The sequence below is a fragment of the Ischnura elegans genome, chromosome 4 (genome assembly GCF_921293095.1).
Source record: "Ischnura elegans chromosome 4, ioIscEleg1.1, whole genome shotgun sequence".
Lineage (NCBI taxonomy): Eukaryota > Metazoa > Arthropoda > Insecta > Odonata > Coenagrionidae > Ischnura > Ischnura elegans.
In genome coordinates this window covers 134,028,942-134,101,030 of record NC_060249.1, presented here as the reverse complement: position 1 = coordinate 134,101,030, position 72,089 = coordinate 134,028,942, and positions in this window count along the sequence as shown.

The following is a 72,089-nucleotide window of genomic DNA, read 5'->3' as shown; positions in this document are numbered from 1 at the left end:
AAAACATACATTTGATTTGACTATGTACAAAATTAGAAAAGATGGTTCGATAACTGTACTCAAGGTAGGCATGGGAACTAATTTGCATTGGCCTTAGAGCAGGATGCTCGATTAATTAATATTCCGAGAGAGGATGCGAGTGGAATGCCTTTGTTCCAATCGATGGAATCAAAATGTTTCATTAAAAGAGGTTTCCTGCCCCGCTATTGGATTCCCGAGTCCTTCCCCCTCCATTCCCCACGCTCCCCGTGTCTCCGCCAGACCAATTTGCCATAGAATACGTAAAAAAAAGGGGAGTAGAGGTGGCGAAGGAAAAAATACAGCGAGGGAATGAGATAAAAGACGCATCGTACTTCCTCTTTACTCTAAAAAGTTCGAGGAAGTAAGTTGAGCAGCAGGAATGAATACGGGTGACGCGGGGTGAATACATTCGAAGTCATCTAAGTTCCGCTACCCCGAAGCGTTGAGGGAGCTTCCGGTGGACGTAAGGGTAAAAAAAAAGAACTTTAATAACGCCTTTAGCTACCGTTGATTTACCAGTCTCCCGTAAGTCACGGAGAAGTAACATACACCAACGCTACCGAAACGGATAAGTAACCAAGAATGTATATTGGAGCTTCAGGAACGCTTGAAGGTTATTTCAGGTTTATACGAATATATATGCATCTGAAAATTATGCCGATTTAAAAGAATATTATTCACGCAAAACACGATGCATATGAACTCACTTTATTCATAAATTGACATTATGTAACCAGATCTTTTACCGAGTTTAAACTTCCCTCGTCGACTTATAGAATGAAGCTTCTACGGGACGGACTGGGGCCTCCTATCCATGGTAACCCAAGAGAATATGGGCTTCCAAGAAACAAATAACGAAAGGTGAACACCATTCTAGCGTTAACACTGTACTTGGTGGTAAATACGGTTCATTTCAAGCCTACCGCAAGAACGGCGGTGAAATTCACACAAATTGCCGTGATTATGAAGAAACTACGTGCGACACTACAATTTTAAGCTACGTGGTAAAATTTTCAAATTTGAGATAAAGAAAATGTTGGAAATGGTCTAATGTATGTTCCATTATAAATTCAAGATATTTTAAGATTCAAAATTTAGATTCAAGATATATTAAGTCCTAAGCGAGTCATATGTCACAAACAAATACCAAAACCATCGGAAGATTATCATCCCCTTAAAATCTATGAAACCGTACCGCCATTATTTCCGAGGTGATGAGCGCCCAGGGAGAACAGGACAGAGTCTAAAGACGTGTACTCCTGAGCAGATGCACAAGGATAGAGTGACTCCTGACGCGAGTAGAGCGACGACTCCGGGCGGGGCAATTTCTTACCAATCTATGCAAATTGTCTTCGGCAGATGCCCCGACCCGCCCCACGGTATCTCCTTTCCTCTCCTGCTCCACACATTACCCGTAAAGCCTTAGCTATCCGCGACTATCTTTCCCACTATTCTCCTCACTCGAGTGCACGAATGCCATCACCCTAATACCACCTTTCCATGGGGGCAGAAGGTAGCCTGGTTCAAGCGATGAATACCACCCCACCCCTCCCCCGATTTCTCTTTCAATTTCCCCAATCGTTACGTTTTGGCTGTTCCCAATTTAAAAAAAATTCTCCTTTTTTTCCTTAAGCCTTCGGAATTTTCGTTCGGCCCATTCATTTATACCCCCACCTCCTTCCTCCTCATACCCCCAAACCCACCACCCCCAATGCTATATCCTCTCCTTACTCAACGTCATTCAATTCTTCTCTTTATCTTGTCTCCTTGTTCCCATCCCAATAGATATCTACACACTCATTCCATCCTCACACACCCCATAGCTCTCCCTTGCAATTCACTTTTCCATTTTTAACTTCAGTTCAGGTAAGTCCCGGCCCCTTGACCTCTGACCACACACTTGTCCACCCTTCCCAATACCCATGGCGACCAAAGGAAATTGTTCCTCCTCTTGGAGCATATTAGAAGAGTGAACTCACGCAAAAATACTGCGTATAAGGTTACAAGAATCACCCAAGATGATATTAAAATCCTCAATAAATGATAAGGAAGCACAGAATGCTACTTACGAAAAAATATCTAAAACGTAGGATCTATAATGGATACTAGATTGATTTAATAAATTTATTTTATACAGAATATCTATTTGACTAAAACAAGGCATACAAATTCATTATTTAATTATTTTCGTGAGTAAGGGAAAAAATTTGAGATACAACTGATCGTGAGCCTATCATTGAGAAACTACGGATCTTAATTTATCGATAGAAAAACAAAAACATGCCATTTTAAATACTTTATAATTCACAATCAGCGAGGAAGATTACCAGCTTGAGGGGAAAAATAGAATAAAGAACCCTAGGACACGGGGCACAAACAATTGGAATAGGTGGAGATTGAGGACATGGTTCCCCCAGCGACACCCCTTAAGGCCGTATCACACTAGCGACTGCGGCCGGCGCTGCGGCTGCGACCGCGACTGCGACTGGCCCGTCGACCAATCGGAGCGAGGCAGTCGACGCTGCGACTGCGACTCCGAAGAATAGCCGACCGGCTATTCTTCTGAGTCGCAGTCGCAGTCGCAGCCAATCAGAGAGCTCCATTTCAATCTCGCGCGCTTGCGGCAGACGTGTTTGTTTGTTTTGGTTACCGTAGCGAGGGAAGTTCAAGAAGGTTATAAGATAACGCTGAGATAATTTCGAATTTTTAAAGTGAAGATGGAAGCCCAGTATGTTGGATATTGCACCCGAGTACACAGGTGAATGAAAATGAAGTACGTTTTAACATATTTTAGGAACATTTTCAACAATTGCTGCTCTCTATTCTTTGGGCTTTCGTAAACAAACAAGCCACAAGCAGGAACGTTCATACGTGCTCATGCGCGATCGTGGCGTCGGCCGCAATGTGTGATGGGGTGTAGTCGCAGCCGCAGCCGCAGTCGCGGTCGCAGCGGCGGTCGCAGTCGCTAGTGTGATACGGCCTTTACACAACGCGCCAACCAACAGAGGCGGCTGCCCAGCTGACCCCTTCCCCACGTCGGAAGATAATCTTACCACTAACACACGCGCACTGGTCCACCCAAACCCCTTGAACCCCCTTTCAATTCTTTCGGGAGTATCGATTTTGGTTTTGACGCTGTCCGATTTCGCCCCTTGGCCTCCGCTCCTCCTCCATCAGCAGCAATCCCATTAGCCCCTTCCGGTCCAATCTCCAGAGCACAGGCCACATTCGACTACACCGCCTCTGCCGTCCTCCCCCGCCGCCCAATTCAACTCCCCCACCCACCACTCCCCACTACAGCGGCCCCTCCTCATAGCTCCATTAAGCGAGGCACAAAGGGCAATGAGAAGCCAGGTGCAAGGAAAACTCCGGCGAGGCACCCAGTGGCCTCCATCAACCATAGAAGCTGGTCGCTCAAGACAGGTAAATGTGATTCACTGGCGGCGGAGAGTGTGACGCAGTGCTTCTAACACGGCAGGGAGTAAAAGAAAATGTTCTGAGTAACTGGCTAATGTAAAATGTTTACTGCAGCCGTAGTTTTCGAGACTTAGCGAACTTTAATAAAAGCTACATAGTGTGCATTCTAGATGACGCCGTTCAGTGGTAAAATAGAGTGACGGAGCATGAAGAACTCACCTGTCAATCAGATATGTTGGTAAATATTTAAAATACTGTAAATACTTCTGCCCTTCTGATAATTAGACAAACGGCGTACTCCAAGCAGAAACACCGCGATAAATGAGTTTTAACATTTGCTGCAAAGTAGTTAGTAGGAAGAAAAAATATTTTCAAGCCTTGATATAGCCTTTCAAGCCTTGATATATGATATAGATTTCAAGCAAAGATAAGATAAATAAAACAAAACGCGTAATTTACAAAAGAGAATCCTTAAATTCCTTTACTATGCCTAATAGAAATAAGTTGAATAAAATAATGACATTTCCAGTACGGAATTGGTAAGCAGGCTAAATTCTCAATCGAGACCACGGAAGTCTCAAACTTAACAATACCGCACTTAGTACATGACGAATAACTAAGGCGTATTCAATGTGTCCGAGGATATTGAGAACATAGTTTCATTATTTGCACCAACGAAAAAATGCTATAAACAATTCCCAACGACGCAGACGATGAACGAAGCAGAGTCGAGAGAGAACTCATAGTAAAATATATGCCAGTATTCAAGCGTATGTGAACGACAAATCAACCACGAACCGTGGAAATATAAATTATAGCTTGGAGATTTGTATTCGATTACACGCGCCGAGCGCTACAATATCTCTTGACCATATCCTCCATTTACACTTATCCGAGTCATTTCCACTCCGTGCACCCGATGGATTCACTCGCGGACGAAGCTTACAATTAGCGAAATTCCAAGTCAGAGCCAGTGAGGCGAAACGAGGATCCACTGCCTTGCGGGGATGGGCGCACGAGCGAATAAAAAATATGCACGTTACGATTCCGTTTTACGCACCAAAAACTCAGTTTTCCTTCAAATTAATTTTTCATCGTATAAAAAAATTTATTCCACAAGTATTCAAGCATTCCTGCACGTCACTTTATACATCTGCTCTCGATACAGGAATAGAATCAAGGCTCATATTCTAAATGTTATTCTACTCGATGGAACAGAATATTCAGAGGGAATATTATTTCTGAAAGCCACAGGATTTTTTATTCCTCAGTGTAAAATAAGAGTGATACAACAAGATAGGCCCGGGAACAACTACGCGGGCCCCATAAATGCACGGCGTATTTAAAAAACCGGCACAAATTGGAAAAAAACAAAAGAAGGAAAACGCCGATATCGTTGATTCATTCGTAAGAAACATATATCTGGCAAGAAATCAAGTCTATGGCACGAACTATATAAATTGCGAAGGTAAAGACCTTACCAAACCGATAGAAGGCTGCTAAATCAAGCCCAAGGTGAATGAGCAATGCGTAATTTGGCCACGAACTTTATTCTGTAGCGCAATATAACACAGTATTTTTGATTACAGGTAAAGATAGGAAAACGAGGAAGATATGAAACAGTTAAAAGGTAGAGACAACTACGCAGAATTAGAAATCTACCGAAATACCATCGGTATGGAATCCAAAGATAAACAGAGAGACTTTAAAATCTCAATAATTTTCCTGAGAAATTCGATATCAAAAGTCGGCATCGAAAAATGGAATCCATGGTTATCGATCAACGGCAGTCGTCTACTGGCGATGGAATATAATAGAAATGTTTGCAATGAATTTTCCACCATTGATACTCTCTACAGTGTACATTCAGTCGGTAAGAAGAATTGAACTATCATGGACTTAATAAGCTATGAGACCCCTGAATTGGTCATCGCATAGTTAAACCGTCGGAAATTAATCAATAAATGAAATCGTAGGACTACTATATATTTGACAATAGATACAATGCTGAACGTCGCGCCGAATGTAAGAATACGATCGCCGTTCAGCTAGAGGATGTCGCTATCGAATACTTACATCGATCGAAACGTATCTCACTCCTGACGACGGAAGGACCTTCGAGACAGGGGCAGGGGGAAGGCGAAAGAAGCCATGAAGTGTCCGTAGGCAGAAGGCCTCCGCAACGGTCAAAATAAGTCGATATCAAACCGTATTAGCCGGATTCCTACTCGACCGCTTTCAATGAGGTTTCTTGTAGGAAATTGCCGAAAAAAATAACATCGGCGTAAGGGAGGGATGAAAATAGGGGGGGAAGAGACGAAGTAAGAGGACAGGGGATAAAAATTATCCTTTTTTCGGGAGATGATGATAACACGTGCATAGATATGGGGTGGGGATGGGAACCGTTTGAAATGAGAGCGCGAATTGGAGGGGAGAGAGAAGAGGTGAAATTTGCAGGACGATATGTGTGGCGTGGGGCGGGGGGGAGTGGAAGGGGGAACACTGACGAGGGGAGAGGGAGGACACACAAGAGAGGATTCGGAAGTTATTTTGCGGAGCAGAAGGAATATATTTTCATTTGGCTGGCTCGAAAATCGAGTTTAAAATAAAATAAAAAAAACGATGGAAAAAGGCAATTCATTTATTCTTTGCTCAGTGTTGAATTATGTTACTTAGTGAACGAGCTTCTCTTTCATTATAAAAATTAATTATAAGTACTACTCATTCTCCGACCCAGCCGCGGCCCCGCTCTTACCTTCCTCCTCCACTACGCCCAATATATATATTTCCTCTTCCAGCCACTAGCTTTTCTCCACCACTTCCTTCCCCCAACCTTACGACACACATAGAGATACCACAGCACGCAATAAAGTACTCACCTCGTCAAGAAACCTGCTCGCGAAAAGTAAAGCCAAAGACACAAACTTTCAAGATACGGTCATATCGGTGTCCAATGCGTACCTTCAAGCTTCGAATGAAATAAGGTAGTGATTTTTTCATACTGTTTTACTGCCCTTCACCGATATTGACGCAACACCGTTATTTTCAAGAGATAAGATATTTATCATAGCTTCGAAAAGGCAACTTTATGATAACCTCGAAAGGTTATCTTAACTTTTGAAAACATTTCACTCCAAACAATTGAAGTATTCCAAAAAGTAAGCCTGTCCACAATTAAAATTATACGTATCCACAGCTCGTCATTCCTCCCGATGGTAGCTAGTGATTACAACACATGCGTCAAAATATATAAAAACAATATTCATTCACTTATTAAAGTTTAATTTTCGCAGAAACTTGGACCAATTATATACATTTTTCAGCTAGAGCTTCGATACCTCTTCAATTTTACAGCTGACATAGAAGTCAGAGCAACGAAGAACTAAACTGAGACGGTAACCATGTTGCGATAAATGGATTCTTGTAATGGAGGAAATCTCAGCGGTTTTCAGCCATTTTTCTAGGCCCTTACCAAGGGTACGCCGATGTAAGGCAAGGAAAAACCGATAACAGGGAATTGAGAAAGAAAAAAATATTACATGTTCCTTTTTAAATCAAAAGTTGTGATTTCACCAAAGGTAACTATGGATAGGAAAAACGAAGAGGTCAAAACATACATAGGGAAGAATTCTTCGCCTATTATTGGCGTAAGGTAATTAGACAATCAATATTTCGAATGTTGGACCTGCAATCTTAATTGAGGGTGGTGAGAAGCCGATAGGTACAAGTGATTTCTTATTGCAAAGTCATTTCTTATCATAATCAGAGTTAGGTACAAATATTAGGTAAAGAAAACAAGCGTGATCTACTAGATTTTTAATATGTAGTGATTTTGAGTTTTCACTCTATGTCAGCACAGAACAGAGACTCACTAACATCTGACTACCAAGATTTGTCCATTTATTTTATCAATTTCTGTACCTAATTCTGCTCGGAAAGAAAATGACTTGGCTTCTCACCCCATCAATTGAGACTGACAGCAACAATAAAAAAGGAATCATACTGGAACTAAGAAAATTGAGCTTCCAGAATACATTTCGACTACGTAGGAGACCATGAAACATACACAAAAAGATCCCTACAGAGATAAATCCTCAGATTCTTCACATGGAAACAAATTATTGTTAACGCTCCAATGGTCTACTAACTATGCAACACTTCCTTCCTTGACGGCCCGTCGCCACTTTCATCTGACCCTAACAACAACTTTAGTTCTATCATCGCAACCGCAAACCCCGCCTTATTTCGACACAACACTTGGACGATCAACTGGATTCTCGACCGCCCCATTCCGTCAGCTAGAGAAAATTGTGGCATACGAGCTGATGGCACGGCTGGCACGCACCACCGAAGCTGAACCAGCCCAGAGCGGTACAGACCATCTGCCGGTTAGTTTAGCGGACGCGCAAGGCCTGGGGCCCGAATCAAACGCACGGCCGGACTCCGGCAGCGGCACACATTTCTTTCCGCCTCTCTTTTTTTCATTTAATTTTACCACCGAACCTTTGTTGAGCGACAGATCGGTCCTTTTATTTCTGTTTTTATTTAACGATCCCGAAATGGCTGGGGTTAATCCGGCACCCGAGTCCGCTGTGAATTTCAATTGCTTTCAATTAAGTCACACAAGCAGAAAAGGATTTGTCACGTTTGCGATGAACTTATACAGAACTGCAAGCGGGCCGGAGCACGCTCCGTGCATCCGAATAAATTTTTATGAACCTCATAAGTTTTCAAAAGACTCCATCCGATAGAATTAACTTTATAAATACATGCGGCAGAGCAATGCTGAAATTTTGAACGCAACACAATGATGATGAGCTGACTTTCCGCAAAGTCTGTGCGAAATAATTGACCTTGATTTCGACGAATTACCATCCTAAAGATGGATATTTTTATTGCATCAAAGTTATACATATAAATTTCGTTCCGTTATTGTCATCCAGCGCATTAAAAATTTAAAAAACACGCGGCGAATTGGAGGAAATAATGATATTTTTTGCCTCTTCCTTTAGCCGCTCATCTTCGGTTGTAGATTTCTCTTATAAGTATTGGGAAACTATGGGGAAACCTAATTTTATAATGAATTCAGGAGGCTTGCAGTTACGGAAAATATAAAAAAGGAGTTGGAAAAGCAATGTGCGCGTAACTATTTAAAACGCAACCTCAAGCAGACGAGAAAAAATGGTAGTCAAGGAGAAGATGGGTAGTACTTCGCGGGAATGCAAGTATTACCCACAACGGCTAGCCTGGCTACTTCTAAAGAATACCAAGATTGCCCAAACCTCTGCCAACTGTCTCGGAGCAACATACTTACTTCACCAAGTGTTTCCCGTTGGACCTGTCGACGACAAAGACGCAACATCTCACGGATATCATCCATCAGGGAACACGAACGGATGGGACAAGCATTACAAATAGCAGAATGACTACTATTTATAACATATCCGAGGAGATTCAGAGATGAAAAAAAAATCGCGAAATTAAATTCATCACGAACGCTATGGAGGGATCTGAATTACTTACATGTTATACATTCGCGCGAATCTATGGCCACTGTTAAACCATCAGGAGGGTGAGGAATGGAGAGAGAGAGAGATGAAGGTGGCATTACGGAGGACTCGTTAATGAGCCAAAGGGGTGGCAATGTGTGCGCTGGGCGGGATTAGGGGTATGCAGTGGTGGTGGTGGTGGCGATATAGTAAGCGTAGGGGAGGGGTGGTGAAATAGAGCCGAGGGAGGGGGTATTAAGTTGGTACACGCAAACGCACATGCCGCAGCACACGCCGCCGTTGGAGAGAAGGATGCAGGGAGCACACGGTGGCATTCGGTGGTTTCTCAATGGTGGTGGTCTCAATGTCAGGCGAGTGATTTAGTAGACACAAAAATGACCACGAAATTTGAGAAAAAAGTCGAGATCAGCCATCAGCTACCATACCTGATGATAGCATAAGATGCAGAAACCCGAGTTGTACTATTGAAAATAAAGTGTGGAATAGAACAAAGTATTTTTATTTTATTTTCAGATCAAACTTTCTCCTCGAACTGACAGTTGAATAGCAAATTTTTCTAATCTCATGCATAGTTCCCTTGTGTCCTTACCATACATTCAGAGTTAAATATTTTTTTTAACTTTAGTCAATATTCTGCAAAAGTGTGGAGGAGGGACTAGAAGGGTAGGGCGTGAGACGTGAGAGCAAAAAGGGAAGGAGTTGGAAGAGGCTATCTCCGACGACAGAGGCGAATGGAAATGAAGCACAAATGAATGCGATGAGTGAAAAAATGTGAGGGAGAGGAATGGAATGGCGAGAAATGAAAGAATATCAATTTTCGGGGAGCGGGAAAGACGCGAAATCGGCAGAACACACGTTGGAACCATCACCTTCTAACACACGTGCGACTCGACGGCCGATCCAAGGTGACTTCGCAGAAGAGGCCCAATTCCATCCCATACAAGGACTATTTCTGTCGCCAGTTCGGTCTACTTTTAATCGGCTAGCAAAACTTTACGGAGCGCGGTGATGAGAGCAATGCGACCCAATTTTTCTACATTTTCCAGAAAAATTTTTGTAATTGCGGGATATAGCCTTAAAGTGTTATTAATTTTATAAATAACATCATCATGAGAGTAAATTTCGGTTGACACGATATGCCTTATTTCCCCGTGAAACTCGGATCAATTTGTGAGTCAGCGACGCCAGTGGCGATTTCTGCATAACCATTTGAATGTGCTTAGGGCGACAACACATTATCAGGCCGACTTGAGGATCCTCCATAGTAATATTCGCGGGCCGATCTCTTAGCGCCTGCTCCCTCGTGGAAAAACGTATCAAACGTAATGTTTTTACACAGGGCGGATATGCCTTTTCACGGGAGGAATTGTGCACGAGTCGCCTTCCGCTGCTGTCACGGAGTGAGGGACGCGGGTGGTGAGAGAGTGTGGGGATGGGGGAGGAGGGGAAACACCTCAGCCAATGAGGATATTGCTCGTTTCGCGAATCTACTGCGGCCACGCCTCGTCTCATTGGCGCACTCTAGATGGGATGGAATCAAAAGAAACCCAAGCGATCATACAACAGCATCCTTCATTCGAGTCCTCCGAGCGTTGACGACAGAATACTGATGAATCCTCAATAGGCATTCTATCTGCTTCTATTACGTCAAGGACTTATCGTTTCCCATTTCCGTGCTCGGTTTTAAAGCATTTATCTTTCGTTTTACTTCAGACATTATGTGCTACTTTGGTCACACATGCACTACTTTAGTTATACTAATATGCAATAGAAACCACGCGGAAAAATAAGCTATCGAATGTTTAACACTTGGTGAAATAATAAGTTACTAAGCATTTCAAACACAATTAGAGATCAGCTAGAAAAGAACTCCACTCGAAAAATTAATTTTTAGAATAATAATCTTAACACCACCTGAACTTAATACAAACACGTACAAAATCACATCATTTTCAGCCATTCTCATTAAGAATAATTTAGATTGACATTTATCGCTAAGTTCAACAAAAAAACGTTCTCCTCGGTCTCATATTTGATTTGGTAGATTTCTTAATGCCATGATTATTTCCCATAACATACGTTCACATTGTTTTCCGACCATACTTAAACTTCGAGACGTATCAGAACTCTGCAAGGAAATATGACAGAAAAGACTGAGCCCTGGCCCTGAACTCTTAAGAAGCTGGCGGCATCATCAAGAGAACTTATTATTTGTTCCATTACTCTGGAAGAATCGGGAAAATAAGTAGTTTCCTGCACTCTGATTTTAAGAATAAGCCGTGATTTATTACAACTCGAGACGAATGGGCATCGAGAACTTCTGTGGCCACGTCCCACCGATGCAAAATTACTCATGGAAGCCCTTCTTCGAAGGAATCAGCGCCCCACCGACTCTGTGACATTTCTCCGCCCGCCCATCTGCCAATCCGCGCGCCGCGGAAGGGACGGTGACTTCGTGCTCGTGGGGCGTGCAAACCCGTGCTTTATTGCAAAGATTACTTCGCACAAGGGGAGGTGGGAGGATGTTGCTAGCGGTGGAGACAGAGGGAAAGAAGACCTGCGGTGGAAGGGGCCGAAGCAAGGAACTTGTGGAGGGCACGCGGTCGTAAGGCAATTGTTTCGCTGTTCCTTGAGTCGCGAATTAAGGGAGGTTGGGGCAAGGAAAAAAGATTACGGGAAGGCGGAGGATTACAATGAGGAATTGAAGCTATTAAGAATAAGATTCTAAACAGGCGTCACGTAAATAATTTGGTTACAAAAATTAGTAGACATTTTTTTCGCAAGCCGTATAAGGCTCCTTCCTCGTCGCAAAGCCATGAAATGTATATATAAAACGATGAAAATACTTATGATTACTTCTAAGTCAACACAAAGTGACGCGTTGCTTTCGTATATAATTGAATTCTATAATGCTTCTAGTCTTTAAGTGGTAAGCCAGGTAGCACTAAAAATTAGAAAGTCCTAGAACAGAACCGTTTGACGAATTCATGCCAGTTAACCATGAACTAGCAGGTACGTACACTGCAGGAATCTAATTATGAAAAGTCATCATGATTTCACCACCACTAGTTTTTGAGTGGTGGAACAGTGATCCCATATCAGATTATAAACACCCTCCATAACGGAGTACTCAAGGCAGGTAATTCAGCCAGATCTTTGAATTACGGATATCCGGATTTAATAGATTTTCTACCCCTAACCTGCCTCAAATCTAAAAAAAATACATAAGTACTACTCTATTTCAACAATTACGAAATACTCCTCCGTACTGAAGTCGACATCAACAGCTATACCTACACCTCTTTCCAAATGCAACCAGTCTTTTACTACTCCCCGCGGTAGTGCATGAGGTTATGTGGGCAAGCCACAAAAAAAAAAGACATGACAAGAGACAAGGAGAAGAAGCACCTGACAAAGCGACCGGCACGTGGTTGTGTCGGGAGGAAAGGAACACCTCCGAGGCAAAGAGAGCGAGGCAATAAACAATTCACGGGGCAGAAAAATGCGTCTCCGCGACGCTCCGACCGCGACGGATTCCAGGTACGGCGGCTCCGGAATGGCTTTATCAAATGCGCGCGCCGGGGCGAAGGGATCAAGTTACCCTTTTCGCACTCTGGCCGCATTCCTCATCGCATCGCGGGGTCAATTGGAGGGGGAAGGAAGAGAGGAGGGTATAACGCCGCCCGCCACGAAACCTATGAAATGCCATCTCAAAGGCGAGGCTCACTGAAACAATTACGCGAGCGAAAAAAAAAATTGATGTGATGCCACCGCCGGCAGACAACTCGGTTTGCCGTCATCGCATCAGGTGAATGCATATTCAGATGAGCGGCTAATGCATTCCGCGCCACATTTAATGACTATATATAAGTTGCCTCATGACCTGAAAGCGTTTTATGACGTAATTAGCAATTTTATAACGTGTTTACTTTCGCGACTCTGTGCGCGCTCGCCTGCGGAGCAGATATTTGACCCAGAATTGGGGATTACGCGTCAACTCATTGTGACGAGGAAGAAAATAGAGTCACACACCTATTAAGGGGATGAATTAAGCCAATTAACAAAATCACTTCTATGACAAGGCCGATCATCAGCCCGGAGTTGATTTGAAAAATTTACGACAACAAAATTTCATAGACTTAGTTACAAAGGGTGATTTTCTGACAAAATTGGCATGGAGTCCTGTTTGTTGATGAAAAGCTAGGTCCGCTGCATTAGGCACAGGAACAAAGAAAAATGAGACTGTAAGCATGATGACTAAGTCTATGAAATTTTGTTGTCGTAAATTTTTCAAATCAACTCCGGGCTCATGATCGGCCTTGTCAAACGTATATAACGTGTATAATATATAAATAACATTTATTAATTCATTCATTTGTTTTCCTTTTTACTTTTCGGGGGAATCCTTGCACGGCTGGAAGGACAGGCGCGGCTGAAATTATGTCTCCCGTCCCCTCCTTGATGTATCCATAACGAAAAAGGGGGTGACGAAGACCGAGACCTGGGCTGGAGTGGGGTTGGTCAAACGAAATGCGAGTCCCGACGAATATCGACACGGGATTTACATTTCGAAGGGGGAAGTCCCGTACAAAGTGGTCGCCTGGTGACAACGGCGGCGGTGAAAGCAGCGTGAAAGATAGGCATTGATTTACAGGAACAGTAGATTTGCTAGGAGGAGGGGATGGGGTGGGGGGTCTGCGACGAAAAAAAAATGCATAGCCAAACTCGAAAATGACGTCGGCAAGGGAATGTCCCGTTCCCGAAAACGAGTGTTTTCCCTGGACATCCATCCTTGCACGTCATTTTGACGCGAACAAATGGAGTTTGAAATACGATTCTGAGGGAGGAAAGCAAAGAAAAAGTTGGTGCAGCGTTACGAACCAAACAGCGAGAACACACTAAAGTAGGGGCAAAAATTGCCAAAAAAAACTCTGTCTATAAAACATGTTATCGTTTTATTGAGAAAGTAACGCCTTATTTTCACTGACTTATAGCCTTTCCTTCATAATTTTAGATATCTCCCTGTGTATTTTCCCCTAAGTCCTTCACAAACTCTTAAAGAAATAATTAATGTAATAGTCTCTCCGTTGTTTTCGAGAATAAAAATGGGGCAAGGTTCCATTTTCGGCTCTGTTCGTATGCTCTGCAATGATAAAGAGCCTCACCTCTTCTTCTTTGCTATCGAATTGTTATTTAATTCACCATGTCTTTAGTTATTCTACATGTAAATTCAATTTATACTTCCTCAATAGCCACATAAGAAAATTCTCTCAAGAGAAAATACTTAAGTAGGGTATTCAGGGCACTTAGAAGCCCCGAATTTAATGCAATATCGATCGTGATAATACAACTTAAACAAGGGCCGTTGTGAGATTCTTCCTTTTTAGGAAATTTCCGAATTATCCGCTGACCAATGTTAACTGGTTTCGCGAGGCAAAGCTTCTTGGCTATAAAACGGAACGGAGGAAAAACCAACTTTAAGAAACACGATTTATAATTGTATTCACCCGTCGAAGGATCATTTTATCCCAGACAGTTGAAGTGTAAGACCAGTGTTTTTTCTAGTAATAGGTGATTTTAAATAAACGTTTGATGGATATAAATAAAAAATACCGGCGATGAGAACCGAAATATTTCGCATATACTCTCCTCTTCTAATATTATTTTAGTACAAAAAGACAGTACAAAAATAAATATAGCAAGTAAATTTAAACAAAGGGAGGAGTAAATGAGTTTGGAGGGAAAAGCGGGAGAAAAAAAGATACTAAATCACCTACCGTCATCAAAGTTACATAGGTGTCGCGCCGAAAAAAGTATTTTAACCCCGAGGAAAATATTCATTAAAACATTTTCGCCAGTTTCCTCGTTTTTCAGGCGGAGTGTCGACTCCCTTTTTAACAGAAAAAAGGCCGGATTTTTTTATATTATTTTCCTTCGAAAGTCCCTGCCCTTAATGCCAACCCAATCCAGAGCCAAAGGTGGCGCCTGTACACCTCCCCCACAACCTATCTCTTACTTCCCCACCTTCCTCCGACTCCGTCGCTCCCGGATATATTACATCCTTTCATCACCTGACCTGAAACGCTGCCAAGGTATGGGAGCAAACGAGAGAAAAATGCGAAGCAAGAAATAGATAAATATCCCCGATAATATTGCAAAAGTTCATTCGCGTCCCTCCGCCAGTCGCTACGTACATTAATTCTAAATCACCTACCACTGCACACACGTTCAAGGCATGTATCCGTGCCCAAATAGGGAAGGCAATAAAATCGATTCCGAAAACTTTTTCGTACGTTTCAAAACATAAATCATGAGATACAAGGTTGGAGACAGGGTCCCACAAATGCTCTCTTTCCTATTTCATTCTTCCAGGGACAAAACGACTACGAGGAGATTAGTGGGACAGCAGGAAATTAACTTAAAACGCGCGATTTTATCATATTAGCAATATATACTTCAACATATGAGGGATAATTTTACTGGTACACCTTCAATAAATACCACTAAACGACAAAATATTAGGAAAAGATGACAAAACCTTCAATTTATATTTGCTTGGAATTTTAATAAAAAATAGCAACACTCCACTAAGGTGAAAATAAAATACAATACAGTCTTTCCAGAAGGAAAAATAACAATATAAGTAATTATTGGACTAATTCTATCTCACATTATTAAGGTTTCTTTTCGAGACGTTTTCCACGATAAAATAAAAAAGAATTGTTTCGGAGCGTTATTTAGAAAATTAAAGATAGTATGTTTCAAAACAGGATAAAGAGTATAGCCAAACTTATGAGAAATGAATGGAAATAATATGCAAGATATATCACCAAGATAATCGACCAAATGTTTTCGTCATTTTCAACATGCAACAGTAGCATTTATTTGCCAATTATAAAATAATATTTCACTGACCGCCTTACCTACCAAATATTCATTAAAGGAATTTCATCCTAACGCCCGTTAATGAAATTCGAGGGCCAAAAAAAAATAAAAATAAAAATCTCTCGCAATATAAAACAAAACAGACTGAAATGAGTACTGAAGTTCTCTCAAACTTTCTCTTTAAAATAAAACCATCAGTAGGTATAATATTCTTCTCGCTGATAAAGGTACACGATAAAGAAGACCTTGCAAGAGGCACAGAAAACCGCAACGTATTGAAGACACTCCATACGATCTCAGCGCTAGCAGTACGGCGGAGACAATACCAATATACGTGGTGTGATTGTCGAGTGATAACTTTTGCTGCCCGGCTTATTCGCGAAACGCGATCGCTAAGTGGAAAGGCAATTTGTGTGACCACATGTCGACTCGCCGTTAACTGAAAGCTTCCTTTTCCGTCTGCTTGCAAAAATGTAATATAATATAATAAATTTATTCCAACCATAATTTTAGACAATTACAAAGTATTACAGGTATTTGATTGGAATATAGGTGCCCCATTGGTAAAAAGAACCGAATTGGGGTCACCAAGTCCGAGCCACCTTCTCAAAAATAGAGTTCAGTTGCACAGGAGAATCCCATTTGCTGTTTTCATCGATATGAATACCCATACATTTTATATGGCTTACTGTTTCAATCGACAAACCAAAGTGGGAAACCAAACCAAAGTGGGAAAGTAATTGATTGATTGGGTGATTGACACAAATTAGTAGCAAAAACTGTGATATTTGTGGGTATATGGAATATTGGACGTAAAAGTAAAAAAATATTCATCGGGAGGAAAAATCTGAAAAGTTGAAAAATTCGATTAGTTTTCGAGATATATCGACTTGGATTAACATGGCAGCCTTATGGGACTACGACTTTTTCGCTTTAATTTCGTACTTTTAAACGTCCTAGGATTATGATATTCAATGGACATGGACTAGATTTTTTGGTTGATTTTTTGGTTGATTTTTTGGTGTGGTTGTCATAGCGACGAATTGATATTTAGTATTTTTTATTACTGTTTGAATGCTCTCAATGCTTTTCTTATGGGAAAACTTTAGGAATTTTTTTGACCAACTTGCAATAATCGCACGATAAATTCCTTTGCCAAAAAGGTAGAAAATTCTTTGGTTAATTTTTTGGCTATCTTGGAATTTTCGTACGTCGAAACGATTCCGAGGAATAAACGATTTCGATTTTACATTGTCGTGATGGGCGAATTTTCAAACACGGATTTCAGCCTTGAGACATGTGCCATATGAAAATTTGGAATCTTCTGGTAAAACCGTAGAGGGTACTTTGTACCCTCACGTTTACGGTTACTTTCGCCGTAACCCTCTTGGTTAATTCATAATTAAATTCCGAAAAATATCCTGCACGCGAAAAATCATTGTCGCCATTTTTTTGTGAAGCATACAATCATGAATATCATAGCAACCGTTCCAGCTAGATGAATGAAATTTTTAGGGTAATACTTTTATCAAAATTGTCAACTTTTGCAATGATGACCATTTCGCTCGATCGATTCATGTGCGAGTTATAAGGATACCAATCTCCTTGGTTACGCTTAAATCGCTAATAACTTTTTTCAAAATCAAGTTACGAATATGAAAGTCATATATAATACTACTGTTAATGTCATTTCTCCGACAAAAGTTAAATCAAGCGGATCGAGCGATTAGAGTCGAAGTTATGATCGATAAAAGGTTGCATTCGATTGAGCCATTTTTCAGACCTATTTACATAGTTACGGGGATAAAAATTATAACATTATGTAAGGGAAGAAATGAATTATGCGTACACATAAATTATTTAGATGAGTATTGTTTCCTAACGAAGATATATCAATATGAATTTATATCTTTTTGCAATAGGCCCCCGTAAGAAATACACGCATCGCGTCTATCTACGTCATCAATATAAGAACATAGGCTAAATTTTGAAAGCGGGGATAGTAGAGAAGGCAGGGATAACGGAGTGACCATAGAATGGAAGGGATATCAATAGGATTGCGAATTTATCAATACAGGTGTCAGTATAGTCGAAATTACGATTCGATTAGTATAGCAAATACGCAAATTGCCATAACTTGATTAGTGTATACGTTGGACCAATGAAATTTAGTGGATGGGTACATCTTGGTATTCCTCACAATGCGCAATGGAAATATGTTTTGTACATAGTCTCACCCTCGATATATATTGAATCTACTTTTTTTTAATATATCGAATTGCTATAACATATAGGATTTTACATCTAAGGACATAGTTGACCAGGAATTTTAAAGAAGATACCCATAGACTGGATGTTAAACCAATAGCGTTGCGGATTTTACAGTACAGATGTCAGTATGATCGAAAAATCGATACGATTCTTATAGCAAATACATAAATTGTAAAAACTCGATTAGTAAATACGTTGGACCAATGAAATTTGATGAATGGTTACATCTTGGTATTCTTCACAATGCCCAATGGAAATATGTTTTGTATTTGGTCTCACGTTCGATATATATCGAATATGATTTTTCTTCATATATATCGATTTGCTATAACACGTAGGATTTACAACCACGGGCATTGCTGACCAGGATTTATATAGAAGATACTCATAGACTGGAATATGAACCAAAAGCATTGCGGATTTTACAGTACAGATGGCACTATTATCGAAAGATTGATTCGATTAAAATAGCAAATACGCAAATTGGACTAACTTAAATAGTATATCCGTTGGACCAATGAAATTTGGTGAATGGGTACATCTTGGTATTCCTCACAATTCCCAAAGGAAATATGTTTTGTATGTAGTCTCACGTTCGATATATATCGAATATGATTTTTCTTCATACATATCGAATTGCTGTAACATATTGGATTTCACATCCAAGGGCATAGTTGACCAGGAATTATGTAGTAGATGACCATAGACCGGGAATAAAATCAATATCGTTGCGGATTTTACTGTACAGATGTTAGTATAATCGAAAGGTCCATTCGATAATTATATAGCAAATACGCAAATTGGCAAAACTTTATTACTATATAAGTTGGACCAATGAAATTTTGTGAATGGGTTCATCGTGCCATTCCTAACAATGCCCAATAGAAATATGTTTTGTATGCAGCCTCACATTCGATATATATCGAATCTTCGTTTTCACTAATTAATATCGAATTCCTATTACATTTAGAATTCTACATCGACGAGCATTGTTGACCAGGAATTATATAGTAGATGACCAATGACTGGAATTAAAATCTATAGCATTGCCGATTTTACAGTACTGATGTCAGTATGATCGAAAAATTGAATCGATTATTGTAGCAAACACGAAAATTGGCATAACTTGATTAGTATACCTGTTAGGCGGATAAAATTTTGTGAATGAGTGCATCTTTGTATTCCTCACAATGAACAATGGAAATATGTTTTGTATGTAGTCTCACATTCGATATATATCGAACTGCGTTTTCACAAATTATATCGAATTGCTATTACATTTAGAATTGTACATCTACGGGCTTTGTCGGCCAGGAATTATAGTGTAGATGACCAATGACTGGAATTAAATCTATAGCATTGCGGGTATAGATTTGTTGGCAATTATTGGGGACAATAATTGAATGGAAAGAAATCAATAGTATATGTCTGTAGTAGATGTCTGTTTAGTTGAAATACCGTTACCATTATCAAGGCCATTTTGCAAATTGTAATATCTTGAAAACTATTTCTTTAAAACTAATGAAATTTGGGGAATGGTTACATTTTAGTATTTTTCATATTGCATGATGGATATATATTTTGTGAGTGGTATATCTTTATATATTTATCTAACGAATCTGCGTTTCATTTTCAATATTCGCCTATCACAACGCTTATGGACTTTAAGAGTTGAATCATAACCACCAAATCGCCACTATCTTGAAATCTCAGTTCAATTATTTCTCAATGCTATACTTAACCTATCCATAGAATGAATTATCCGTCAAATGAAATCCTATTGAACATTCAAAATGTTTTATGATTGAACAATCAAGATCCTTTCCCATTCAAAAAAACGGCGGGAAAATTTGTGAATATTTGAAAGACTTATGGACACAATACTCGACAACACCTGACACAACAATGTTCCCACCCCCCTAATAACCCGCTTGAAGAATTCAAGCACCCATCCACTCGTTACCACAAGACAAATAATTAACATCAATGCAGTTTGTACATCTATAATATATCTAACTGCCAGATTCATCAGTTGTATAGAAGAATGAAGGCGCTGTGTCAACAGCAAAACACAGATTTGCTTCACTGAAGCTGGAGATATTCAAACAAAAAAAAATCCAGTTATAATAACCATGTCATCATACATACATTTATCTTATAGAACGCATAATTATGTACATAAAATATACAATACACCTTTTACTGTCAACTTTTTAAGCCACCTTTCTTAGTAGAAACTCAACTTCCTCACACCTCATAAGCCATTTTTTAATAGCGGATGCAAATCCCCATCTTTTTTCCGAGTTCACTACATTACTCGGCAACATACTAAACAATTTAGGCCCTAAGTAATTGTATGACTGTCGATAAATTTCAGTCTTCGGCCTAGGTATGTGGAAGTTTCTCCAAGATCTGATCTCATAAGTTTGTGGTCTGGTCTTTTCACCACTACGGTTAAAGAAAACTCTAAGGACTTTGTAAATGAATAAATGCCTTAGTGGGAGGATATCTAATTTTTTGAAAAGAGGAAATAAGTGGCTTTGCCTATACGATCGCGTTATAACCCTGATAACCCTTTTTTGCGCCACTATCAATGGTTTAATATTGATAAAATAGGCTCCACCCCAGCAGGCTATTCTGTATTGCAATCTTGAATTAACGAGAGCATAATATACCATTTTTAATACCGATTCAGGGCATTTGTATCTGAGGAAGTAGAATTTTCTTACAATGGAAATCATTTCTGATTTTAATTTATTTATGTGGGACTTCCATTTACAATTTTGGTCAAAGTAAGTATATGCCTAAATATTTTATGTGACTAACCTGTTCGATCAAAATACATTTATCACAGAAAGTGACATTATCTTTTATACAATTTGCACATTGATAGTATAGTTTACTTTTGTTCGAGAGAGATTTAATCAGGCTAAACATAACATATTTCGTTTTTTCACTCAACAACATATAATTAGCCAAAAACCACATATTGAGTGTTAAAAGATCACTTTGTATGAGTTCATATAGATCATCAACAGTATTAGCAGCATAACTTAGTGCAGTGTCATCTGCGAATGACGTTAATTGACCTTTAAACCTGCCAGCACATAAATTGTTTACATATATTAAAAACAGTATGGGTCCCAACAAAGAACCCTGTGGCACACCACAGGTGAGTCGAATCTTTTCACTGTAGCAATTTTGGAGACGCACACTTTGATCTCGATCACAAAGATAACTTTGAAACCAATCATATGCGGTTCCACGTATACCCGCTTCCCACAATCGTTTCATTAGTATGTTGTGATTAATGGAGTCGAAGGCTTTGGTAATGTCTACAAATAAGCCAGCAACTCTACAGTTCTTATTCAGTCCGTCGTTCAGCTCTGAACAGAATTTTAATAATGCATCCTCTGTACTCTTACCACTCATAAATCCAAATTGGTTTTTATTGAAAAAACTATGCTGATTTAGAAATTTAAGAAGTCTGACTTTAACAACTTCTTCTATTATTTTAGCAAATACAGATAATAGGGATGTTGGTCTGTAATTATTTACGTTCATTTTATCACCTTTTTTAAAAATTGGTATCACTATTGCAGTTTTTTACTGTTTAGGAAATATTCCAGTATACATACTTAGGTTAGCAATATGGTCAAGGACCTCCGAAATATTTGTATTTACTGCTTTAATAACATACGCAGAAATATTATCAACACCTGTAGATTTTTTAGACTTTAGTTTCTTAATAATGCTGCTTATTTCTTTCGCATCAGTAGGAACAAAAAACAGTGAGTCAGTTAAATTGTAGGTTGGGAATATTTCTTTGTATTTATTCGTATTACATTCAAAATAATTGTTCTGGGTCAATGCTTGAATTACTTTACCATAATGTGAACTAAATTCGTTTACAATTTCCTGGCACTCAGTGATAACGGTACCATCCCTGGCTCTAATTTTTACACAATTCTCATTTCCTTGCTTTCCTCCCGTGAGTGAATCTAAAATCCGCCATTGAGCAGCTGTATTATTGACGTTACTATCAAAAAGGTCCCTGTAATACTTCTCTTTGCACTTTTTAATATCATATTCTAACCCTTGTTTGTACGATACGTAGTACCTATTTAGTTTTTCATTTTCAGGGTGATTCTTCATTTTTTTATACAGGAAATTACGCCTAGAAATTCTGCCGCACAAAGCGTAAGTCATCCACGGCTTTTTTATCTCTCCCGATCTGTTACTGCCTAAGACGTATTCAGCTTTTTCAACGCAGCATTTTAAATAATTTATAAATATTTCGTAGGCTTCATTGACATTTTGCTGTGAATAAACATCATTCCAGTCGCATCTTCGCAAACTATTATTTAGATGGTTGAAGTTTATCCGGCAATGGCTTCGATGACCTCGTTCGTAAATGTTAATGGGTACATTAATATTTAAAGTACATGATACAGCATGATGGTCTGTTAAACCCCAATCGCCCGCTCTTCCCTCATACTTATAGTTATCTCTACTTCTGCAAAAAATATGATCTATACATGTACTACCCATTTTACTAATTCTAGTTGGGACTCGAATAAGCTGGTCCAGTCCATGACTAGCCATAAGGGCTAGATATTCAAAGGAAATATCGCTGGGTTGTAATATACATAAATTAATATCACCAATTACAATTAAATTCCTCTCTCGAGAGATGGTTAGTACATTCTCCAATTCACTCAAAAAATGTTCAACAGGGTTAAAATGAAGTCTATATACACCAATAATGCTTATCCGAGAAGAATCATTTATCACTACTGATATTTAAACCATATCAGCAGTTTTTAATTCACCCAGATCAATAGAAGAACACTCATAAGTGTCTGCTACATATACAATAACTCCTCCAGCCCTGTAGTTGTTATTACACACATCAAAACTTCGATAGCCAGTTATTTGATACATAGATACTTCAGTGTCATTGACCCAAATTTCTGTCAAAACTATTACAGCGGGTTTTATATCGATATTAACTAGATGAAATACAAATTTATCAAAATTAGCTCTGAAACTTCTTATATTTTGGTGCAAGACCAAGAACTTGCCACCATTAAATCCACTATTATTAACAGGACTTTGCATTTTTGAGCTTACTTATTAGCTTATTAATTATTTTTTATTAATTATGTATTACTTATTCCTTATTAATTATAGCTTTCTGATGTCGTCCATGCATAAAACCAGTTTCGCAGGATGTTTTTCTGCCTTTCTCAGATATATTTTACCTACACGTATCCACAAGAAGCCGTAATTTTTTGTCTTCTTTGCCTCCCTCGCTGCACTGAAGAGTCTTCTCCGGCCGGGGCAAAGTGACTCATTGATGTATATCGGTGAGTCTGTCGGTGGAGTTCCTTCCAGAGTTAGATGTCTGGTGGAGAAGTTCCTCTTGACTCTCCGCTTAAGAAGTATGTCCTCTTTAGTGCGTCGAGAAACAAACTTCACGTGAATTCCTCCTGGTTTGTCATTAGACATAGACTTATACCTATAGCAAAAATCAATGGCTTCGTCTTTTATCTCCACTCCTAGCTCAGCTCCAATTTTACACGCGACTTGGGTTAGGTTTTCATGATCACTACAGGGGACACAATGTATTTCCACGCTATTTTCTAGAGCACGTTGTTCTATGCCCGCAGAGCTGAGCCCGTCCGTGACCCTAATCTTGTGACAATAGGTTACTGGTCTCCGAGGCACTTTTATCCCCGCGTACAGCCAAATTTAATAGCCACTCGTTGCTCCAGCCGTATGGTGGTGCGGTGACTGAATTTTACCATGCAGATTGCGGTGAGTACCGAGGAAATATATCAATACGCGACGCAATGAATCCTGGTATTTCCTCAGCTCTTAAAATGCTGACTTAAAATTTGAATACATTACGGCTGTCACCTTGGCCTTTACGAAGAAATAAAGAAATTTCGATTCCGCGAGGAAGAATACATCATTTGGCTAAAATTCCTTACAAAGCGCTTGTACAATTCTAGTGACGAAGAACAAGAAAATACGATGAACACCAAGGCAATGAAGCAAAGCGCTTCAATAGGAAAATATATGTTACAAAGGCTGAACATTTCGATCGAGCTGTCACGAAAGTAATCTAACTTATGCGACTTTATAGAGTAGAATTAAATGGTGGCTTTCACTGTAGCGGTAATAAAAAATTCTCAAAAGGTTAAATTCCGAAAGAGATTTAAATACAGGCAGACGCTGGATGAGGTACTGGTGAGGGTATGCCGACCTCAACGATGGAAGAATGTTAGATAACAATGGAAAAGAAGAAGGCAAGCTTTTACAATGGTAATATAGACAAACCTTGATAAGACTGAATAAGAATTGATAAGATATAATACAATGTATAATACTCCCAAAAAGAGAGATAGAGTAATTCTAAACTATGTCTTTAAACCCAAATATCACGAAATAATTGAAATTTAAACGAGTAAACGCATTCATGAACAGAGATGAACACGAAAATAAGAGTTTAAGAGCAAACAAAACCCTTACAACTCAAATAAAAACCTACCACTCTAATACACTTAAAAGCAGGATATAATCCTAAAAATCCAAAATTGCGCCAAGTTATCTGCATACCACTTGATTTATATCCGCAAGAAATCGTGGCATTCAAAGATTAAAAATTTGAAATCAAATGACAAATAACTTCGGCTGGCATTTTTATTGAGAAAGACATTTTTTTTCAGAACCAACGGCTGAAACATAAAGTTGATTACTGAGCCAAAAACTGAAATGCGGAGTTCCGCGTGGGCGAGGATATATTTTCAACTTTTACCACGAACATATCTCAAGAGGTATGGGGAAGAGATGGGCGGAGAGATGAACGGAAGGTTGGACTAAAACAAAAGTGGAAATGACAGAGAGAGAGAGGAATAAACAAAAAAAGAAGGTTAAAGAGCATGAGAGAATGGAAAATACGAGATGAACGTATATATAAATATATATATATATAGGAAAGTACACGAGAAAAAGAGAGAGAGAGGGAAGTTCCATTGGAGGAGATAGAGTAGGAGGAGGATTGGAGCAGAAGTGATTGGTAAGAAACTTAAAAAATTCAACCGAATGCGTTTATGCGGCTGGAAAATAATTCGTCATCACTTCCGGAGCGTCCCATTGGCGGAGGGAGATGTTGGGTAGGGGGAGGGTACCAACGTAAGCCTGGCCGATATCGTAAGTGACGTAGAATCCGCGTCAAGTCTCCCGATCCGCTCGGAAAGGGAGACTGAAACACCCCCCTGCTCCTGCGTCGTATCAGCGCTAAAAGCCTCGCCCCAATGTCACCTCACTTGCGGCAGCGGGAACCAAAACGACGTCACACGCGGTTTTCCCAGTATTCATACTTAGCCGTCGGGTTTTCGCGCCCTTGAAAATTTTTCACTTTTCATTTAATTGCGAAAAATAGTTATCGTCATACGAAAATCTAAGACCGTGAAATGCGCACTCCAGGAGTAATAATCTTTCGATTGAGGCAATAAAAAAATAATAGGAAACCACCCTATTGGCAAAGGAAAATTTAGTAAAAGATACGGAGCTGTAAGCTTACCTTTCCTGGAGCACTAATAGGCGTGGCTATTAGCGAACAAGTTCCACCTTAGAAAAAGACAATTTCGAGATTGCTCCATAAATTTCGTTCGCAAAGCTTTCTTCTAACATCACCAGCAGAATGTAAATAACTCAAAACTGACCTGACGACGAAGGAGGGAGTCTAACCTCCACACTGTGCAGCATAAAAAAAACCCTCTCGAGAAGCGCTAGAGGAGGAAAATTGAGCATAGAATGTCCCCGCACACATGACGAAACGTTAGTGCTCTTGAGGAGGGTGAGAATAGTATCCGATGCAGAAACAAACGAACTGCAGCAGGGCGAGAGCGTCCACCGATGAATCGGCCGATAAAAAGGCCGAGGTGTGCGTGTGTGTGTGTGGGGAGGGAGGGAGAGAGAGAGAGAGAGAGAGAGGGGCGAGGCCACGGGTTGCACGCCTATCGTACGTCACGGCCCCACTCTCCCTCTCTTTCTCCCCCTCCCACCCTCCCAAGGCACGGCCTCGCCACGGGGGAACGCTCAAACACGCATCGAATCGGCACATCACCCGAGCCAAGCTTCCTCGGACAAATATTTCAAAAGAGGATCCTCTTAAATGTGTTGTCACCCACCGCGCATTTAAATCTGTTTACAAAAGTCGCCACCCGCGTAGCTGACGGACAAATTGATCCGAATTTCACGGGGAAATAAGGTGTAATTAGGGGTTTCAACCGAAATTTACATTCATGATGATGTGCTTTATCAAATTAACAACTCGTCAATGCAGTGGCGTAAGTAGGAATATGCTTTAGGAGGAGGGAAGGGATGACCTTGGTGGCCACCCTTTTTTTATTTCTCTAAGACTTTGCGGGGGGGGGGGGAATCCCTCATCCCCCCCATAGTTACGCCACTGCGTCAATGATATTCCTAGGTTCAATTGAAAATATTTGGCAGCAAAATATTGAAAAAAGAGGATGGAATCGTACTCGTCACCGCACAAGCAGACATTTTTGGGAACTGACGAAAATGCGACCGAAGCATAGAAAAAAAACCCTCTGTGGAATGGAGTCGGGCTTCCTCTCTACAGTCCCCTTGCCCGAAACCATCACCTGAGCGATGCTTTTTCACCCCGGGGTAAACATTTACACGGGTGATTCTCAGCCACTATGCACGGGACAAAACTTGAAATGGCGAAACCTGAGATCGCGAGATGGGATTGACTGACTCACTTCAACGATTAGCGTAAGTTTTCTTATAGTTACTTTCCATTCGAAATTTTATTTCCATAAAAGTTAATGCTCTCGGCGGAAAATTATCAGGGTTTGAATGGATTCTATTTATTTTAAGTTTAATTATAATTATGTATAATTAAGTAATTTATCATATATATAAACTATTCATCTGCAACATTTTTCCATCACCCATAATTTTCCAGTTTTCAAGAACACTGAAGGTGTTGTAATGCTCTGCTATTGGCACCTCTAGCGCTCTTGCATGAATGCACTCTGACATCCCTACACCCACGAACACAGAAGCCAAATCATAGCATTTTCCTTCTCCAATGAGTCCAGGATTGAATGAAAAACCAATTACAGCTCGAAATAAACTCATCGCATAAACTCAAACCTGGTATCGACGGTATCGCCAATTAGCTGTCTCTACTGCCGCAGAAAGCTCGAGTAAGAGGAGCTGATGATCGCATGAGTTTTGAGCTTTTCATTTTCATCTTGGCCGCAAGCGAAGACGCTAGTGCTGCCTGCGAGTCGTTTCCACTCTAGTGTGAACGAAACAGGGGGAGGGTGATGGCGGCCTTTCGCGACGCATGTGCCTGAGTTCACATTTGGCCTGCATGCTGATTGTCTCAATTGAGCCCACCATGTGACGTCACCAACCTTTTGGATTATTATACAGCGCTAAGACATATATCCTCAAAATACCCTTCAAAGCGTCCGTGCGATTAAATGATTGGAAAGTTTTTTCAATATTTCACAGGCTCAAATCAGCACTCCTGTGTACACTCAAAAGAGGATTTTCTTGAACATGAACCTATTTTATGCACAAACGAAAGGTTAAAATCGCACGATAAACAATTTAATGCAGACAGGGGAAAGAAATCCATCAGAGTCTAAAAGCATATGGTCCCATAATCCGGATACACTTCAATTCCGTATATCCTTACCGCTCTAAAACCTCATATTTACGCACAAATGCGGGCATATACAGCCTGTGTCAGGAAAGAAACTCAAAAAAAGTGTTGCAATGAAGAACAATGAACCATGCGATTATAGCGCTAACGGAGGGAGGATAGAACTCGTGATGACTCAAACAAAATACTGGCTAAAGCCTCTGATACCTATGCTTTCAAAACGTTGAGGGTGTCATCAAACAGATTTTTCACGTTATAACGATGCCTGGTAAACGATCCGGTACAACTTAACAACGTAATCAGAAGAGATCGTGTAAAAAAACGCAGCGGGAGAATAAAAAAAACGAATCAACTTGGAGTGGTATAGCAGCGATGGCGCTACGAGGGTGCCATTTCTGCAGCGGTCGAATCACCTATGAGAGAGAGCCATCGATAGAAAAGAAACATTAATTGGCGCTGGTCACGCCTCGGAGGAGTGGGATGCAAGTTAATCCAATTTCAAACGACTGCGGTAGGGAGGATGGGAGGAGGGCTCGTATCTGTCGTTAACGCCCGCATATACGGTCGAGAGCAGGTTTGGGTCCCAAAGGGAAAGAAGAGCTACCTCTAATGAAAAAAAACCTCGTACTACCCGATCGGGCGACATTATCCAGGCTATCTGTAAATGAGATTTACCCTCCCCCCACACACAAGCTGCGATTCTATCGAGATGATTCATTACCGAAGCTCACGCAAGTAATGTGATACAGGGAGATGAAATCGATTTTCCCGCAGCATTCGGGATAAAGCGATAGCGGGGATAGGTATGCGGGAAAGAGCGACCGCTATCGGAATGGCTAGATGAATCTCCGTGTTTCAGAGATCGGGTCTCGCTCTCGCGGGCGATAAAAATCTCCGTGAGTGCCGCGGCACTCCGAGAGTTACACACACACGCCGCTTGGTATAATATGATGCCAATCGCGGACACTCCACTTTGCAATCAATGGTCTCGTGCGCGTCATAACATAAAATCTGACAGTGAATCACCTCTTTATGAGTGTTCGCTCACTATGAACTTCATTCGTCAGGAAGGATACATTGGGTGAGATTGCAAATGATACACTGGAAGACAAAATTACAGCTATCAATCGAAAATTAATACAAGGATGAACAGTCACGAGCAATGAATGTTTCTTCCCTCGAGAAGAAAATATACGCTGCGATACTGCAAACGTCTCACGATGAGAGCACACTCACCATAAAATAATTTTTCTTTTAAAATATAATTCAGGAGGAATTTTTATGTACCTTCAGCCACATACGTTTTGGCCTGAAATACGTTACAACCAGTAATGCCCAATATTTGGAGGCGCCACGCTAATTATTCAAACTGGGAACCCGCATCACAGACCACTTGTCTCTGCAGTCATTTGAAAAATAAACTGCGTCCCAATTCATACGGACAAAATGTCTCCAAAAATATTCCTTGGACGAGTAGTAATTAAGTTTCAGAGAGAGATCAACTGGATCCTATATCGGAAAAAACGTATATTTCATCAGCCTATTTCCACATGCAATTTAATTGACCAAGAGGGAGAATTTCTTCCCAAGACCGAGGAAGGAAAATACACACCGGAATGACCTGACATTACTTGCACCCCCTGACGCTGTCTGGGCGACGTAAAATTCTGAACGACCGCTTTCTAAATTATCACAACCAGCGACAACTGTGTTATCTCAGGTACCGGAAAACGTTTCGAGCCGCAAGAGACCGCTAGTGGCAGTTTTAAACTTCAAGAGGAAAGTAGAGCACTCGGTATGAAAAAAATTTAAAAAACGAAGGATTAAAAATTAAATTAGGGAAATCTTATGAAAAAAACTTTAAATTGAGAAGATATAAGATATGCAATCGCCTCAGACAATTCGAAGAAACTAGTTAACTCAATGGGTGCTTTTTAAGATCTCCAAACGCTTGTTTCCTCGCTCTGCTCAGACCATTAGCCAGAGCTAACATGAGGTGGCAATGAAGGGCACGAGAACCCGGTTTTTCAAGAGGGGAATCCACGAACGCACCTTCCGGTAATTATTCAACTGCATTTCGTCTTCAGCACTGATTATGACCGAGCCGACAATATTGCGACCTAGACGACGATTAAAGGTGAAAAATTACCCCCTTAACAGACATTATACTGGGGAATAGCGTACACACAGTGAAGGTAGAACTACATCTTTTAGCATTTTTTAGCATAAACATTAGAATCAACTGAGTTTCTCTCAAAGTGAGTTTAATCTAGGCCGGGTGACTATAGATTTCTCAAGGAATACAATCGCACAAATAAGTTGATGCTTAGTCAAATATAGAGAGATACATAGAATTTCAATGGAAATTGGATAATAGATTTAGAAAAAGTACATATCACTCGATATGATTTGCATCGGCAAAATAAAAATTAAAATAGATGGAACTAAAAGAGAGTATGAAGAGTAGTAAGGGGAGTTCAAATTAATCGCTTAACGAGTAACTACTAATTACCTCTCCTTTATGGAAAACTTGACTTCTTTTAAACGAAGAGCGTCCTTTCGACTACTATACCCATCCATCGGTCTCTTATAAAAATAAAATATCCGTGGTGTAGGCTAGAAATATTCAGCGAGCTGAATGTAAATTTAATCAACATCTTTACATTTACATATTAGTCAAACTGCTTGCAATTTAAGAAAACCTCTGCTGAGAGTAACACGATTAAATGATTTGTGAATTTATTGCAACTTTACCGACCTAACCTAATGGATATCCAACAATGGCAGTCGACTGTAAAAAACAAGCAATCTGTCACTCGGACTTAAAAGTACTCAATACGACCATGCGTGCCTTGCACGGAATTCTATCGATATTGATACATCTATAAAAGAAATCGGTAAAATGGCACGGGGGGTGGGGGAGGGGAGACAAAAAAAGGGAGGTGAGGTTAGAGAAACAACACATGACGAACGCACCTCGATCTCCAATCCGACGCCCGGCCCCTCCTCCACTGACACGCCCATCGCACTCCCCTCCCCCCCCCCCCCAAGCGTTCCATCCGCGATTGACCTCGAGCTGCTGCCCCCCACGCAAGCGGCCGTCGACGCCCCCCCCCCCACCCTCCACATCTTTCTCTGCCGCTCCATTTTTCCGTGGTAGAGACGAGAGTAGAAGAGTAAGCATCGAGTTCCATCCGAGTGACGTCCTACAAATATAGTAATATATCTTCCGAGGGATACTTGACTTGAACAACCTTGCATACATTCACTACACACCAAACTCATTTCGCTGACTCGTGAAAGATGGAGAATATTCATCAGAAAGGAATGGTTTAAACAATTTGAAGAATTAAAATGGAAAATATGCAGTGCATTTTAAATAAATACAATAATTTCGCATCCCTTGACTCACAACAAAGGTATAGCTCGTTTCATGAATTTTACTGCATCTATCGAGTACTCACATCATAGACATATCAAACAAAAAAAGGCAACTCTATGGGTTCTCCCTAGGTGGCAAAAGCATTTGTAGACCATTCATTCCAATCATAGGCGCAAACAGGGGGATTTTGGGGTTGCAACCCCTCTTCCCTGAAACCTGGCTGAAACCTTCAATGCCCACTAATGCCTTTGACATCCCAGGATATAGCCTTTATCGCAATGATCGTGTTAATAAAGGCGGCGGAGGCGTAGGAGTGTTCGTGAGAAATGATCTGAAATGCAAGGTAATTTGCAAAAGTGATCCTATTTATGCTAAAAGACCAGAATATATTTTCTTAGAAGTTAAAATTAATACAACTAAAATTCTTATTGGTTCAGTCTATAGACCACCAAAAACTGGGCATTTATCAGATTTGGATAATGTATTATCAAATTACACAACCGTATTCGAACATATAATACTGATAGGTGACTTCAATTCTAATTTTAATGCAAACTCCCGTGATAAAAATTATCTCCAAGCAATGTTCTATGGCTACAATCTTAAAATACTACCATTAAATGCAACTAATACGACGAAAACTTCTTCAACTTGGATTGATTTGGCAGTAACTGCAAATAAAGAAAAAATTCTCACTCACGGTCAGTTTCCTGTCCCTGGTATCTCTTCCGATGATCTAATATTTCTATTAAAATTACTCTATTAAAATGCCGAAAGCAAAGCAGACTATAATTCCTCACCGCAACTTAAAAGAGATAAATAACGATGATTTGCTTAGTGCAGCATGTACACTACCATGGTCCTCTATTGAATTCGTTGAAAATGTTGAGGACAAAGTTGAAATTTTAAATAATCTTCTAACGTATCTTTTGGATAAATTTGCCCCGGAGAAATTGGTACGTATCTCTAAACCAAATGCACCTTGGTTGAATGCGGAAATTAAACAATCAATGTCAGCCCGAGGCTTAGCCTTTAGAATTTTTAAGAGAACAAATGATATCAATGCATTCAACATGTACTAATGTCTCAGAAATAAAACGAAGCAGCTAGTAACGAATGCAAAAATTAAATTTTTTCAAACTGCTACTAAATCTAAAAATTCACCAACCATTCTCTGGAAGCAACTTAACTCAATCGGCATAGGTAAAAGCAAGAACATTCCCAGCCCAACGAATGTATCCCTTGATAGATTAAATCAAACATTTTCACAGCCACCAAATGAAATTCCAAATGAGGACAAGGAGCGAGTCATACAAACATACTCCATCAAATCAGCCGCGACACATAACCATACTAAGAAGCTTACTTGGAAACCTGTGACTCAAATGCAAGTACACTCTGCGTTTAAGTGCATCAAGTCTAAAGCTCAAGGCTCAGATGGTATTCCCCTTGAATTCATTAAATCATTACTCCCATTAATTCTACAATACCTCACCAACATTTTCAACTCGTCACTATCACAAGATCATTTTCCCATTCAATGGAAATCTGCCCTAATTAAACCCATACCAAAAAAAGGAAACACTCAAGATCAATTAACTTTTCGCCCAATTTCTTTTCTTTCAATCATTTCTAAGGCTCTAGAAAAACTTGTTCACGAACAAATCACTACCTTTCTTAAGCAAAATAAAATACTCAATGATTATCAATCTGGCTTTCGGCACGGACATAGTACCACCACTGCTTTAGTTAAAATAACGGATGATATGCGACGCTCCATGGACAAGAAAGAGATCACAGCACTCGTACTGCTAGACTTTAGTAAAGCCTTTGACTCGTTAGACAAAGACATTCTTGCAACTAAAATCCATTGCATGGGTTTTTCTCCTTCTGTTGTTAAATGGATTACTTCTTATATCTCTGATCGGAAACAGAAAGTAATCGCTAATAATTTGGAATCCTCTTGGATCCACCTTACTAGAGGAGCCCCACAAGGCTCCATCCTCGGTCCACTTCTACTCTCACTTTACATCAATGATTGCTCATCAGGACTAAATTGCAAGTATCACCTCTATGCAGACGATCTACAAATCTATTTGCATTCCACAGTCAATAATTTAAGCAATAGCTTGATGTCTATCAATGATGACTTAGCATACCTCCAAGAATGGTGCAATAATAACTTCCTATGCATAAATCCTAATAAATCTCAAGCAATACTAATTGGTTACCCAAGAATTTTAGCGAGTGCGCAGAGGGATAAACTGCCAAATTTACGTATCGCCGATTCCCCAATTTCTTTTTGCGATGAAGTCAGAAACTTAGGATTAATTATTGATCAAAATCTCTCTTGGGCATCACATGTAAATAAAATCACTAAATCTGTTAATCAATCACTTTATCCCCTATTAAAATTTAAATATGTCATCCCTACATCTCTTAAAGCGCAATTAGTATCTAATTTAATATTACCTTTATTTGACTATTATGACATTGCCTACCAGGACCTTTCTCAAGAACTTAGTCTTAAGCTTCAACGTTCCATGAACAGATGCATTAGATTCATATTTAACTTACAATTATCGGACCATATAACCGATTATATTAATAAACTGTCATGGCTGAAACTTGACTCTCGACGCCGGCTGCATACTCTTTCTCTCCTATATCAAATTCTAAACACAAAAACACCTCCTTACCTATCATGCGAATTCAGGAGTCTTGACACTGTCCATATGACTAACACAAGAGGGAATCACAATCTTTTTATACCTCATCACCGAACTGTCATTTACAACAAATCATTTACCGTTACTGCATGTAGGGAATGGAATAATCTTAACCTTTCAATTAGGAACTCATCATCATTGGCATCTTTTAAGAGGAGGCTACACAAAGCACTTTTCACCTCACAACAAGTAGGTATACATGACACTGAGCAGCACCTGCGACAAAGTGATATGCATCACTGAATGCTTGTATATATATACATGTTATATTTTATATCTTAATTGCTTGTGTAATATTTGTGTATCCTATGTATCTCATGAACTATGTTGTATTTTGCATGTAACATGACATTAGCTTTCACTCAGTAGGTTTTCGCAGGTTTTTCACGCCCCCCTTCTTGTGTGGGCGTTTTCCTGCCGTGGATTTTTTCGCTGAAGGATATTACACCCCTATCCTCATTTTTTTCCCACCAACTTAAATCTTTTTTACACAAAAATTTCACATATAGTTGTTTATATTTTTTGACATTTCACAAACAGTGTATATTGTATATTCTTGGTACTGTAAACGTTTGTCTAATATTTTATAATATGCTTGCATTGACGTTATCGAGGGGTTAGGTGGAAGAGGGGACTTCCCAGTCTCAACCTCGCCCGAATAAAGGCATTTTATTATTATTATTATTATTATTATTCCCCACCTCCAAATTCACAAAATAGCAAAAAAAAACATAGAAAAAGTTTTAGAACACCTTAGAACCATATTTTAAGATGTACTATCGTTTTCCAAAGTATGTAGACACCCACGAGCCCCACTTAACTGATGTTGTAGGGTCGGTAAAAACTTGGAAGGTTGGCACATGAGGTAGCCTGCACCTCTCGTCAGTACGCCGACAAGAGCCGACGAGGACGGACGCGGGGGCGATCGGGATAGCGAGGCAGGAGTCAAACTACAGGTGCAATAGCCCAAGCGAAAAGTAGCGAATGTAGCAGGAAAAGGTAATGTGGAGCGCGCCGAGCGGGTCGGAATGTTGGTGTTCCCGGAAAGGGGAATGACGGAGAGGAGAGCGGAGAGGTCGGGTTGGGTAGCGAGAGAGAAGCAGCACATTGATGGGCGAACGATTACTTAATTGGGAACGAGTATGGAAAACTGAATGACTAACAATGCCGGGTTGAGGGTTCAATGAGGAATTTTTTAAAAGAAAAGTTACAGAAAAATGCGGACCTTCCAGTAGGTTAAATAGGTAGGTATTATATGTAGGATATGAAGTAAAGATACTGTGCACTTTTTCTTAAAATATCTATTTTAAAATGAGTCAACGTCTTTCAATGCACTTCAGCATGAATCCTGATGATTCTGTAGCACAGCGAAACCTACAAACTAATTTTTAATGATTTATGTGGAAAAGTTAAAAGTATATTTACTGCACGTCCTACAATGGACTTCCACAAAGTTCCAGCCTCAACCATTCATTCCATGAATATTTTTTGCCAGTTGGCGGCAGTGACAAAAAAACTACAAAAAAGTGACTAAAAAGATGTTCATAAATATATGTAGAAAATAAAAGTGAAAAAGAGAGCACACTCACCATAAAATAAGGCACCACGATTCGTGAGCCATGTGCTGGAATTATTTTTTCTAATGAAGGCAGTGCGTTTATAGAAACATGAAAGAAGTAATCACTCACTCGCACCGATTTAATATTTCAAGAATAGACTCGATTAACAACGGGTAAAAATGAAAAAACGCTGGCATGAAGCTGGAATTTAACTTTTATCAATCGATCCAAAAGTAGCGCATCATTGTTCTAGAACACCTAGAAGCTCATTCACAGCTATCGATCTTAATTTATGTCCATCATGAGTATTGAATGAAAAAATTCAGAAAATGACTGCAAATTTTCACCCTAAAACTGGAGTTTTTAGCAAAAAATACCAGAGTTACTTCCCTTGGTGAGCGGATAAAACAAAAAAACTGTCATTTTTTTAAATATAAGTATTACGATGAAATACATCAAATGCATACTATTAAAGTATTCTTCATGGAAAATTTTACATTTATCGATAATTTTCTTTTTATCTATGAGCTGCCATGCTTCAATTTATGTAGTTAATCGTGATAACACATAAACTTACAAGACTGAAAGGTTTTTAGATGACCCTTAGGGTGCATGAGACCCGCATACTTACCTTTATTTTTTTCGCATATATGCCTTATATCACCCTAAATAAGTATTTTGTATATTTAAGTCCCAATTTGCGTCAAGGCTTGCAATTATTACTAGAACATAGGGCAATAGAGGTTTGGGCCAGTTTTTTTTTAGATATTCACCCACTATGCGACGGGACGCATGTCTTGACTACAGCGGCGATGTCAGGGCTCAGTCCGGACTTAGCATTACGAGGTTAACTCTAAAAAAATATGGCTCGGGAGGTAGTACCTTTCTTTGCACTATCTGAAAAATTATCAAAGCCCTTAATTTTTCATCACACATATTAAGTGTACCGCAAAATATTTGAAAGCAGTTAAATATCCAATACCTATCAAGGAAATTAATAGAATTTAGAACTATGTCCATGGTTGAATTCTCGTCGATATCCGAGAAACCAGGAAGACCATTAATATTCATTTACACATAAAACCCCATAAGAGCCCCTATTATCTAACTGAAATCTTTTTTTGTAGCTTATACCGCCTTCTTGCTACCATTTTGCCACTTGGCAGCACAGCGGATCCATTAAACGCTAATTATAAAACACGCACTGTAATTAACGCATAAAAACCAAGAATTCGCATAAGATGGAAAATATTCTGCTTAAATTCTCAGCCCTACGCACGATCTACCACGCGTTTATTTCCTTGGGTCACATGCGAATATTAATTTCGTTATCCGTTTTTTTTATTGACGTCGTAAATTTGATAGCGGACATAGGACAAAACACTATAATACGGGAATGAATGTAGTCGGCTAGGCGAGTCTTTCCAATGCCGGCGAAATGTCCCCACGTACCGTCATCGTACCGAGCATCGCATTCTGTTGGAAAATCAGTTCTCCACGCACTTAATAGGGCTTTTTTCGGGAAAAATAGCAAAGAATCTGCATTGAAGAAGAAATAAAATAAGCAGCAGAAGAAGTTTTTGGAGTATATTCAAGATGCAATAAAACGGATACCATTCAGTAGTTGCAACAGATTTTTGAATAAAAATTTTAATTCGACGTTTAATGGATTTTTACAACAGAATGTTAGTACACTGCCATTTCCATAACACTTCCCAAATTCTGAGAAGGTTCTTCATTTCTTGAACGGAAAAGCATTTATGATGATGTCTTGAGCGATAAAGCAGAGAGAATTTTTCATACGTTCAATTAAAAAACATATTTACAACACAATAAAAACCACACACAATACGAAAAAGGGTTGATGAACTTGAAAACACACGACATACATAGGGGAGAATATGTCAAGTGTGTTTCTATTGTCAACAGCTCTTTGTAAAAAATGAGCTATTGTCAATAAAGCGTAGAATAATATGAACCATTGTTTTCGATAAATGTTTAAAATCAATTATACGAACTCAAATTATTTTTCCGAAACTAAATCTTCTTCCATTAATGTGAGCATTATGACTACGTATTATGTGTTGCGCTGCAAAAAATTATTTCAAATTTCCTTACAAACATGTTCAATGCAGTGAAATAAACAACAGAAGAATACATTCAATCACATGTGACACCTGTTAAGCATCCCTTCTACGGTATATTACATCATGGGTATTTTTAATTTATGAAAAGTAGGATGTGTGGCGATTGTCGACAGGCAAATAGATATCGGATGAATAGTTTCTTTCTCCCGATTCCCTCTCTTCTCCGTTAACAATCCTACCGCGCCCTCAGTAAAACTCTTCTTTTCTCTCCACTTATGAGGTATGCCCCTCTCAAAACTGTAGAAAGCATCAATGATTGACGAAAGATCACTTTCAAAACGCATTACTCTCGGGGCAAATAAACAAAAAAACGCCCTCTCGCGAAAGCGGCTTCGATTAAGGGAACGTCTTGTCTCTCCCCTCAAGAAGGTCTCCGAGGCATGATCACTTGAAAGATAAAACAACCGGGTGTACCAGAAGGGGTTTCTGGCGAGTGACGGAGAGTGAGAATTGAAAGAAAAAAAAACACAGTCGAGCAGAAAGAATTTAGATCGGAAGCGTTTAGAAAATATCCACCCACGATTATCTTGCATTGTGTTAGAGAAGAAATCTATTGATAATAACCGACCTTCCTATTACACTGGTGCAATCTGATTTATTTGTATAAAAATAGGTACAAAAATAGGCAAGTCATGCTATTATTAACTCTTTAATAAAATTAATTGAAAAAAACATTTTGTTATGGTTTAAAAAAGAGGACGTAGGTTTCAAATGTCAAAATACGCCACCTAATGATTACGGCACTTACCACATTTAAAAACATGAAAATGAGGAAATTTAGATAAAAAGTACGTCATAAAATTACTCGCTCCGTAGGAAATTTGTCAGACTGCATGCGCACACTGATGAGTACGAGTCCTGTCGGCATTATTTAATTTTCAGTTAAATTGATGCAAAAGACAACGGTAATATCTCAATTTCCAAAAAGGGCCATGGTTAAATTTTTATAGAATTCAATGTGGTCAATCTTAAAATTAGATATACTTCAGCTAAACTTGTGATGATGATGAAATGACACCATGAGGAATTTACCTGACAGGCAGTCATTCCATTCCTTCCTCGAATATTTCACGCATAATGGAAACACGTTGAGGGATACTTAATAAAACGCTTTACCGAAATGTGCTCCATTACCATTGAAGCTACAATAGATACTTAAGTTCTTCGAGACCTCACCGTTATTTGAGGATGATAGCCTCCAGTTTCATGAGGAGGTATTCGATGGTGAATATACATGCATTTAAGACCATCTGGGCAAAATATAATTTAACTCCCTCTATTTTCTGAAGGTGATTTACTTGATCATGACCCATTCATACGTTGGCAAAATCAATAAGAGCTATAGATTTCGACGAAAAATGAGGTATTCTGTAGCAAAAAAAAAAAACAATAATATTCACGCGCTGTCCTCATCACAAAAACATGTGGATTTCTTTTCAAACAACTAACATAAATCAACCACCTTTTTTACTCAATTCAGCCAAGTAGTGCTCGAGCGCTACAGATAAAATTACTCTCAGTACAAGAGATTTCGACTTATCTTGAGATACCACCCAAGATGATTATTGGATCACCTAGAGTTACAGAGCAAGAGAAAAAGATAACGCAGAGAAAATTATTTAAGGATTAGTGGCAACAGAACCGTTGCTCCAATAGGGAAGAACGTAAGTTGAATAAAACTTGATTTTGTGGATAATTGCGCTCCCAATTTATTGGAGCAGAGGAGAATCGATTAGTGGAGAGACTAGTGGAGATCAGTCATCGAGAAGAGAGCTGAAAGAGGTGGAAAGGTTATAAATGGCAACTCATTTTCAACGAGTTCGCGGAACAAGTCCAAAATTTGGATAAAACAGGTAGTCCGGCAGTTCCACGAGTTTTCTCCACTTGAAAGGGTCCACCAACATTTAATACCACGGTCACCTGTTATTTTCCACCGCATGGAGCTTGCTAGGACATTCAACGCCAGTCATTTGTGTGAACCACCCTCGATCCTCAAGTAAATACGGTACGGAGGTCATAGAATTTATTAGAACTTAGAAGGAAGCATACTTTTAAGTAACAACATATATTTGAAGTGTCAACTCACTACCTCTTAAAACTATCAAAATCGCTTTTTTAGTCATAGGGGTCTCCTGAAAGCTATGGAACCTGCCATAAGGAAATTTAATGAATGAGCAAACAATGAAATAGGATAAAAGGTAAGATGTTATAAGTTTATTCTCTACTGCCTAAAAGGCTTCATCTTCTACCTAATAGGAACTTCATCACAATACAATAAATAACGGCATAAGATGACAATAGATGTGAACTTCCGGAGTAATAAACCAGAAAAATCGGGAAATAATTTCACTTGCAATAAAACCACGCAACTAAGGCGACATAAAATAAACGTTTCTAGAAATTAAAAATATTAATTTAGCTCGAAATTTCGTAAATTAACGGGCAGTTGAAAATTTTACCCATCAAAATCTACGTAAAACGCACTCTGTAATTTTTATTTAAATTCGCATTTCTTTAAGCTGCTATCGTATTCCATTTGTTGCGACCCTTTCATTAGATTCGGACGTTACTCAATCACCCGGCCCAAATGGGAATTTCCCAACTCCAAAAACGTCCGCAGAGTCAACTTCAGATCCGTCATCCATGAAGAACCCCAAAAAGAGAAGAAACTCACCGGAATAGCATCAAGTGGGCCAAACGACGGGGCTGACAGTGTCCAACTACCTCTTCAACTATCTCTTCCCCGTCGTTTCGACTGCAATCTTCCATCTGTTGGTCTAGGAGGAAAATCACAGTAATGACAGCACGAGAAAACCACTCGTCCCGAGATACTCCGTCCGCTCAGGCTAGTGGGGGGTCCTTGTCGCTGAATCACACAGCAACACTAGAAACACTTAGTAGTGGTGCTCTCCTGCCACGTGGCACAGTAGCCTCTAACACTTCCGCGCCCAACACGGGGACCCAACGAAAAAAAAGAACCACGCCGCGAGAACAAAAATAACAACAATACGTCGGCGCGTGACGTTCGCGGACGCCGAATGCTTGCTCTTGCTGGAAGCCGCCGGCACAGACTGAGGCGCTAGTGGGAGTGCGAAGCCGTCCCCGGTGAGTTCCTCCCCTTCCATACGCAGTCAAAGCCACCTCCTCCGAGAACCTCTTGGTCCGCCCTCCACTCCCGCGCTTATCCGCCCCCCACCGCCCTTCCCCTCCGAGTCCTCCGCCTACCACCCTCTACCTCCCTGCCACCAGCATAACCCCGCAGCGCAAAACCTTCCCCTCTCCGCCGTTTGCCCAACTTTACGTGCTTCCATATCCCCTCAACCTCCATATTCCTTTACCTCGGGTGTAGCAGATATGCATGGTTCCTTACGGGAAATTCGTCGAAGGACACTCAATATTTTCCCTACTGACAGCCGGGAAAAGCCGTTCCCACCTATGAGCGAAAATTATTTGTTGAATATTAAACCGGAAAATGCATTTTTTGGATGAAATAGATGATTAATCACGGTGCGGCAAATTAAAAATACGACTCACGTCAAGCAACTTTGCGACGACTGCAACTAATTTTCGGCTGTAGGCTGAAAATAACTGATGAATTCGTGTGGAACACAAAGTATATAACTTCTGATATTCACAGTAAATTTTTTAAACCAAATTCAATTATGAAAGTAAATAAAAAAAGGATAAATGGACGAGAGAAGATAGGGAGGATACTGAATGCTACGATAATTATCACGTTTAGCTATTGCTTGCATTGCAAGATTTTATTAAGCTAATCAACATCATCACTGGTCAACAATCCTTGGATTGGTTTGACGCAGCTCTCCACTCAGTTTTCCTATCAGCTGATCATTTCACACCTACGTATTTCTTCTCTTTCACATCTCTCTTTACTTGTTCCATATATTTTGTTCGGGGTCTTCCTTATCCATTCTTGCCTTCCACTTGTCCTTCGACGATTGTCTTCATCAGGCCATCATGTCTCAAGATGTGGCCTATAAGGTTGTTCCGTCTTCTTATTAAGGTTTTCATGAGGCTTCTCTTCTCTCCTACTCTTCTTAGGACTTCCTCGTTACTAAAGAGCGTTCCACATTTAGTTCACAGTACGGGCCTTATGGATAACAGTGTTGCCAAGCTTCCGCTCCGCCGGCAAATATTCTGATAGCGTATCTACATCTACATAATACCCTGCGAGCCCCCTCTAGGGTGATTGGCAGGGGGTGATCAATCACCAGCATGCAGCATGCAATTGGACTCCCACATGCACACCAACATTACAAAAAAGGCACGCATACTAACAAATTATCCTACTATATGCAGTTTGAAATAATAATAAATTTGAGAAACATGCATTAAGTTTTACATAGGTTAGTTGGCTACACCACAAGTCATGCAATCTATTTATGAGTTCTATCTCTGCCGTTATAATCTCTTATTGTTCGTGGAAAAAATGACATTCTGAATCTATCTGTTCTACAATCTATCTCTCTTATTTTATTTATATGATCTGATCTTCCGTAGTATGTTGGCGTCCGCAAGATATGGTCAACTTCCTCAGAAAAGACACTGCTTTTGAATTTATCTAAAAGGTTTAGTCTATATTTCAATCTACGGTCCGACAGAGATACCCATCCGAGTTTATATAAGAGGTCAGTTACACTAACAAGACTATCGTAACGACCTTTCACATACCTGGCAGCTCTTCTTTGCACGCCTTCTAACTCTGTTATTAAGCCTTTTTCATGAGGGTCCCAAACACTGGCAGCGTATTCCAAATGTGGTCTAACGAGGGAAAAGTAGCTAATTTCTCTCACATTGTCGTCGCACTTTCCCAATATTCTTTTAACAAAACCCATTTTACGATTAGCTAGACCGGTTATCTCTCGAATATGTTTATTCCACGATAGATCATTATTGAGTTGAACTCTAAGATATTTCTTGGATTTAACAGTCTCTAATTGGGTACCCCGAATTATATAGCTACGTTGTAGGGAGTTATTCTTCTTCCAGAAATTCATTACGACGCACTTTTTCAAATTAAATTCTAACTTCCATGCATCGCACCAAGCTTACATAGCAGCAAGGTCATTCGTTAGTTCATCTATATCTCTGCTGGAACGGATTTCTCTGTAAACTACATTGTAGTCTGCAAATAATCGTAACTTACTTTGTACTACTTCGCCAATGTCGCTTATGTTTGATGCTCATTCTTGTTAGCAAAATGACCAATTCTTTGGCATATTTTCGCGATGCAGAGTGAATTAGGCCTCAGAGGAAATGTAACCTACTGTCAACCATACTTCTGGTACTAATACAATTTTCAGTTGAACCAAAGAATTATGACACTTATTGCGATTTAGGCGACCTACGAAGCCCATGCTTATATCGAAGAGTAGCATCGAAATGGAATAGAGAAGTTGCTAAAACTGTTCTATATGTATTCTAAATTATTATTGTACCCGCAAATAAATATCCCCGGAGTGCAGAAGAAGAAAATAGAGTGAAAAGCTGACGTCAATGTGAGGTTTTGATTGAGAACCAGTCATTGGTCAAAATGATCCATAGCCGTCGATCCTGGTATAGCATCTATTACAAGACTTACCATTAGGAATTATGATATTTTCTTTCCACACTAGTATCGTATGAGTAAGTTCACACAAATTTACTTATGAGTAAGTTCACTAAATTTCTCAGGAATAGGATAGAAAAGGATGAGTTAAATTTGATATTAAACATGGCATACCGTTCAAAAAGAGCCATTCCATTCCCCTCAATTAAATTATCTCATCCCCATGACGTAGCCCTGTTTTCATTAATCCCTCCCTCTTCTGTGGCTTCAAGTGCACATGGCCAAGTCAATACAATGTTGCTGCTGATTTACATCTCATATAAAAATCTTTTCTAAAGGCCATACATAAAGGCCATTTAAGGCATTATCCTTCCTCCAGTTGTCGCATCGCGTTTGACCTTTATCACTAGCCCTTGACGTCTTACACCGTAGCCTATAATCGGGCACGAATAATTATAATTTCAGCAAAAGGATCCGTATAAATGACGAGCACCTAAAATTCTTGCAACAGGAAAGACGATTCAAACGCGTCCGATGAATGGCGAGTCGATACTCAGAAAATCAATGAATGAAAAAATATTGTTATACGTTACTAAACGGTGTGAAGCGATACTTTCTTCGACTGCGGACGCGATGATACAAGTATTACGATAAAATGGCTATCTAATGATAAGGATTTAGCGTAGGAGGTGGTTGCATGATATGGAAGAAGACCTGACTGAAATAGGAGTGATGAGATGGTGAGATTACCATGCTGTCGAGAGGAACCCCTGAAGAGAAGTGACCGAAGTGGCACAGACTCTTTCAGGGCTGTTATGCCAGTGGGTAAGGTAAGTTTAGGTATATTAAAGGAAATCGTTTGTCACCGAGCAATAAAAGATTTGAACGTACTCTGGATGGTACTCAATAGTAACATTTCCAAAACGTACCTTCATTGCCTTTATTTGTAAGCGGATGGTCTCCTAACGCCCCCCGCTAAATGCCTATAAAACCGGCTCAATATAGGGTATTTGGTATATATACATTTAAACTGACTTTATTACCCAAAGGGTTGTGGGTAAAGGGTTTATCTATATCCATGGTTATATTTAAATCCCGAATTCGCGAAGTTATCCCACGATATTCACCCCATTATCAGTAATTTGAAACTCTATGTCCACACAGTCGATGACCGATGGCCACCATGCCGGTAAGCACGATCCCCCTCCCCCACTCTCCTAAACTTGTCAACCGGGACTCAACGTCACAATGGGAGCGTAAACGCGAGGTGGGAGGCGCCACGCGAAGATTATTAGCAGAGACATCCGTTCCATTTTGCCGCACGGCCTCATTAGAGCAAGGTTAGGCGCTTCCATTTCGATCCATCCGACCACTCGCCGTCGGGAATATGATACGCGAGCGCCAAAACAAACATGAGCCAACGAACGATACACACGACATGAAGGAGGGCGGCAACTGCCACGCCCATTTCCACCTGGATGAGGACATGGTGCGGGGAAACAGGAGGGTGGCTCGATAGGGGGGTGCACATTAATTAATTCAGCCGTTTTTAGGGCGGGGAGGGGGGGAAGAGGATCGTAAGAATCTTATGTGGGGGATAATGGTCGCGGCGAATGACATACCTTTTTTTATAAATGGTAAAATTGCGAGAAACAGTTAAGCATATTATTAAACTCGATCTTCACAACTTGACACCAGAATACGTTCTCAATACTGTTAAATACTAGTCGTAACTAATTTAAACAAAAATAATTATAGAAAAAACCCATCATTGATTAACGCATTAATACTTAAAATGCACATTTTGAGCAAACTTCACAACTTCCATACCATCTTAGTATTTGCCGCGGGAATTACACATGGAAAGTGACACAAGAATGCGAGAGAGACAAAATAATTGCGCGGGATTTACTAAGTTTATTGCAACTATTTAACCATGAACTCGACTTTCCACAAAGATGATTCGCGAACCATTGCAGAGGGACTACTATTAGAGAATTTCACTCCACTAGACGCAATAATGGCAACATTTTCCAGCAAAAGCAAAAAAAGATACAAAAATGGAATGAGAATAAGCAATCACAAAAAAATTGAAACCTTCAGTTTGAAATGATGGAAGACAAAATAAACAACATACCATGCCTTATGACCTCAAACATAATGATTCCTAGAGACCAGACATAAATCAGTATTACTTAAGATGTGAAAGATAAAAATATGAACCGATCGATATTACCTGTGATGCACATTGATATCGAATTAGGAACAAACGAATAAGCGCTTTTGTTTCCCTTGAGTGAAACTCGCCTCTTTGAGAAAAACATCGAAGTTTAAGAGACACATTTCGCGAGACTTGTAGGACACAAAAATAGGCTAATTTCCTATTATTATTATTATTTAAAAAATCACACATGTCACTATGCGAGCTACCAATTCATACTGAAAATAAGTTTCCACAAAAACACAAAGCAAACGTACCTTCGTCTTGCACTAAAAAATGCATCATCTCAACTAAAACGGATTCTCGAGACTCCTTTTTTTGTCTCCGAGCATTACTTACTTCCCGATAGGATTTTCGGCGCTCCTGTGAATGAATTCCGGGAGCGGCAGACACAATGACACGACAAAAAATCAATCAGACACATAAAAGAAAATTCCAAGAGCCTCATAGCATTCGTTCACCACCATGCACAAAATAGCATTCCTCCATATTTCTTATCAATAGGCTCTTTCTACAATTATTATTATTTTTTAATCGTATTAATGTATTAAGTCGATTATGTTAATTATTTTTTATTGTGATAGTTACAAAAATAAAGACAACCCGCACTTTTCTTATCTTCGGAATCCATCGCCTATTTCTCGAGTCACTCGCGACGAAATATTGACGGAGTTATCCTTCTTACGAGGATAAGTTGATGACTTTACCGACACTGCATCTCATCTACCTTATTTCCACTTCGTAGTTAGTTAGTAGTTTGTCGTTGTTCACAATTTCTTAAGCGTTTCTTCTCTTCAATGAGCGGTTCTCTATGAAGATATTAATTAACAGAAACTACTAACGAAACCCAAATAATGAGAGGTAGGCGGAAAAAAAATTCGTTTATCATTTTAAAATTACGGGAGAATGGATCAGTAGAGAATGTATTTTTTTCGTTACTTTGCATAATTATTTTTGCATTTGCATAATTATTTTCATGAATCACAATTTCGTGTCGTAGTGAAAAAACGGACCATAGCGACTACTTTCCATGCCACTGAGCATGACACGAATTAGACGCATTTCGCCGTCAAAGCACAGTTAAAGGCTCAAGACTCATGAATAACCTTTCTTAATAGGCGCGAGGTCGTAATCTGCCATCATATCCGCGTAGTGGCGGGCGCGAGGCGTATCGTGTATTGTCAACGACGAGTGATGGGGGGCGCTAAGTGAAGTTTCTCATCATTCCATTCTCACCGTCGGGCAATAGAAGGGAGCCTCAATGAATTATGGTCCATAAAGCGACACGTCCGGAGAGCTGTAAGTAGCCACGGATGAAGGCGATGTACCTGGATGAGGCTAAGTTATGTACGGCGACAAAAGCACGTGCCTCCTCGATGGCGCTTTGAAGATCGTTCAAAACAGAACCCATGTGTGAATATTACAATAAATTTCAAACATATTTTAAAAGCAATTTTTTTATTCGAACTAAAAAGAAGAAAATAAACCAACCTTGCCTTGGCCCAAGGTCCCACTTTGAAAGATGGTGGATAAAAGGCTATTTATACAAATAAGACATGGGGATTCACTTTGCACTAGTCGTTGGAGCGATGTAAATTCAACATAATATATTTCAGATTTTGATTGAACACTTAAAGAGAAAGAATATTATTTAAGACGTTGAATCAATGTGCACTACGTTCTCGGTTTCGAACAGTTTTATATCCGTACAATTCAAACATGGGACCTTGAGTCAAGGGAGATTTATTTTCCTATTTGCAGGTCAAACAAAAAAAAAAGGTTTTGAGATTGATTTTTCATATACCTACTGTAATATTATCCCTATAATGTCATTTTATTAAATAGAGGTCCATGACGGCATCACAGTGCAAAATATATAATCTTAACTCCATTGAAGATGGGTAAAGACAATTTGCAAAAAAAAAACCTTTGAAAATATACGTAAACTTCACCAACCCTGCCGGGATTGTTACCTGGATTCGTCTCTTCCGTAAGCATACGCGATATCTGCTGCGCAAGAGGGCAACTTCTTCCATAACGTAGAATTAAATCGTTAAAACTTATTCTGCAGCTGAGACAAATGCTAACAGTGGAAAAAGGTGGCTCATACTGCCTGTGCAGACCCAGAAATAGTTTAAGAATGCATTGTCATTTGGTGGTGATCTGTACTGAAAACATAACACATCATCAATTGTAACAAGTAACAAGTGGATTCAATCTGGGTTGCAAAATTTCGTTCGAAAGGACAAAAAAAGGCTAGATAGTCATTTTATAAATACGAAGTATAAAGGCATAGATTGTGCCAACTTTTCTTCAGGAAGTAATCCCTCACTCACGACCTGTCGTCTTTTTTGGAGACGGATTGCTCTCTTGAGACCTACGCCATCATTTCCAAATTTTTGCAGCACGAAGAGGGCTTCAACTGCTGAGGTAGTGACTAAAATTCAGAGTAAGGGCAGAAGACAAAATGAAGCTCACCGTCCAGTATTTCATGAATTGAATTAAGGACGTAGTCTTTTAAAAAGTCTTTTTTCCTAAAATATACCTCATCATCAACATCATTAGTCAACAATCTTAGGATTGTTTTGACGCAGCTCTCCATTTCTCTCTCCTATCCGCTAGCCTTTTCATAGCTACATATTTCTTTTCTTTTACATCCTTTATAACTTGTCCTATGTAACTCATTCGGGGCCGTCCCTTGCCCTTTTTCCCGAACCGCCATGCTGTGAGTTCGCGCACAAGCGGGTATCCAAGGAGTAAGGCGTGAGATATTCTGGGGATGAAATAACATTAAACAATTCCTCGTGCCATGCTCTACTCGCCGCAGACATTCCTCGTCGGTCGAGTGAAATAGTTCCCCAAGGCCGAACTCCTTAGTGAGCGCGCGCGTAAATTGTCTAGCTTCGTTTTTGTATTTTACCGTGCGATTGTGGTGTCTGTCATGAGAGAAATCTTTTGCAAACCTGTCTGACATACACGCAGAAATTCGTTCTGCGGCGCAGACCTCTTGCAAAACCAAGTCAACGAGGATGCCCTAAAATATGTCTTTCACATAAAGTAAATGCGATTGAAAACGAGGAAAGTGCTGCAGACGACGAGCAGACCCCTACGCGATATTTCATTCAAAAATGACACACGAGAATTGCGAGGCCGAAGTAATTAGAGAGTTCTTCTTTACTGCATACTTATACGGCAATGAAACGGTGGGGGTTGTCTGGGTGACCTCACAATGGGAGGTCGATAGAGGCATGAGTCAGGTGTCGCGAGTGAAATGGATGGCGTGAGGGATATATACTCCATTAAGCAGTGGGGTGAACATCCCGCGCACGAAATCCTCTACGCCTTTGAGGGAATGGAAACTGTAGACAACGACCTGCAGAAAATATTTATCAAGAATCTTCTTAAAAGACGCCGAGGTATCCGACCATTGAGGAAGTAAGGAGAACAGCGAAGAGCAATGGAGCCGACGACGTGAAAGCGAGCGCGCCCGTGCTCTTCGGACGTGACGCAAAAGAAAAGTAGAAATGTGGAAGGACCTCCCAAGAAAAACGACGGAAGAACCCCGACGAAGACGTAAACAACGCAACGTTGAGCAGCCGAAAGGAGCAGGCTCCAAGGACAGAATAGCCGAAACACCACCCCCAAGGAATACGAGAAAGACTGGAGAAGAATAAAATTCGCTGACGAAGCAAATCAAGGGCTTGAGAACATGCATGTCTCCAGCTCAACAAGTTTTTTTTCGCGATGGATTATCAGTCTAAAACTTTATCTATCATTCTGAAACTACTGACATTTTCAGAGACATGACCAAAGTCAACATTTTCAGGTACCTCAAAATGGAAGATTTCCTTAGGTTGTTTCTCAGATGCGTAAAAGTTTCTAAACTGAGATGTGCGAAAATGTTGAAAAAGATTGATTGTGCATTGATACCACGAGAGTAGGCATGCCTCCCTATCGATCACCCATTTTGTTAATGAATGATTGCTGACTTTAAACTTAGGCTAATATCTAAAAATTTTCGGAGCATATAAAGTGAACCCTTTTCACATTTTTGTGCATCACAAATTTGTAAATTGTGCTCCTGAATTTTTTCAAAATAAATTATAGTAAGCCCAAGGTTCTTGCCCTTACTACAAATGTCTCATTCTATGTATCGCTGTAAACGGCGTCAAGTAGACTCCAAAACTCCACCAATTTAGCGAATGATCACATTTTTATGTTGTCACAGTATAGGCCCATTACAACTACCCCATAAAAAGCCATTTTCATTGACGCATTATTGAAAAAAATGAGTATGCACGACGTGAGAACCAACCAATCAACCACTGGTATATAATAGGGTGGTTTCCTATTATTTTTTTATTGCTTTAATCGAAAGATTATTACTCCTGGAGTACGTATTTCACGCTTTTAGATTTTTAAATGACAACATCTATTTTTCGCGATTAAATGAAAAGTGAAAATTTTCAAGCGCGCGAAAACGCGACGCTCAAGTATGAATGCCGGGAAATATCTCCGTACGTCGTATTTCTGGTTCCCCCTCCCACCCGGTGTGGTGACCTTGAGGCGAGACTTAGCGCTGATACGTCGCAGGATGCTAGCGGATAGCCGAGTACCTTGCTGGATGGTAGCGCTTGGCTTAAAAAAGGTTTATTAATACCTTATCAAACGAGGAAAACTTTCCGACCTTAGCCAGTTTCAATAAGTGTTTATTAAGACATGTTTCCCTGAGCTCTGTGCCTCATGCATGCATTGGTAACCTCAGACGATGTATAACTCCTATCCTCTCGTGTAGAAACTAGGTCCCTGTGACGTCATGCGGAGTGGAATCGTATGGGCGCCAATCTGGCCTTTTTCAAATGAGGATAAAATTTGACCCTTGCCATTCGTCTAAACCGGTATTTCAAAAACCAAACAATTTGTGTATTATGAATACACTAATGGTGGGTAACGAATCGCAATCAATGCCTTTGGTTTTCTTCGATGAACGAAACTACCCTATTCAATGTGCGATAAATTTTCTCGAGAATAATTCTCTGCCTTATGTAGTTTCAATTCACATTACGTCTCTTCAGAACGCATTTCCTACGTCAGAAAAAGGGAACGAATGAGTACGGAATAGCAAAGGTTAATCGGCGCCGGAAAGAAAAACTAACCTCCCAAGGAAGGCACGCCACAGTGCGCCAGAAGGATCGCTGTTGAAGGATAACTTTTGATCCCTTTCACATGAATGCACGCGGAATGTATCTCGGATAAGTGAGTATATAAGAAAGCAACCGCGAAAGAAAAAAAAGAGTTATTTTACACGCCATGACAAATTAAGGCCACTTTATAGTAAAAAAAATTGAAAAATATGCCGTAGAGAACGAGTTCATTAGCGTGTGGTTAAGTTGATTTTGAAATAGCGGGAATGTTTCGGAACGAGCAGTGTCTGAGTCCTATCAGTATCCCACGCTCATACTATTTAGTGTTTTGTTAACTTAAACAGTGAATCAAGGTAAAAGACATCTCTGAAGACAAATCGCATGTAGATAATATGAAGAGGAACATTAAACTCCGACAAAGTCATTTCAACAGTTTGTGCAGCAGTTTGCCATTAGCACTTCAGAAGAATGATAAATTGCGACCAGTCCGCGATAATCCAGATTTCCAACGGACCAGAGATAATAAAATAATTTTTCGTGAAGTTCTTCGTTTAATTTTTTGCCATTTTTTCTGTAAACTACCTTTAGGCCAAACTGTGGTGGTTGTCGCGTCATAATTGTATTTTTTTTAATAACCCACCGCCAAACCAGAATTCGACTTTCTTGAGGAGTCTTCGTCAGTGACGTAACTAGGAATATGATTAGGGGGAACGCGGGGACCTTGGGGCGACCCCCCCACCAAGGGAACGGGGGCAGGGGTCACCTCACTTCAAACATTTTGAGTCAACGGTCGGTATTCAGTGACTAGTTTCATTGTCATGATGTTAATAAATGATCTTTGACTTTAAGCATACCTATGCAGTTATTATAAGTCAAAACTATTTTAAATAATTGTTTTTATTTCTCTGAGGCTTTTGGGGGGATCGATCCTTCTAATCCCCCCATAGTTATACGTCACTGTTCTTTGTCAGGTTGAGAGTCAGGTTGATAAGAAAAAACTCGAGAGATACGACGACGAAAAATTCGCGAGCACCTGTAACCGAAGCACTGAACGCCGCTACGGTTTTTCGGGCCACTGCGCAGATATCTATACAACAACCATCTGAAGGAGGAGAAGCAGGGCGCTCTCTAATGGCTCCGTTAATGCCCGCTAGTCGGCGAAGACTCACTGCATTCAGAGAGAGAGAGGCGCACTGTGGCCCGTGTTGCCCTTTGGGGCATGTTCCCTTCACTGCAGAGAGGTAAGCGGCGAGTGGCCACGCGTTCGTTTGGATTCGGTGGGCGGTTGAAGCGGGCAGCACGAAGGCGGAGCCGAGTGCTCGAAAGGAAGTTCATTGCATCGCCGTCGTAACGGAATCACCGATGACCGCATCCAAAGGAATAGCCATCGCATGTTGACCGACCGGAGTCCAATTCCCACAAGCGATTTATATGGAAAAGGAGATAATTGCCAAGAGAGGGCCCCGCAGTGGCGTAGCCAGGGGAGGGGGGGTCCGGACCCCCCCCCCCCGAAATATAAAAGCACAATTATTTTCCATAATAAAAGGAAAGGATACTTCCCGAACAATTATTGAAAAATCATGAATTTACAAAGTATTCTATTAACAAATGATGTTTTTCGATTGTGAAAAGTGTTAAAATTAGTTTAAAACCCATTAATTACTAATAAGTATCCTGTTTTTAAAAAAATTTCCCCCCTGGTTTTGGACCCCCCCCGGAACGAAATTCCTGGCTACATCACAGCCACACCGCATTCTGTCAGATTGAAACTTGTTTAATTAATGGACGAAGGCAAAAAGCATTGTGGATATTACAACCATTTCATCTGCCCACCCTAATGAATTCGTAGTCATATGGTCGGAGTATTGTAATATATTTTTACTGCAATTGATTCGAGCGAACATTTTGTTGCAAGAATATTTAGCAATTCCTCGTCTTTATTAATATTTTTCTGGGACAATTAGATACTGCACAGCATAACTGGTAATGATAAAATCTATCTGTGGTCATATTTGAAAACCAATTAATAACCTGGGGGCCGTGGCAGAGTTAATTAAGTTTATTGGACCATTAAAAATGGTAAACGAAAAGAATTTTGCACATTTCAAACATATTTGCATGCCTTCTCTCCGATCAAATTCAAGGGGGCTGAAAATGACGTCTATTTATGAAAAGTAATTGAAGAATATACAAAACTGTGTGAAATGTACAAATTTTGTTTCATAAGCCATTATTTATGTTCCTATAAACTTGATTGACTTTGCCGATGCGCTCAGGAGAGGGTTTGTCTTATCCATATGTTTCAAAAAGAGTACCTAATTGTTTCCAAGAGAAAAAGCACTTAAAATGTACGAATTGGAGAGAATGCTTCTTATGGATATTACATGTTGATTAATACCCATGATTTTACACTGAAGTCCCTTGAAATTGCGATCACTGTCTCATCAGAATTACAAGAGGTAACTTTTGCAAATCCATTTAAACGCCCGACGGGTAACAAGGTATAGTAATTAAATAATGCTTCACTAGAATAAGAGAATTATGATGATAAAGTAACAATGTACTAGGTAAAATAATAATATATCAATTAAGAAGCTGGTATCTAACCCTCGAGCGGGCGCGCCTGATATTTTTACACGATCGGGCACGTGGCGCACTTTGTCCACGATACATGCATTTATATGATAACACTCGATTTTTGTTGAAATTTATCTTTATTTGTAGAAATTAGTCCAAGCTTGAACATTTATAGGTTATGCAGTTATAAAAGTATCCAGGCGGTACTTGGCTGGTCGCGCGGCGTAATTTGTAAACCACGGGTGTCGGGTTCCTCTTGCCGATCTAAAAAAATTGCCACAGTACCTCATGCTTTAAAAAATCACACTATAGACATTGAAAATATGACAATGTAAGAATACACGAGGCCATTCAAGAAAAGCGAAGCACGAGGTACACGGCCGGTCGCGCGCCTTACTTTGTAAGCTACCGGCGTTCCACGTGCCGATCTAAAAATAAATTAGCTACAATACTTTGAGCTTTGAAAACACGCACAATAGATATTCGAAGTACATTTTAAGAATACATGAGGCAATTGTGGACAAGAATGTGCGTTAAATGTCAAAATCCTTGGGTTTCGAAGACTGGCGTACTTTATACGCCAGCGCGCCCGCTCGAGGGGTAAAGCAAATATAGGTAACCTCGGGCAAAATAAAACAGTGTTGCTCCAAACTTGACGCATTGTTATGGATTACTCGAATAGTTTCCTGCTAGAGACAACCAGCTGAGAATGTCTGATAGATCGAGACAATGATAATAATTCTAGAATTGTCTTATTATGTTCAGAAGTAATATTCTTGATATAATTTTCCCTCACCACTTGACAGAGCCGCTACTATCGCAGCAGAGGGGAAGTGCTAGACGTGGGTGAGGAGGCTTGAAACATGATCAAGAGATGAAACAATGCGGAGGACCAAACGTGGTTCACAGCCACTAATGAGGTAGCTCAAAACAGAATGTTAGGATTATATGGTCATGCATTGCTCTTTCTGTAGTATAAGAGAGGATACAGTAGAAAGGACATTCATGAAATGAATTGCAATGTGATAGGAGACAGTCATGAACATGAAGGAGATGATGAGACGATCATTACGAGTAAATTTTTAGATAAGGCTCTCGAGTTTCATTTAGAGTGAAGCACTTAACGACGCGAAAAACATGGATGTTGAGAAAGAGGACGAGAAAAGACTAGAAGTGATGAAGAAGCAGGAGCATTTTCCACAAATTTTAAATTTTAAACTTTTTAAATATTTAAAATTAAAAATAAGATTTTAAAAAATTTAAATTTAAAATTGTGGAAATTGCTCCTGCTACTTCGTTGTGTACCGTTTCCACTCCATCTCGCCTGAAACCTCAGAATATAGACTATGAGAGTTTGAAATGCGTGATTGGATGAGAACTGGGGAGTGGACGAAGAGGTGGAGGTACGACGAAGTGCTGAAAATGGTGGGTGAGAAGAGGCAGCTTCTAAATGAGAGACGGAGGAGACATAAGGTATGTATAGTACTGTATGTAGTAGGTAAGTACTGAGCAGGGAGGGGATGCTAAAAACAGTGCAATAGGGTAGAATGCTTTGTAAACGAGGGAGAGGAAGGTTGAGACTAGAATTTTTGGATAGGATGAAAGGGAATAGGTATCATTGTTAACTGAACAGGGATCTCAATGATGGGAATGGTGACGCCCGGAAAAATTAGCGAACGCTCTATGCAAACATACTTTAATCGGAATAAAACCATTATAAAAATTATTCGTTCAAAACTCCGCTATCAACTTAAAACTTTTACTGCTTAGAGATAACACCGTTTTCAAAATTTGCTTGCAATTTAAATGCAAAAAACATTAACTGAGGCAATGTGGAGACAAGATTTTTCAGTTTGAGATAGAAAAAAACAGCATGCTATACTGCCTAAGAATATATAGTTACCGCATTTAATTTAAAAATGAAAAAAAAAAAACTCGAAATACACGTCTAAATTATTCTGTGAAAATTCAGAATTCACAAGCACCTAAAAGACGTATATTTGATATAACTCTCCGAGCGTAAGGCTAAGGTGGTGATCTTCCTCAGAAGGAATCGTCACTCCGTCTCAGTCGGTCTTTTTCGGTGACTGATCACCAACGACAAGCTTACGCTATCACCTTGAAAGTTTCGCAAGTCGACTCGCGTGCGGCGAATCGGCTTTGAGGGACTTTGATCCCGGGGCTCTACGCTGATTCAGTGCATTGAATGTAGTTCTTTCATCAAATAGATTCAATAAGTGAAAATTTTCAATTTTATTCACCGCCGTATGCCCTAAGCAACATTCGGCGTTTAAGTTTTAAATTAAATAATTTGGAAAGTATGAATGATATTAATCAGACAAATGTTAGAGGAATACTCAGAGGACGCAAAAGGCAGTTATTCAGGATGAACGGGGAAAGAAATTAAAGAATGTCGTATGACGAATAAGACTTGGTAGAGGCAAAAAATTCATCGCTGAACAGCTATCGACCACAACATTTGGACATATTTTTATATTTTACAACTATACAATTTCCGAAATATAGATGATTTTTATCAGGGAAATATTACAGGAATACTAAGTAGTTGATGGTTTGAGGCGTTACTGAGTGGAACTTACTCACGTTGAAAAAAAAATTTAAACTTGGTTTTTTCACAGAATATTAGAACATATTCTGTGGAAAAACAAAATTTAAATTTTTTTATTCTTCATACTAAGTAGTCCCAAAAGGCATTTAATCTTGCGTAGAAGGGTAAAAGAAATTAATTGTCGAATGGTGACTCAGAATGAGGAGAGGCAATCGATAAATCGCTGGACAGCTAGGTATCGATCACAAAATTGGAAAGGAAAACTCAACTGACACCGCGCAGGGCTATCGTTTCACCCGACTGATGCAACAACGACGACGGCCTCTTCATTTCCAATCCGAGAGATGCGGATTGCAGCGCCAATTATCGAGTGGGATATTGCACAGATTCCCCTGGAAGCCGCGAGCTAATCCCCATCTCCTAATTGCCACGATGCTGCCGCTTCGGCTGCTTCTGCTTTTTTACGGACCGACGTAATCTCTTCCTGCTCGTCGGCCATTGTCCACCCATCGCGCTTGAATGCTTTTCCTGATTCCAGTAATCCAACAATGCACCGCGCTCCAAGCGCAATGGTGGGGGCAACGAGCAAGAGGTTAACAGACAGGAGGGTGCGTAAGGTCATGAAGCGGTGAGATCTCATTAAAAGCTATCGCCAAATGACTAAAGACCGACTGTAATCAATTTCACATTGCTTTAAGAAATTCAACTCGGCTCCATGGATGGGAAAACGGATAAAATGGGCAACGTCGACATTGTAAAAATGATAGCAGCGGCACAAAGATTCGTGAAACGAGATCAATTTATAAAACGCATTTTATGGCCTTCAACTTCGTCTCTGAAGCGTCTGCTTCTTTCGCCGATGCAACAGTTGCAGGTGAAATAGTGGAAAATTTATTCTTTAAAATGTGGAATAAATGAAAAATCATAAATCTAGTGACCAACAAACAAGATTTGACGAAATAAAAATACGGTAATGAGGCATGTGATATTGCTAGGGAACTGAAGATGACCATAATAATAATAATAAATTATGCTCTCACCGGTTTCCTGGCTGAAGTTTTCCAAGTGTCTAATGGCTGGTCAACAATTACAGCATCGTCCATGCACTCCAGCGGTATGCAGACTTCCGGCAAGAAGCAAAATGCATTAACTCTCACGTGGATAAGTTAAGCACGTAGATAGCCGCAATATGGTTCACAGTGGAATCACCATCAAAGGATATAAGTAAATCCGAATTGCGATGCTGGTTGAAGGGTAACCTCGCTAAACCGAGTAACACTATCCGGAAACATTCACTGGCCTGGTAATTTCACGTTTAATTTAAATTATAAGCAACACTACCACCAAAATAGTATCATACTGCAACTAAATCAATGGCCGACAACGAAAATACAAAATGTTGAACTTGAAAAGTAGCCCATCACTGCACGCGAACAGATACAAGATCTTAAGCGAGCATATCTGCATAGCGACACATGGAAAGCATTTTGTTCCACGCAAAAAATAAATATCCACAAAAAACAATGTCCAGGTTAGTTGCAGGTATTCTTCTCAGGTTCTCCATCGCGTCACAATATCCGTGACCCACGTTTAGATACACGAGGCGAGCACTGAAAGCTAAGAGGTAAGAAAAACCTGACCCGGAGGAGAACCAGAAGAGAATTCATGGGACGAGATCGTCGGGGAAGCTTTTTATCTTACATCTAAGTGAATACTATTTTATTAACGGCTTTAAAAGTAAACGCTGTCCGTTCCACTATTCTCCCGTTGTTGGACCGCAAAGAACGCGTATCGCTTATTGTGAACCGTGCAAAACTTGGCACAAATAGTACGGCTGTGCACGAGATACCAAAGCACCGGATTGAAATTGCTACGGAGGCGACCGCGGTGCGAGAGTCTTGTCTCCGTGACAGCGAATCCAATACTGGCGGTCGGTGGAGTAAACTCCCGGGAAACGCGTGGCCCATTGAACTCCAAGGCCCTCCCCCCCAAACGACCTGCAGCATAAACAAAACCAGCGGGAGCCGTGGGCTTCCTGGCTTCACGAGTCCACAATGGAGGAGTGACGATGACTCCCTTGGGTTTGATTAGGTAGTTGTCGGAGGGCTCCGGATTTTGAAAAGTTAGCTGGAACCCCCTCGATCAGCAGCCAAGCCAACCCTTTAGACTACCACACTCAAGTGGCGTAGACATGAATTTCGTTGGGGGTTCCAAAACCAGGGGGGAATTGTTTGAAAAACAGGGTACCAAGAAATGGGTTTTAAACTAATTTTATCACCTTTCATCAACGAAAAACTTCATCTGTTAAAGAAATATTTTGTAAATTCATGATTTTTCAATAATTTGTTTTCTTTTGAGAAAGAAAATAACTTTATTTCAGGGGGGATCCAAACCACCCCCCCCCCCCCCCCGCCTACGCTACTGCCTCATTTCCCTCAATAATACTACCTATCCTATTATTTTACGACATTCATCGGAAAGAAATTAATTTCCTTGGGTCTATTTATTATTTCATCCTTTTTTTAATGAGCCAACACCCACAGTGAAATGGTTCACTCCACTTGTGAATTCTGATATCTGATAGTTGAGGATAGGGCTCAACCTGGAGTAAGCCTGAGGCGTGCGATTCTATGGTATCCAGAGAAGGCAGTTTACTTCTTTAAGTCGCTTCTAACCGAGAGGATTTTCGTTTGATTTGTCCAAAGATTATATCATGGATTTAAACTATCAGACATTCTTCCGACAACAAAACGATCTGCCCGTAGTGTAAATACGCCAACCAAATCTTCTGCGCCAAATATTCCACATGATATTCCTGTATGACCAACATTATAAAAGAAATTAAAAGAAATTATTTTTGTACTCTTTAAACAACTCTTAAACCTTTAGAGATAGGTAAGTGCGTAGTAAAGCTTTTAAATTGAAGTCATAATCTCAAAATGAAAAAGTTTCACCAGCACACGATGAGTGGAGCTAAATTTAATTTCGAGTCTTCCATTTTGCAAGAGTTGGCACAAAGACGCAATGAACCAGCCGCCATGTCAGGAAAGTTAGACAGACGTCTGCTTCTGCGTTCGCCGTTTGTAATCTCTTGCAGCAATTAACGGGCAGGAATTAACGGCACGAAAAGTTTTCCTTTCCCAGAATCTGCAACATGAGCCATCGCATGTTCATTCGAAAGTCATTGAAGAGACAGAGTTTGTCTCTGCGTGTGGCGTGCCTCTGATCCCATGGCTAGCACGGCACGCGAACGCATCAAACCTCTCAAAATTTAAATCGATAAACAAAAGCCATTAGCGCAGGAAAACTCAGGTTTCATTCAAGCGATATGGCACTCGCATTGAATTTACAATTTTATCTTGTTAGTGATGGAAAATAAATTCGATTAAAGCGTGAAATAAAAAACCCAACATTTTTATCATGATGACCTCGAAAAAAATATAAGCATTTGGGTCTACGAATTGCCGTGAATCCATCTATATATTTAAAAATTTGAAGGCAGCAGTGCAAATTCGAAGTAGATAGAAGGTAAAAACGAGTGTTAAAAATAAAGAATGATTAACATAGATTAAATATAGTCAAAATGAGCTTCCAATGGAAACAATATTTAGTAATCACTCATTCCATCAACTCGCGTTGGAAATAATACGATACGATAGCTGTAGCAATCAAAATGAGATTGCATTTTAAATGTAAATAGTACCACATAGGGAAGAATTCATAATTAATGATCTTCATTAATGTATTCCGATAAGTACTTCTATATTATTGCCCCATTAATTATGCAGTAAAAACAATGTCTTTTTCTTTCACGCAACTTATAAAAACTTTCTTCCCGCAAATTAAATTAGGTCTAGCGTAATTATTTCTTCCCTAGGAATACTCAAATGTTTATGTTAGGTTGCCATGCCCCAATAGATGAGTGAACATGAGGAAGTGGCGAAGCCTGGTAACTTCTCTCAAGAAAGTTGGACAGCGTAGTAGGACAAAGTAAAACCGTTCCACCGTTTGCAAAAAAATACTTGGATACAAGTGGGATAGGCATGGCTGCACACAAATTTGAGATACAGATGTGGAGAATAACGGAGAATATAACGCAGGAACGGAGAGGAAAATGTGGAAATACTATCATACCAATAAAAAAATCGGAAAGTACTGACAACGGCTATTGGCATGACTGGTTAGGAGTCTGACATAAGCGCTGATTATGTGAGCGAGTACATCTGTGAAAAAGGGAAGAATACGACAGATAACACAAATACATTCAATAAATATAAATTAATGATTACTAAAATTACGAAATGCCATGAATGCCAAAACCAAATGCCATGTTCATTGGATGGCCTCGTCCATATTGACTTTCGATAAGAATTATTTGCGACTGTGTTGCCATATCACTGAAGTATAGCATATGAGAAACCGCGATATTTTCTCAATTATTTTTATAAACAGGAGTGTCATGGTCTCCACTAAAAAAGATGTTTCTAGTCGTTGCATAAATTTGCTTTAGAAGAAAGGCATAAACTACGACAAACAATTTTCAGATATTTTCACCACCGAGCGGGCAGGACCCTAAAATTCAATTCCAAGAGGATTCCAATGGCACAAACCTAAGGCACAAACAAACACAAACTAAGAACCACCTATAAAAATATTATCTTCCCATTAATGCCCAGACGTATCTTTAGATACGTCACACTTTAAAAACTCCTAAATACTCTTTTGTTTGTTGTTTATTTATATTTTATTAATATGCAATTTCTTTACGTAATATGACAGAAGAAAATCTTCTAATGGTGTACAAGTGATTTAGATTATTTAAGCCTATATTTGCAATTCTTATGCTTACTTACATACGGCTGGTCATGAACTACTCAGAAACCGCTACGATACGGCCATGTGAAAATTAAATTTTCATATAAAGCATTGAGTTTATGAATCCAGATTTTACCTGTTTTATTTGAAATGTATAAGGAATATTGGCTTTTTAAAGACATTCATTTTTCTTTCAAGCTCATGACAATACTAACCAGTAAAGTTTTGACGTATTTAAAGATACGTCTGAGCACTTGTGGCACTAAATATTCCAGTTTTGACTTATAGGTATGTGTTCATTCTGTTTATTGATTAAATAAATAAATAAATAATTATTTTATAAACCTAATTATGTGATGCATCGAAGACAATTTTATATTTCTGCAATTTCATAATGCATAGCATTTAACAATTAGGTAAATACAGCAAAAACAGGAATTTTCTCATAAATGTGGTGTATCCTCTTTTCAATTGCGATAAAGTACCTTGGTTGTGATGAAGTAATTCGAAGCATGAAATGAATTGGTATTGGATTTCCGGAAGCGCAAATACTCGCGATATCAAGTTGCCTATCCTGGCACAGTAGCGGAAATGGAAAAAATTCAAGGGGGGCACAAAAGATATCTTGAGCTACCTTTGCATGTATCTTAATGAAAAGTAATAAAGTCACATGCAAAGTTTAGGAAATTTCTATGTGAAATGATTATACATACATTCACGCCGGCCTCGGTGGCGGCGGGGTAACGCTCTCGCCCGCCAAACAAGAGGTCGCGGGTTCGAGCCTGGGTAGGTTTCCCCGGTCCAGGACATGGTCGTTTGTGTACGTTTACTAGTTACACTTGTTGAACACCCCGGTGTAAAATGGCCAATATGAGCTGTATCCGGTGGTTTGAGAATAAAATTTAGAAAAATAAAATATACAAGGCAATGCCATCTTATGATATGAAAGAGTTACAATTGTAGTTCTGCAATGTTAGGTAATACGGGAGGCCACGTAAGAGAAAAGAGACCGCGCTCGCCCCCTTCGCCCCCCATATGCATCCGCCAGTGTCTTGGCATTATTTGTATCCTGTATGCCCGACGGTGGAATAGATTGATTACTTCGTTTCTCGTTAAACTTTCTGCTGGCAATGATATCCAGATTGCAAACCGGAAATCAGTGTAGGAAATAAGTAACTTTGGTGAACATTGGCAATGAAACTATGTACTACGCTACGTCACCCAAAACTTTGTACATACTTTGTATTCAAGTTTAAGCCTCCGAAGGACACAGGACATTAGGAGGAACTGACGCTTTAAAAACTTCTCAACCGTCTCTTTAGTAAATAATTTTTTGTTACTTTTGTTGCACACTCCTTGCTATATATGCTTCCCATTTACCGCTGAGAAGAGAAGACGTACCTTAGTAACGGAGCAGAGGTGAAACAAATCTGAAATACTTTTACCATCAACGCTGTCAGCAGAAAAATTCAAGACCAATTTTCTGAACAATTGTAAAAAATGTTAGTACGTTATTCGTACGTACAAATCGAAGAGATTTTTCAAGTGTTTGGAATATTGCTACTCTCAGTTTATCACCGTCTACCTAATAGATGGCTTTATCGGAGGTCATCTCCAGACTATACCATCGAAATAGTTTCTAAGTCAATGCGAAGGGACAGGTTTGAAGAAATTTAAAGGTTTCTGCATCTGGCAGATAATTATTATAATGGGAAGAGTGATGGCAAAGATAGGCTATATAATGCTCAACCTTTGTTTGAGATTTGAAACTTGACTTTCAAAATTGTAAGCGCTGGATGATACTGTTTGGTGGATGAATCAATCAACCCCTATTATGGTAGATATGGCTCCGAGTAATGTATTACAGAGAAACGAGTAAGAGATGGGTTAAAATTATGGTTTATTTCGGAATATAGTCAACCTTTATCATGCTGTGGCCAACCTTCAGAGAACAGATCTTAGTCAAGGAGGATATGTGGTTTTAGGACTCGTTGATGAGTGTGAATTACCACCAGTTACAAACATATTTGTTGGCAATTCGTTCACATCAGAAAAGCGGCTCAGAAATGTTAACTGGAAGGAGCTTGTGTGGCACTGGAACATTTCATGAAAATAGAATCAATAGTGTATATAACCTTCCTGAAAAAGCTGCATTTCAAAAATCAAAGGGGGACCGCTCTAGTTTAATCGAATAGTTTATAACAATGATAAATACAGAGATACCATGATTACTAATAGCATACATAATAAAATGAAAACTCCTGTTTGTTATCCTGTTTCCGAAAAGAAAAAATGGATGTATCAGTTGTACAGGGATGGATACTAGGGTGGTGCGAAAAAACTCAAGTTACAAATTTCGTGTCATAATAGTGCGGAAAAGTTGCGATACGTTAGTACAAGAAAAACAAAAAAAGAATTATTAAAATCGGACGTCATCTTCCGATCCCGCAAAGCACCTGAAAAAATGACAAAAATGAAAGAAATTCTTTTTTTTTTTCGTTGTAAAAAAATGGAATAAAATTAATATCTTTTAACGCAACAGCAAAAAATGGTTACAAATATCATAGTTTATTATTAATATATGCATATTTATGGTTTTAAACTGTTATTACCGATCACACCAGATCATTAAAAATGTATAAATTTTGCAATTTTGCCGGTTTTTCAGAGTTTTGTAATAATTACTTGAGGATAATTTTTGCGAAGTTTTAAATAGTCCTTCAGATCAAAATGACAATAAAACTGGCCACTAGAATTGAAAGGCAAAATTGCACCTTAAAAAGGCAGCATGTTAACCCTATTGAAACCGAAAGTGAAGATGTTGAGGTTTTAAATGACGCAACGCAAAGTTCAACAATCAAGGAGAAATTTGTTGACCAGGAAGATCACATGCCTAGTACACCCTAAAAAATATAAATCACCATGGCAAATTGGGGTAAATTTATAAACTACAGCTTTTCATTGTGACCTCACCGTACAGCTGCTGCAATAGCATCAAGGGTATTTGTAGACAATGGTGTTATAACTGAAGAATATACTTTTAAGTTCATTGACTGATGTAGAATTAGAAGGGAAAAGAGAAATATTATTAGCGATATACTTAGAAAATCCATCTTGATCTAGGTGAAGTACACGGGCTATACTTTGAGGGAAGGATATACAATACCATAGTAATAGAAATGATTGAATTGAAAGAGTACTGCCGGACAGTTAAAGCGGATCACCAGTCTCTAATAAAAGAACCGGATTTTGTGTATTTGAGTCATGTTTCTCCAAGCTCCGGGTCTGCTAAAGATATAGTGGTCTCCATATTATCTTATCTCTCTGATCAAGGAGTATCATTAGAGCACTTAGGGTTAGTATGCTGTGATGGCACGAACATCAACATTAGATGGAAAGGTGCACTATTAGAGAGCTCGTAGGAAACATTGGACCTTCACTGCAGTGGGCAGTTGGTTTACTTCATTTCATTGAATTACTTTTGTTATATTTTTCAGTATTTAGATGGTGAAACAAGTGGCCAAAAATCATTTAGTGGGCCAATTGGACTAATCTGAATGGTAATGGAAAGCTTCCAATTCTGCATTTCCAAGCAATTCAATGTGAAATTCTACAAGTTGATAGATAAATTTTGAGCAAGGACAAAAGATACCTTATTGACATTAGACAAGCAATCACAAGTGCTGAATTTCCAAATGACTTACCAAACCAGAGCAATGGAAACCTCTCGATACATACCTGAATATTAAAAGAAAGTAGTTTTCCCTGTTATTGAATGGAACTCTAAATTTGACCACGCAGAGAACGTATTGATGGCGATGGTTTTTGATTACAGAAGGCACATTAGAGAGCTAGGGCTAAAAAGAGTATTTAAGACCAAACAGACTTAACTAAAAGCAAACCTATCGTAAACTTCATTACTCCTGCCATGAACTTCGAAATAAATGACTGAATAGAATTGATTGCCTTGAATAGGTGCTTTCCATTCATTGACACAAGTCGAATTTCATTGCAATTGCAAAATTTATACATTTTTAATGATCTGGTGCGATCGGTAATAAGAGTTTAAAACCATAAATATGCATATATTAATAATAAACTAAGCTATTTGTAACCATTTTTTGCTGTGGCGTTAAAAGATATTAATTTTATTTCATTTTTTTACAACGAAAAAAAAAACATTTTTTTTCATTCTCGTCATTTTTTCAAGTGCTTTGCGGGATCGGAAGATGACGTCCGATTTTAATAATTCTTTTTTTGTTTTTCTTGTACTAACGTATCGCTACTTTTCCGCGCTATTACGACACGAAATTGGGAACTTGAGTTTTTTCGCACCAACCTAATGGATACGGTATAAAAAAGTGGGATACAGGGTCACGCTGCTGTAAAATGTCAAAATCAAATTTAAATTGTTCATGTAAAAATGCTATAATAATACTCAACATTATATTATTACTATTAAATTACTGATGAAGGCATGAGTAATTAATTATATATCAAAAACGCGCATCAACACCGTTAAATGATTATGTACATTTTTGACCCCGTAAGTGCCCAGATGTATCTTAAGATACGTATAGGATTAAGTACTATGCAAATGTTAGGGATTTTTAAAACATTTTTTTCCGCATCAGATATGATGTCTAATCATAATTTATGCAAAAAAAGTAAAATGTTTTCAAAAAAATCTTCTGGGCATTAATGGGTTAATGAGGCGTTTTCAAAATTCCTTTCCTTATACTCACACATTGCTCAGGTGCACCGGTCGGAGAGTCGAAATGGGAACTGAGCCTGCAAGAGAGTGTAACCTGAGCTGAACGATGGGGGGATCGCTCGTACGGAGCCGAAGTCACAATTCATTCCAATAATACGGTACATGGTAAGGATAAATAAATTAAGACGTATTATAACCTTCGCCATTCAGCCATTCCTTTTTAAGTTTACTACAATAACAAAAATCGGAACTTCTAATGCATTTTCGACGACATTAGAGTTCTGGTTCATTGATTCGCATAGAAAAAACTGTTCAACGAGGGATTTTAGAGATGTTGAGGGAGTGGTAACCTGAAGAGTTTCGTCCACTAGAGCCATTAGCGTCAATTTCAGGAATTTTTAATAGTGAGTGCATATCCAGAGGGAATCTTGAGAAAAATATTAGCTAAATCACATAGACATTATAAATAAGGAATTGAATTACATGCATTACGAACGAGATAATTAGTTTTTTTTGTATTTTGTAATGTTTACCCGAGGATGACTACTCCTTTAATTATAATGACTTCGTATTCTATTCACTTGAGGCCAATGATTTTTTGAACTCTAACACAGATTGTGAGAATAATGACTATTTACCTCCAAGTTCTGAACACTCCGCCTTCTCTCGCATTTTCAATTTAAAATCAGAATGTTTACGTTAATAACATTCATAGTCCAGAGGTAGTTTTTATGAATTCCGCCTGAAGGCGCTGCTAAAGTAGCTTTTGTAGGTCATCTCTCTCTAACAACGGCTCATCACTGTGGTAACGAATCTTCCTCATGAGGGTAAACGACATCGAGCCACGAGAGTTCGGTTCACGCGGCCGATGATTTACATATATGCGAACCGCTATGCAAAAGTTAGTTACGTCATCAACTGATCGGCAAAAGGGTAGTGGCAGTTAGTATTTCGCCAGAAATAGCTTTTAAGAAGACGATGGATCGAAAAATAGATAAATAGAAGTCTTCTCATGTTTCGCACTCTATCAATCACAGCGGGCAATTTTAAAAATATGTGAAAGAGCCAATTCTTAGAAAAGAGCGACCCTTTTCACGGAGGCCGATTCCTTTTATTGGCCGAAAAAAACACCCGTCCACAGGGAGGTCACAGCCCTTTCAACATCACAAGGCACTGACGGGATTGATGGCTAATTAGCGCTTAATTAATTTCTGGAAATCATTTCCACTCAATGCGTCAAAATGCCTGTGTTTTCTCTCGATTCCCACCGTTGATTTATCAAATAGCTGACTCTTCACCATTCAGTTGCTCTTATTCCCTCTCCCCCATCTTCGCGAGATCTCTGTTTGCATTATATAGGTCGACGATTTCTAGGAAAGGGGTTTGCTTCTGCCGTCCTCGTGATTGATGAAGTTTTTAAGGAGAATTTATATTTTTTTCCTCTAATACTACTCCGCGCCTTCCAATTTCTTCCGAGCTGTCTTCCGGCGATCAAAAAGCGTGCAACACATTACGGCCGACGTAATAGTCCCAGTTGATTGATGTCCTTCAAGGGTTCCAGAGGTGAAAGCGAGAAGCGGACGAAAGTTAGTCACTATACACAAAAAGGGGCTATACACAAAAAATAATAAACATTTCCTGCCTATTTGTTCTCGTTTGAAGAAAATGTACCACCGGAAGATAAGAACCCAAGTCTGAGATGTACACGGACACAATAAGCTTCCTTTCTGCAACTCATCCCGTAAGTACTTATCATACTTCACAAATTATGGTAACTTGAATCCCCTTTTCAGCCGGACTTCAAAAATAGCTAAATACTTCATCGTCCTCCTCAAAGTACCGAATTTCAGTTAACTAGCGCGCATAATTACTTATCTCAATTATCACAACACCCTTCGGCTACCAACAGATTTCTCAGGACTTTCCAGTATTCCTTTTTTAAAACGTCCAGCCGCTATGACTTGGAAAAATAGGTGTAATTCAACACATTGGAATTTATTATCTTCATGCGTAACTCTGATTTGAAAACGAAATCCATACCATGAATTCAATAAATGGCTTGAAAAACAAGAGTTAATGCGAATGCATTTGTTCTGAATTTGACCACTACCACCTCGATCAAAAAATTCACACATTAACCCAATGATACCTGCTTTTTTATCTTGTTTCTCGTCGTTTGGATGAGCGGACAAGGAGGAAAATGTATTATGCCTCAGAGTAGGGACATAATAATGTCCTCAAAGTAAAAGTAGAGGCCGACGTAGTCTCTCTAACTAGAATGTAAGTATGGGAATATCTAGGACGAAATGAAAAGAAATAGCATGCAAGCAAGCGCTTTATTTCCATATCTCATTGTCCTACAAATGTTGGGGTTATAATGATGGCCTCAGCCTTTTGGCTACTACCTACGAAAACTATCTTCGCAGCTTGCCAATCAGACCTATCACTTGATCTCGGATTTTGCCCCTTTCAACCTTTCTCCCATGCGCAGTACCTACCCTTAAATCGTTCATGTATATGCATATATTTGCCCTGAGGATCATGCTGAGAGAAGAGAAGAATTCGGGACGGCTAGGAATCGTTAAGAGGGGTCATCAGCCTCCCTTGATCTCCCGAATGGTTCGTCAAATTACGACGGGATGTATATAAAAGAGTTGAGAAGGAGGAAAACGGAAAAACGTCTAAAAAGAGAGTTGGCTGTATAACTTAATAACTCGTATACTTTAATAACTTTATAAGTCGTAAATTAATTGAAATACTCAAAATACCCATCCTCCCCACGACCCCAATGCCGACCCGGGGGTAAAAGGAAGCGCGTGAATAAAAAAAGCAAGTCAACTATGGTCTCTCTAGGTGGGGAAGTAGAGAGGACAACGGGGTTTTTGCGACAAGTTGAACCTTTTTAAAAATCGCAACCCGCCTTGCTTTCACCTGCGTGAGCACCACTGACTGGTGTCGGCGAGGATTTCGAGGAGCCGGAGGGTGCCGGAAAATCCTTTGAAAGCCACCGATACGGGAGCGGGAAAAATTGCACGCGCCCAAGAGGGGTGGGGCAAGTGGCGCTTTATGCCGCACCCGGCTATGTGTGACCCGTCGCACAGTGGTCCCAAATCGAAAAAAGCTGGCCAAAATTAATTACGCCGTTGTTATTATGTATATATTTGACCTAAAGGTCTATTCTTATTGTTTTTGACCCGCTTATTCTGAATTTATAACTATTTTTTATGTATTTGCAATAATTTTATTGCTATTTCACATTTTGTTTAAACAATTAATTTTTTTAACATTGGAATTTGAGATTATACTGGTGATAGTAAATTAAAATTATACATATCATAAAACTGAATTAGTTATTTAAAACATACATAAATGCATATAAAATGACTGCATTGTTTATTTTTGGACAAATTTTGAACAACTTATTTTGAATGAACCAAGAGAATATTTTCTACTTTCTCATATGTTTGATCGTATTTGATACGAAAAATAAGTTAATATTAATTGGAAATTTATATTATAAGTATATTATTAATATTATTGAACTGCAATAATTGTTTAAAAATTATAATATCTAATTCAAATTAAGTAGACAATTTTATAGTTCCTTGTAACGTGCCAATGGATTTGGAAGCAATTTTAAACGGGGTTCCGTATTTCACAAGTTTCAACGGAGGCATTATTACAATCATTGAAATGTTATAAACAATATTTCATAACTCCTATAACTCAAGTTAAACGCCAAATTTATTGATACGCTTGCAATAAGCTCTTTACGAAGTGAGGCATCAATTTAACGAGCACATGATTTGGTACGAAAAATTAAATGAGATTTTCCATTAATTTGGGCTTTTTTAATTATCAAAAAAATAAGTTAACATTTCTCCTTATCTTTCTCAGTCATTGTTACGAAAAAAATTTAAATACATTCATGATCACTATCCGACAAATCCTCATCACAGTCGTCATCCACTCAATTCTTCCAGGATTAATAAACTCTTCTGGTAAACCTCGACTGGTAATTGAAGTAATTTCCTTCTTTGAGCCATAGAAATACTTGATATCATTGCATCTGAAGTTAGGAGTAATCTTTTAAACAGGTCTTCATTCGTTGCTATCCAGGAAAATTTCCTTGCATGGTGCTCCCTGAATCTTCTTATGTCCTTATTCCTCGCCTCCATTGCCTCCTCGGACAAGTGGACAATAGGAAGGGCAGCTTCTTTAGATGTCCGTCTTATTGAGGAGCAAGTACTGATGTTTCGTGAAATTGCCAGAAACGATCATGGAAAGGGCTTCTTCGTGGGAGATTTTACTTTGCCTCACATCCTTGGCTCTCCAATTTGATAACACTCGCCGCGCTCTTGAGAGAGTGGTTGTTGTCACCTCATTTATTATTTTCGCCACGAACTCATCACCTTTGCTTCGATAACTCATGGATGCTCTACTGGCGATGTGCTAGCTCTAAGATCCTCCGTTTTCCTTCTCTAGGCCCTTTCACTGGACTTCTCAAATTGTTTAAATAAAGGCGGAGGAAATTTCAACTTCTCATTTAGGCAGTCAGCGAACTTTCTTCTAAAAAACCTGTCATTTCTTTTTCTTTCCTTCCACCGGCGAAGATAATTTGAGAGAAAAAACACTTCTCCGCAATTTTTTTAGGATAACTTTTGAATTAACGTCCTCATCTAACTCTAACTTGTTGCTCCAGCAATCCAATAAGTATTGGTTTTTAAACGATACGGACCACTTTTCCACTTTCAAGAAATTTTTCATGCATCTCAAGGCGCGTGAAAATTTTCAGAGTTATCGAACTAAAATACTATGGGCACTCTTCTTCAACCCCACAAGTCTTCTTTAAAAAGTTCGAGGATACTCGACTTTATCAAGACTCGATCTTCACGCTTGAGGAAACTAACTTTCACGTCTTTCGTTTGGCAAAATCTGAGTAAAACTGAGTTTTGGCGAGAAAATTTCGGGCAAGCGATGTCTAGAAGTAATTTGTGGGTTCCACAGTGTGAGGTTCTCGATGCTATTATCTCCATTTTCGAGGAAATATCACATTTGCGGGTGAAAAGGCTTACTCCGCTCATCCCCGGTGGCCAAAGTGCAATTCATAACAAGTGTACAGAGAGCGGTGGTTGTGTTTTCCCGATGGGCGCAATCAATAGCCTAGGCCTTTTCGGCCGTCGTTTGCCCTGCATGCGGTTGAGGAGGCCGCAAAGGAGGCGACAGAGGGACAATGTGCCGCGTGAGGGCGAAAACTAACCCGTCTAACGGAAGGAAAGGGTGGAGTAGCATTTGAGGGATTCTTTTTTGTTTTGAATGCATTCATGTTTTACTTACTATACTATAAGCACATCTGCGAACTTTCGTTCCATAAATATATCCTTCCGCTCGAGTCCTTAAGCAATTTTTATGAGAGCATGGGCACGCGTAAATAAAAGGTAAGGTGAAATGGAAACTATTAATGATAAAACGTTCTACGTATGACAAGAGATGTTTATTCATAGGGTAAATATTTTTTGTAGAAATAAAATATCCAACAATGTTGAATAACACCCATAAATACTGGATTTCCTCGAGCCCTACCACGCGCCAGCCAGGCCGCCGCACAGTGGGCGGAAATCGGAAAAAGCCGGACAAAATTACAAAATGGCTTTTTTTGAGTTATAAACTTGAAACTTCGCAGGTATACTCAAAAATGATTGATGTTTATTGATATTTACTTCATTTGACATAGATCCTACCCGTTACTGAGATACAGAGGCTCAAAAGTGAGCAAATTTCCATAAAAACGCCCGTCTTCAATTTTCTCTGAAAATCTTCCAAAGTAAGTGAATGGTGAAGTTATGGGTGGATTCTTGCCGAATAAAAAACCACATAATCTGTTAGCATGGTGTATTTTCTTTAATTTTCCGTAATCTTAAAGAAAACAGCCCATAAATTCTTACCGTGCAGTAACAAAATGGCGGATACTGTTTTTCGACGAAGTTTTACATTTAGGTAGAGTTTCAAATAGGTTTTCGGCAAGGTCGCGCAGAGTAACTTATATGAGGGCATTGTTTGAAGATTTCTTGAGGTTTTTATGCAGTTTTCTTTGAAATAAGTTTGCGTCGCCGGAAATTACATTGATTTTTCGATCGCGCGGCAGGGTTCTTCTCCGCGCGTCGGGAGTTGGATTAGCCGCGCCGCGGTAAGGTTATTGAAGCTGTACGGGTTTTAACACTCAACATTCACCGTTTTTATGTTTTGCTTCAAGACACCGATTCTCAAATGGTCTATGGTGAAGACAGTGGAGGTTTTTCATGCGATGTACTTGCACGTTTCATCGAAGTTCATTTCGTTATCTTTGGATACGATCGAAGACCATGCTTCTATTAAAAGCGTTCAAACCTCGACAAAGTGAGTTGTTTTCCTGGGACTCATACAAAAAGACCTACCAGAAAGATACCAGCTGAAACCCTATACCTTCTTCAATCACCGATCTCTGACCCTCAGGATTCTAATTTCGAAAACGGTCGTTTTATGACACCCTGGAGCGGAGCCCTTCACCGTTTTAACGGAGGTATTTCCATGGGAACGAAAAAATGAACGATTTTTGTGTCGCTTCAAAAATTGGCTCGCTGAATCCATAACATTTCCGGAATATGCTTTGCATTACTTTCTCAATACTTCTACGGGAGTTGGTATTTTTATAAAAATCTATTTCTTTCAAATTTTTTGAATAAATACTATTCCACATTTAGCTTTACGTTACAAAATTCATACTTTATTCATACGTGCCGACGGATCAATATTGACATAAATGGCGTGAATAAATTATTCTGCGACAACGTTGCGCTTGATAAAG